We start from the raw sequence: 71,772 nt of genomic DNA, 5'->3' as shown, positions 1-71,772 counted from the left end.
GCATCAGCAAAGTACCAGCCAAAAGTACTTACAGAAAGAGTGTGACTTTAGCTGCCAAATGTGGCTACATAACAACTAAAACATGATAAATGATTAAAAAAAACATAACAGTAGCGAAAAACTGGCTCAGTAACATTCTTTAAGCAAAAGTGTGCCAAAATTCCTAAAATCAGCTTCATCAACATATCAGATCAAGTGAAGCTGTTGCCAGAGGGGCCCCTAAGAGAGGGGACACGGCCACCCTGAAACAATCACTGGGCGCCCCTGGTGAAAATAATTGGAGGCTGACATTTAAGACAAGACGTGCAATTATCTTCCATGTGCAACCGCTGTAAATATCTTTTTAACTGTTGAGGTCACACTTTGTTTTTTTCTGTTTATATATTGTTCTCTTATTGTTCTTGCTTATCTTGTTTGTACCTTGCTGCTGTAACAATGCAAGTTTCCCCTTTGTGGGATAAAGGATTATCTTATCTTATTTCAAAAGTCCTGCATTCAAAATAGTACTTCAGTAAGAGTATGATAGTATAAGCATCAAAATACAGATACAAATACATTCTTATAGAATGGCCCATTTCAGAATAAAAATAAATTTAAAAAAAAACTTAAAACAAAACCAGAATACCCAGAAGACATATTCAGTAAATACCATAAATATTTAATGTCCAAAAAAGAGTAGGAGGATGTGAATACTATCAAATCCTACCCATTTTTTAAAAAAAAATTTATCAATAAACTTCACTTTTTTTTAAATAAAAAACTTAACGTTTAATATACTTGAGCACAGTTTTTGAGTAAATGCACTCAGTTACGTTCTGTTATTAATTATAGCTGTTTATTGACTGTAGTAATGCAAAGGTACAATATCCAACTGAAATGTAGTGGAATAGAAATATAAAGTAGCATAAATACTCCTCAAATACACTTGAAAACTGTCCTTAAGTGCAGTACTTTGGTAAATGTACTTGCTGCAGAATAATCATTCATATAGACATCATTTAAGATGAGTAAGACTTCATCAGAGCTCTTACCAGTTCCCTCCTCAGCCAGGCCAGCGCGCTCTCTATGTCCAGTTTTCTGCCTTCCTCTCCAGCTGTGCAGCCCGTCCTGCTCCGAGGAGGATCCCTGCAGGCACTCTGTCCGGCTGCCTTACCATCGTCAAAGGTGGAGGTCTTGCAGGAGAAGTCCCGCAGTCTGGTTAGGACCACTTCCATCATGTTAGTTAAGTCTGCCTAACTGGGTTCCTTCTGCTGCGTCTTGTTGTTGTTGTCGGCTGTGGTGCAGACGCAGCCTCGTCTGATCTCTTGTGTTATGAGATCCCTCGCAGTTCTGACGACTTATGAGGAACTCACCCTCTCTTTCTCTCTTTCATCCACTCTGTCTCACCCCCTCCTTCTCTTCCCTCTCTTGTCTCTCTGTGAGGAGTGTGAATGTTGATGGAGCAAGTCTGACGTCAGTGCATTGTCCAAAAGGCCTGACCTGAAGTTGTTTACCACTTTTTTTGGGGGGGGGGCTTTTATTACACACACACACACACACACGCACACACACGTACAGATTATTAGGATGGAGGTGTGCATCTTTAAAGATACTTGCAGTGGCTCTGATGTGATGTTTTTGTCTGTCAATGGACGATGCACTGCAGGGAAAACAGAACGTATGGACACGCTTACACAAACATGCACGCAGCCCTTTAGTGTAAGTGGAGCTCTCATGATCTGAGTGGCCTGTCGCATGGTCAGGATCTTAAGAACAGTGTGAACAGCCATGTGTGACTAACCCTTCTCGTGCCATTTTCTCCTCACTCTGCAGCCCCTGGCAACCCCACAACACCATCTATTCACACACAAACAACACACACAGCTCCTTGGCAAACCAAACACAGGCCCACTTTCTTGAGTCCACAGATGCATCGACCAAAATAGCCACATTTACACATTGAAAAGCTATTTTTAGAGTCACACTGAGTCCACTTTTAGACTTCTTCAAGAAAACAAGCGTAACGACTCTCAAAAGACTTTTAAAAAAGACGCCTTTAATTCTCGTTGTGTGATTGTCTCATGTTCTTAATGCAGCTTTCAGCGAGACTGAAGAGCTCTGATGTAAGCTACATGAGCTCTAACGTCACCAGTTGCTTTGTGAACGAGTGGCTGTGTATAATTGGCAATTGTGTTACACTTTTTCCATCTTCCATCATTCTCTGTTTATAGAAATAAGAATTTTGAAATGCAACACTTTTGTTTTTGCTCTTATTTTGACAAGTTAAAGATGTAAAACTTTTTATCATGCACTCAATAGATCTATTTCTCTCAAAGTTTGGTTGCAAATTTGTTCATATCCCTGCACTTTTTCTTTTCCAAGATAATCCAAGATGCTGATTAAACAGTATCATGACTACACAGGTGTGGTTAGAACTGTCACAATAAAAGGTCTCTCTAAAATGTGCAAAACACAACACCACGGATGTTGCAACTCTTGAGGGCGTGTGCCATTGTCATGCTGGCTGCTGCAATGTCCACCAAAGCTGATGCACGTGAACTGAACGTTTCACTATCGTAAGCCGTCTTCATGTCATTTCCCTGAATTTGGCAGTACATCCAACCAGTCTCACACATACACATATTAGTTATGAGTATGCAGATACATTTTCCCGAGACGGTTTCTGATGTTTTAAAAACTTTGATTGTGCTGCACCAGCTGTAGCTGCTCTTAAACAATTGTGCAGGTGAAGACGCTGGATGTGGAGCTCCTGAGATGCTGTGGTTTCATATGGGTCTGCTGTAGGGAGGTTGACTGGATGTACTGCCAAATTCACAGAGTTTACAGTAACACATTATATATTTAGAGTAATATAATTATATATATAAAACTGTATTGCAGAAACATGTACACATCTACTTTTTTGAGTCATTTTCTTGTTGATTATTTTATTTTATTTTATTTTATTTTACTCCTTTATGGTGCTTATTTTCAGGTAATTTTCTTGTAACTTTTCCTATTTTTTTTTTGGCCATTTATTAATAAATTGCTAATTGCAATCTCCCATTTTTTTATTTATTTTTTTTGTTGTTGTTGCAAGAAATCAAACCATACTGTTCCAGTTTCAATGGGTTTTATACTTTCTCCCTCATCATTACAGATGTGTAGCTCATGGGGTTTGCTGTACATGGCTCATTGTCGCCACCTTGGGGTACATTTTGGAAGGAAATATTAACAAGTGGTGCTGGTCTTTTTAGTATTACTTCCAACTTTATTTCAGACTCTTGGTCCATATCAGTAAAAACAATAAATAACAAAACAAGGACAACACAGAGAAATAATCATTGCAGTTCATGAGTCCAAAGTTATTAAAATGCATACAGAGATCTGTTCTAATGTTTCCAAAAACAAGAGGAGTACCTTGCGTCACTTTTGTCAGCTCAGTTAAGGCCTTCATGATTTAACTTTTTGTATCGACACATAAATCCATACACAAAATTCCTCAGCAATGCTTGAAAGACTACATGTTTCAAACATGTGACTTGCACCTGTTCGTCTTGGGAGCTCAAGCAAAAATATTAAGTGCATCATTAAATGCCACCTGAAGCCTTTTCATACATACAGTGCAGTCTGCAATCTAAGCAGGATTTAAAGGATGTTTTACCCGTAGACACATTGAGGTCACGTAATTTGGACAACGAAAGGCCTGAGACGCCTCCTACTCCTTGCCTTTCATGCAACATTAATGTTGCAAACAACATTAACAAATCAAGTAATGTTTGTATGTAATTTGTTTAAAAAGTCAGTGAAAAACAGCCAAGGCATTAACTTTAAAACACTATATCTGTTTAGTATTTCGTTAATACAATAATGCCTGACACAAACTATATATGCATACATACAATAAAAATACTATATAAATGCCACTGTTTTTTTGAAAGGAAAAACACAAAAAAATGTTTTTAAGCGGTTCCATCCTGGCTCCTCCAGACAACATACCGAAGTGTCCTTGGGCAAGATACTGTACCCCAAATTGCTCCCAATGCTGCGTCTTTGAAATGTGAGTGCGTATGAATGGCTACTGAGTCGCAGGTTGCACTTTGCACCATAGCCTCAGCCACCAGTGTGTGAATGCGTGTGTGAATGGGTGAATGTGACATGTCGTGTGATAGCGCTTTGAGTGTTTGAAAAGACTAGAAAAGCATTATACAAGTAAAGTCCATTTACATGATGCCACTGGTTTTTAAATGAAAAAAACCCACAAAAATGTATTTTCCACATACTTAATGATCATTTGTTGGCGGTGTTTTTGATTATTATAGTCTTGAATATGTCAGTGATTAGTAGCAACATTGTTTTTTAATGCACTAATATTTTTTGTGTTATGTCACTTAAAAAAAACAACCTGGCTCTGAACACTTTTTAAACAAAAAATGTTCTACAAGAATAAATATGCAAAATATATAAATATTACTTTGTACTTTTACTGGGTTCATTTTTTTCCACCAAGATAATCTTGATAATAACTACCATTTTCAGGAAATTTGGGAGTCCAGGAAGTGTATGTAAGACGGTGACAGAGCACATATGTGTTTGATTATGTAATCACTGAGTGCCGGCTGGTCAAAGGAGGTGGGCGGGTCTCGGATGAGTTCAGCTTTTGGGTGACTGAACAACAAAATGCACCTCCTGATTTTGATGCGGGGCGACACCCAAGACAGCATGGCACTGAAAAATTGTTCATGTGCATATTGGGTGTTATCATTACAAACATTTTGCATGCAGATTTGGGTTTTATGCTTCAACATCTTTACTTTTAATCCTCGTATGCCATCACTTTCCTCTTCTGAAAGTGTTGCAGGCAGCCTCAAATTTGCACACGGTGCAAACAGCGGCGGTCACAAGGCTTCATCACAGAGCTGTCTGCAGCCTGTGAGCTCTCAGAGGATGGTCAGTGTGTTAACACTTCACCAGAGGACACTACGAGGAGCTCAACAAATAAACATTACATTTTGATAAACAGCGCGCTTTCTCTCTGCAGTACTTTTTAAATTACTTTTTTAAAAAAAAACATTTTTTGTTTTAGTCTGGGCATTTTATTTTTGCGGAATTTCTTTTAATCTGATATCCTCCAAGAAGCCAAAAATGTTCAAAAAGAAGAAGGATCCAGAGAGAGTGATCCTGGTGTCAGATGTGAGGAGCTCATACACCACTCTGAGGGGGTAAACTTTTATTTTGTACTATAAATCAAACTGGAATAAAAACAAAACATGTAATCATCTTTTTATCGCGTGTCATAGAGAAATTCATTCGTGAATGAAAGTTTTATCTAAAATTGGGTTTTAGTGACACTCAAATCACATTTAAAGTTTGTCAAACCTAAGTATCAGCTGTGAATATGATGCATTTTCTCCTCAGTAGTTGTGCTGTTGGCACTTTTTTTTTTTTTTGCTCACGTTCCCTTGTTTGTGAACCAGTGTTTTCCACACGGGACTGATGAGATTAGCGGTGCGCAAATCTGCACTTTCACTCCTGCCATCCCTGACACTTAAAAACACAGGGAGGTGTGCACGGCGTGGCGCACAGCGCACTGCGCTCCGACATCCGAGTTTGCTCTAAATCCTTCACATATTCTTCTGTTTAATCTGCGTGTGGCTGTATAGGCCTGCTTTACCCTTTTATAACTGAGCTAATTGCTTTGATTTCTTTGAAAAAAAAAAAAAACATGGGGGAAATGCAAAGAGAAATTTAACAAAACATAGACCAAAATTTACCAAGAAGTTATTGAAAAGTTAAAAGAAAATTACCCGAAAATAATCAAATGAAAAGAAGAGTGAAAAATAAAAACAAATGAGAAAACTACCTGAAAAAAGTAACTTTAAAAATGTATTTATGTTTGTTTTTACTAATTCTCCCTCTTTTAAAAACAACCTTTCAGGTAATTTTGTTGAGAGACTTTTTTTTGCCAAGTTGGTCATTACCTTTTTTCTCTTTGTTTTTCTTTTCTTTTTTAAAGAAATTTAACCACTTTCCTTATGCTTCAAAATGGTTTATTAGCTTGTGAATGAAGCACAAGAAAACTGATATCAATCTAGATTTTAAAGGGTTAATCTTTCTGGTGGTTAAACTTTTATTTAAATATTTGTGTTGAGTGGTAAACACCTTCAGGTCGATCACTTCTCTGACCATCTTCATCAAGTTTTGTTCAGCTGATGATGAAGATGGTTCTTGTTGGTACTGAAAGTGAATAAGCAGCTGGACCGAGCACATTTGATGCCCTCGGCAAGCTTCCTCTTTAACCCGCAGTTATTCTGCATGAATCTGGACACTGTAAACACAAAAATAAGAGCTATAGTAAACAAAGAAATGCTACACACCATTGGGCTGAACTTAGTTTGGCTGAAAAAATATAAAGAAAAGCAGAATTGTTACTTGTTGTTAAAAAAAATTACAAACGATAAACTAATTTCTCAAACAAAAATGCTAAACTTTTGTTTGTTCCAGCGCCTCTGGTATGAGATCTGCACCCTTTCTGTGTTTTTATATCCTTATGAGTTAAATATCTTTAATTTTTTATTTTTATTTCTTTTGACAAGCATTTTTAAAAGCCTAAACTGTGAATCAGTTCAGTGAAATAATAATTTATCAAAAATGAAAGTCATGTGTTCCACCTTAAAGAAATGTTAGTCACAAAGTCTTTAATGCAGGTCCAGCATGCCCAACCAGGAGGCGCTACAGATTGACGGCAGTGGTAGCGTCAAGCATTGCCATGACAACAGCCGTGCACAAGAAGATCGTGAACGGGAGAAGAAAGTCGCCAGGAGGAGGTTGTTGGTGGCCTCGGCCATCTGCGTGGTTTTCATGATCGGTGAAATCCTCGGTGAGTCATTTTGTTTTTGGCACTTTTCTTTCACCTGTAATCCCTGATTCATCTCTCCACAGCTCCTGTTTCCTATTTTCTATGTTCAGAATCAGTGCGTTGCCTTCAAATTTGGCACAAAAGTCCACTTAGACTCAACAATGACCTGATTTGATTTGGTGATCAAAGGTCAAGGTCACTATGACACTTTGTCCCTCTCATTCTTGTGAATGCGATATCTCAATCCCTTAAATTTGGCATAAACATTCACCTTCTCTAAAGGAGGATCTGCTTAGAATTTGAAGGTCAAAGGTAACAAAAAATCTCCTTTTTCTTAGTTCTTCCCACTCAAATATCAATTTATTTCAGCCGTTCCATAGTGTACTATTTAAATGAATGTATTTTTCTTTCTGCAGGTGGGTATTTTGCAGGCAGTCTTGCGGTGATGACAGATGCCGCTCACCTGCTCGTAGACTTCATCAGCTTCATCATCAGCCTGCTGTCCCTCTGGCTCTCCTCCAGGCCTGCCACACACAAGCTCAGCTACGGCTGGCATCGTGCAGGTACACACTGACAGCACGCGTCCATCAGCGGCTGCTGTCAGACTGTAAAGCTACACTGCAACATAATTTTCCGACTCTTAACTCATCATTAAAAAACATAATACGTAACATTTCCCCTAAAACCGACTAGAACTATGTTTATATTTTCTTCTTGTGTTTTACTTATTACTTATTACTTAATACTTATTTCAGATGGTTCCAACAGTGGTGTAATCTTATATAAGAAACTGTGCGTTACATTTGGTCACCTGTCAGTCGCTTCATATCACCTTTCCGACCTAGTTGCTGTAACTTCCAGGGAAACACAGTTAAAACAGATGATACATCACCAAAAATCATACAGTGTCACAGAATTTTACAAAAAAAAAGTGGTGCATATTTTTTCTGCAACACCTTTTGAATTAATTGCATGCAATTGTGCTGGGATCAGTACCTTGCCACTGCGTTTGGTTGTCTGAGTTGTTACAGGGCGCTGACTGATGGTCCGTGTACATACATATGCAAAGGTTTACATCTTATTGCACAATTAACCAAATTAACTTATTTCCAGTATTTTTTATCTTGGTCATATCATAGGTAAAGGTCATTTTCAATATAGTGTAGTATTTATTAGTTTGGAGTAGATTAAATTTTGATTTTGTAATGCACAATATTAAATTAGTTTACATTTATGTAAATATGATTAATATGTGGCACTTTCCCTTCAAATATTTCTGTACTTACTTTCCTTAAATCAATCAATCGATCCATCACATTTTTATTTTTCATAGCACCTTTAAAACAAATTGAATGCAATTCAAAGTGCTTTACAGTTTGATTAAGAAACAGAAACAAGAACAACACATGAAATAAGAAAAAATGGTTCTTAAAAAAAGACTACACTAAAAAGATAAACATAAATAGTATCAATATTTTCAGCTCCTCTCAGATCCTCTGGCAGGCTGTTCCATTGTTTTGGGGCTTAATCGCTAAAAGCAGAATCACCAGATGTTTAAGACCTTAACTGTACACTAAGTAACTAAATTGTAGGCTGTAAAGTGCTGATGTGCCTTTTATAGTAAAGAGCTGCCATAAAGAAATGTCATTTAATGCTCATCTATACTGAAACCAAATAGGATGATGCTGAAGGTGAAATACTTTTACTATCTGTATGTTTTTTATGGGTGTAACTTCACACAACACAAACAAAAGATATTTACTTGTTCTTAGTCTTTATTTATTTGTGAGCCATCCTAATTTCAGACAAACAGTTAAACCACAGACCGTCATGTGAGGTGTGTGCCGAATCACATGGACATTAAATGTTTTGGGACATAGTAACTTGCGAACAGACCATTTTTGTTCTATATCAAATAACTGGAGACTTCAGAAAATCAGAGCTAATTCAATTTTTCTCCTAAATTGTCAAGATTTTTACCAGAACATCTGTGTGTTCTGGTAAAAATTGGAAACTTCTGCCATTGAACGTGATCTGTAGTCAGTTTTTCTAGGTTTCTTCACTCATGTTTGTGCTGAATTTCAAGCGTTTTTCAGGTTCTGAATTTGAATAATCGGTTATCTAGAGCAGCTTCCAGTCCGCATTTGACCACAGCTGTCGTCGTATTTATTTCCCTCGTCACGCAGAGATTCTGGGTGCACTGGTGTCAGTCTTCACCATCTGGCTGGTAACAGGAGTTTTGGTTTACCTGGCTGTGGAGCGCATCATCAAAGATAACTACACCATCGAGGGCACTGTCATGCTCATTACCTCTGGTTGTGCTGTGTTGGCTAATATTATGTGAGTAAAATACACATTCTCATTTGTGCTGCTTTTATCAGCACGCCGTGCGTCTTTGAATATTTATGATTTAATTAAAGCCGATACAGAGCGGTAGGCGAGAATAAATCTACTTTCATGGACTCTCAGAGAAGTCTGTGGTGCTACATGTTGTATCTCAGAGCTGTTTTGTTTCATACTTTGAATATACTTGTTCTCTCAAAAGCATGGCCCTCACCCTCCACCAGTCTGGCCACGGCCACAGTCACGGCGGTCTGAGCTCGCACGGCCACGGCCACAGTCACGGGGGTCACAGCTCAAACGGGCACGGCCACAGTTACAAGAAAGGACACAGACACAGTCACACCTCAAACCACTCACACCTGAATGGCAACAGTGCAGATGTGGAGCAAAACACAGCTGGTCATGGTATGTTCCTCATGTCCAAGTCATAACTTTGTCATTTTCTTCCCCACTATGGTTAATATTACCATTAAACAGTGACATTTTAATTATTTAATTACCCAAGTGCAGTATTCTGTAGTTCAGCTTTACTGTGCAGGGCATTGCAATCAATTATAATAACATTCACTTAGTTTTATTTTCATTTATTTATTTACAAGTATACACACATTTTTAACGTTTCTGTAAATGTTTCAGTGGTAGCCGGCTTTGGTGGGATGGTGAGATGTTTTGAAAACTATCAGATGAAACCATAAAAGAACATTATAATGAATAGTGTAAAGGATTATCAGCCACTGTATAATTATCTTTAAACATGGTTTTCACTGAACTTGTTTGGTTCAGGACGCAGGGCTCAGCAGGACAACGCCAGTGTGCGAGCAGCCTTTATCCACGTGGTGGGAGATCTGCTCCAGAGTGTCAGCGTGCTTATCAGTGCCATCATTATCTTCTTCAAGGTTGGTCTCTTTAGGTGTGCACAAAATGTGGGAACTCTTTCAGAACGGGCTTTTCCCACACGTCCCACTGCACCAGTGATACTTGATGTACGTCCATCAGGCCAAATCTGGCACCTGATAGGGTGCTGGGTGCCCCCCCGCTACTTTCTAATTCACAATAAATATAGAGTGATTGACACCGAGAATTGTTTTTGTATTTTCAGTAAACATACGGTGCCAGAGTGCATAAAACAGCATCAAAATAGATCTTGTTTTTCAAAAAAGGTGCCAGTGGAGGATCCCCCAAAAACCCTGACAATGTCCTAAAATTCAAGAAACATCCTGAAATCCAAAAACGTCCTAAAATCCCAGAAACATTATTATATCGTAGAAGCATGTATGGAGCTGCTGTAACTGTGGTACCCCAGCAGCTTTAAGTTTTCCAACAGATTAAAAAAATGCAATAAAATTCAACATATTACAGCAAACTAATGAAGAACAGGTAACATTACAGAACAAAATGTGGCACAGATGGTATGAATCCAGATGAAATACTCCAAACTGATAAATAAAGGATAAAAAGAGACAAACGACAAAAACAAGTATTAACTAAAAAAACAAAACATAAACAGTAAGAATATTTTACGTTCTGTTGTGAACATTATTTGCATACATTAAAAAAAATGAGCAAACTGCATTAAACTTCCTATGGTAATCAAAGATTAAAAAGAGTACTTAGATGAAAGAAGATTAAAACATATATAATTACCAATAAGGGGGAAAAAGTATGAATTTTAAGTTAATTATATAATGTTATTGTGATTATTATTAGTGTTTTGTCTTAAATCTGGCTGCTTTTGGTGTAAGAATACCACAGCAAACAGCAACGTGGTTCCTATTTATTAGTTTCTGCATTATTTTTAGCTTTCAACCTTCCGCCTCTCTGTATTTCTCAATGCTAAAAACACACTCACCCCCGAGGAATGTCGAACACTAGGCTGTTTGTGCAGAAAAGATGGTGCCGTATTTTCTGTCCACAGGCTGTTTTGTCGGTCGATGTCTGTCTGCAGAGTCCCTGGGCAGCCATCACTGCAAAAATTATGAGCTTCTCTTGCATAACAAATACAACATTAATTGTCAATGTCCTGTGTCCCTTTAGTATTATAACAATTACTGAAAAAATACTCGAGGATACTTAATCTTTGTTCTTTGATGCCTTAGCCAAGATTGAATATGGGTCTGTACGGCTATTGCGCTCTTTGAGAAATACCACTCATGAGAAATAAGTTCAGCCCCAAGACCAAACTAATGATTTAATTACAGTAGATTAACATTATCTTTCTGTTATGTGTGTCTTCCAGCCAGAATATAAGATTGCTGACCCCATCTGCACCTTCCTGTTCTCCATATTTGTCGTGTGTACCACCTTCACCATCATGAGGGATATTCTCCTCGTCCTGATGGAAGGTGAGGCTCTCATTCCCGAAAAAAGTTAACAGCATACAGTGTTTGCAGCTCTCACTCTTAATCCTTATGACTTCTTAAAGTTTTTTATTTTCCATTTTTTACATCTGCGACTCAGGCACTCCAATAGGGATGAGGTACGGCGAGGTGCGGGATAGTCTGCAGGCAGTGAAGGGAGTGACGGCGGTCCACAACCTTCACATCTGGGCCCTCACCATGAACCAGGCTGTGCTGACTGCACATGTAGCCATAGGTGAGAAGAAACTGCCAGGCTCACATGCAAACGCATGAGCTGTCTGCACCATTGCACTATATTGCACTATATTTATATAGTACTATACTTTGAAAAATTAACTATAATCATAGCTTACTCGGTTGGCATATCAGCTTGGATAATGGAGGTTTTTACAGCGTTGGAGGCAGTAAAGTTAGTCAGAAGTGTACAGAAACACGTCTGGGGTTTCCACAATGATACAGTTATAGTGATAACTTCCATTTTGCCAAAAAAACCCTAATTTGTTTGTGTAAATGTATCATTTTATGGATGAGATGACTTGAAAGGTCAGAGGATCAGGTTGGACTGGATTTCAGATGGCAACACGTCAGTAAGAATTGCAGAGCACTGACGTGTCGCAGGGTGTGGAGCATTTCTTCAGAATTGCTTTATACACCAATTGCACAATGCACAATTTGAGACAGAACAGCACAGGCATCAGTGATGCTGCGAAAAAAATCTGTTCAGGTGTCAGGCGATTGGCTGGATAGAAGCTTTTTGAAGTTGGGAAATAGAGTCCAGGTACAAAAATATTGAAGTTATTAACTGAGCTACTGTTAAATAGTAACACACCAGGTGCTTAACCATAAAGATGTAACCTTCGAGCCAGCTGCTATATGACTTTGTTTGAATTCTTTTGGGGATCTCTACAGACTTCTTTGCCCATGTTTTCATTGTATCAACACCTGGCAGGGGAACACAAGTTGTGTTGTGATGTTTGGACCACTTTGCCACATCACGTTTCGACCTTTCCGACCCTTTCCTACCCTGAGCGTGAAAAAGAAAAAATGACTGTCATGTTAACATGGCTGATAAAGTACCCCTAAAGGATGTATTAAAGAAAGTCTCAATACAGCCATCGAGGCAGGGCCCCGTTCAGTCCTATGAATTTAATTTAATTTGTTTTATTTGAAAAGAGCCGATGTACAATATTAAACATAAATGTTGCCATTTGATGGATTGTACCAGTTAGCTTTAAGTTAATTTACATCTGCAGTCCCTCGGCAGGTCGCAATTAAAACATCACAATAATAAAATATCACAAAAGAAAAAAGAAAAAATGCTTAGCACAGCAACTCAAAGCTGCAACAATACACACACCTGCACACACACTCTCTCTGACCTGTAAACATGCACACACATGCACACACATGTACACACACATATAAATCCATTTTAGAAATTCAAAAAAGACATCAGTGGTATGAGAGCTGCGTTTTGGCGCATGACGCAAAAAAAAAAGCTCTTTTTTAGGGTGTAAAATACATGGATCTACTGGCCCATGAGGCATGCGCATGAGAGACTTGCGGAAGCTGAGTGTGTTCGAGTGTGCCCAAACAGGTAACTTCCGCCAGTGGAGCAATTGACCTCCGGCGATTGAGTTGGCATCACATGACCGACCTTGACGGTGTAATTCCACTTTTGGCCACTTTGTAAAATTTGCATCAGAGCCTGGTGTGCTACCTGGGGGCTTGGTGCCCCTGGGATGCTGTTTTCTGTAGGCCAACCAAGAAGCTAACGTCGCCCTGGTTCCCTCGTCAAAAAGCCCATGGGATTTTTCCACTGGATTTTGTATTATTGCAAAAAATATGCTCTGTTGTAAACAAACGTCTATGATATTTGCCATGTTTTGCTCAGCAAGATAGTCTTCGCAAATGAACACCACTTAAAGTATTTTTGAAGCCGAAATGCATTCACCAGGAGTAAAAAGCTAACATTAGGCTATAAACAAACTACACTAAGGTTGCATCGCCACTACTACGAGGCTGTCGTTGTGTCCCACGTGATGACGTTCAATAGTCTCATTGTGCCACTTGTTAGCAACCATCATTTTGAGACACTTAAAAGCTTCAAAATTCACAAGTGGGTTATTTACTGTATTTTATGTTGTAGAACAAAAGGTGAAGTCTCTTATGCTTGTGTTAACCACAAACCTTATTTTGGACTTTGGATAATTCGGCTCCCAGTAAAAACCTCCTGAACAATGATCACTGAAGGAATTCTAACCGGGAGAAGTTTCAGCCGGTTGATTTCTTCAATCCTCACTGCCAGATGCCACTCAATTTCCCTAAATCTTACACGCTGTCCCTTAAATAGAAAGAGGAGCATCTATATTTTTATGGTATTAATAATCATATCTTCTGGATTTTTAAATACCACAGTATATTGTAATACCCTCATATTTCTCAAGCCTAAGATAGAGGGCTTGTTTCTCTGTTGCTCTTTGCTGAAACTGTGTTGAAGCAGATTTTAAGGCATACAAATATAGAAAATAAACACGCAAGCTGAGTAACATCCACTACTGATACTTTCTTTGTCTTCCTGTCCCCTCCACAGATGAGACAGCAGATGCTCAGACTGTCCTGAGAGAAATGACCCAGGCTTGTTTCTCGTCCTACAGCTTCCACTCTGTTACGATTCAGATGGAGAGACAGGCCGACCTGAAGCCTGGATGTACCCTGTGTGAGGAGCCCAAGTTGTAGGAATTTGCCCAAATTCTTGTTCTCCACATCAGAGTAAGCCCAAATAATGCTTTAGTTACCGTAACTTCTAGTGATAACAATATTAAGTAGTTCTGTACTGCTCGTTGGACCTTCAGGTCTTGTGTTTTTACTATGACTTTATGCCAAAGTCATACGACTGCGCCTCGAGTGCCTTTTGTGTTGACGTTCCCAAAGAAATATTTATACTGAAGTAAGAATATGTATGTGCCTTGATGACAATCTTGCTCCTGATTTAAATGATTTTTCAAGAAAAGTTTCTCCTCCTGTGTGAAGTTTTAACTTGTCAAAAATGTAAATATTCCCGAGTTGTTTTTGCTTTTAAGGTTATTCATGTTGAAACAGAAATCACACCGCACTGTATAAACTAAATAGTCATGGTTTACAAATCTGCATGTGATATGATTAAGTGACTGTAACTCTGTAGGGGAGACCGGGGTTGGTTGGCACATTTTTCACTCTGCTGTATTTCTCGGGCATAATGAAAGGTTAAGTTCTCAGCTATAAATTAATGTTTTGATGCAAAGAAATGTTTTCTAAAATTAGGTGATTTGCCACTAAAATTATATCGTTCCTTTGTGCCAACCAAAGCTGCTCACAATTGACCCAACTTTTAGAGGAGATTATGTAAGCCAGCTTCCATTACTCGTCACGGACTTTAAAATCTTGTATCAAAATGTAGCTGATTCATTTGTTTGTTAATCAGAAGAAAAATCTTCCAATATGTATATCTAACACAGTTTTATAATACATTTAGTCCATAGACGACTTTTTATGCTATGTTTTTCGGGTTGTCCGATCAACGTATCGCATTATATCTCAAAAACACCATAAAGAAATTTCAAATTTGGCACAAATATTAACTTGAACTTAATGATGAACTGACTAGGTTTTGGTGGTCAGAGATCAAAGGTCAAAGTCATTGTGACCTTGCATCTGTCTCACTCTTATGAAGGCAAACCTCAAGAGCACCTTGAGGGAATCTCTTCAAATTTGGCACAAATGTCCACTCAGTGATAAACAGGTCAAAGGTAAAAAATCAAGGTCACTTTGACCTCACAAATAATAATGACAAATGACAAAATTTCAGAAAATGTCTAATAGGATAAAGTGATGAAGTGATTTTGAACCAAAAAGGTGGAAGGTCAACTTCACTGTGACATCATAATGTTCTACAAAAACACTTTTTTGTCATTATTTAATGTCTAACTCAGAAACAGGAGGGGAGACATTTGTGACACTAATTTTGGGTGCCCACCTTGTAACTGTGTACATCACGTAGATCTTCTGTGCTGCTGGATTAAACGTGTGTGAAGCACCCATGTTTTTAGAAACTTAGATGTAAACCGTAACTGCAACTACACGGTTTCGTCAAAGGATACAGCTGCAAGGTGGTAATTCTAGTTTACTTTTGATACTATATAACTGAAATGTCAACCTCATCAGAAAAATAGTGGCTGCCAGTCATTTTTATAGAGTGCAGGTGAGGAAACGAAAAAATGTAATGTTAGTTTTTGTTTCTGTGACCTTCAAATTATGAAGTGTTCAAATCAACTCTGGTGTCCCTTACTCACTATCCTCAACGCACATTTTACCAACTGTATTTGTTTACTTTAGCATCTTATGTGAAGCATTGGGCCCGATGCAAAAGTACTGTGTTTTTTTGAGCATTATATCTCAACCTAAGACATAGGATACAGTCACAGTCAGGTGCGTAAATATAGATCAATAAATAATTCTATGCATTGACTTTGAAGCCAGCAGCCTCAGAAACACTGTATGTGGAGAGCATTGAGTATATTTTAATACAAGTGTCTTTTCACTGCCTTTTGTACAGGTGTAAGGTGAAATGAATTATTCAATAAAATACAGCTTTTTTCAAAAATTCTGTCCTATGAATCTTGCTTTCAAAGTCCGATTAACAATGTCATAGAAATCTCCAACGATGAAGCACTGTATCTGTTTAACCCCTTACTGCCTATACCAGCTCCTCTGTTGCTGGGCAACAAGCTCACAAATGGATCCATTGTCTTGAGGGGCATGTTGCTCGCCTCACCTCATTGACCTTGAGGCAGTTTGTGTGATTTTTTATTTTTATTTTGTAATCTACCTGTGCAGCCATTTTAGGGTACTTGGTGCCTCTGACATGTTGCTGAAACTGAAGTGTTTACAGCTCGTTTGAGTTTGACCTTTTTCTCCCTGGCTGTTTCCTGCAGGAGCTCTGGGTTTACAGAGCTGCAGTAGCCGGTCAAGGGCATCATCAATAACAACTGACACAGCTGGCCAGTGCCAACTCACTTGAAGTCTTTTATTTTGAAAAATTCTCAAATTTAACAGTTGTGGAAAGTCAAGGCATTTACTCGAAATTGTACTTATGGGTACATTTGAAATTTTTCAACCAGGACACTATTTTCCCATGTTTTTATGTTGAAGTGACAAATGAAAACAAAAAAAAAAGTGAGAAAACCGCTGCAGTCGGCAGTGGTGAAACACGCTGAAATGTAACCACTTGGGTCATGTTTGAACTGTCAACTTACGTCCTCTACAAATGCTTGTTTTTGTCGCTGACAGGCTCAGATGGTAATCGCAAGTGTCTGACAACTTATGGAAAGGATCCTTACAAATGCTGACCTTATTGGTAAAGAGTATGAGTCTTTTTTGAAAGTATGGTGGGCATGAGAGTCAAAATACAACAACATTTCAGAAAACACAACAAAATTTCGGAAATCACAACAAAATCTCAGAAAACACAGCAAAATTAAAAAAAACATAACATTTCAATTTTTTTGAAAACAACATTCCTGAAAAGACAACATTTCAGAAAAAACATTTTTGAAAATACAACATTTCACAAAACACCACATTATTGTTGTGTTTTCTGATTTGTTGTTCTGTTTCTTGAAATGTTGTTATGTTTTGACCCTCAGGACCTCCATAAGAAGCAATGAAACCGCCAATGCTAAACGCACCAAACTCCATATAAATAAAGACTAATTTTAGCATGTATGGAGCCAGCATATTTTGACATACAACTGGATAAATTAAGGGTTTATTTAAGTGTTTGTGTATGACCTGTGAGCCAGTGGGCACTTTTTACAATAAACTCTTTATCATAATTACACATCTAATGTACATGGGCAATTTGATAAGTCTTTCAAAAAGTAATTTGAAAACTACATTTTCTTTGTAACAAACTACATTTTTCTCTGTGGTAGCCGTGCTGTAGCTCAACTTATTAAATTGGTAGCTCGTAAAGCTTTGCTTTCAACACTGCAGATCACATGTAATATGAATTTATATACACACTTGTATGTACTATACAAATAATTTGTGGTCACAACACACACACACACACACACACACCAGTGCCAGCGAGCTGCGAGGTGCATATATTTTTACAGCATTCATAAGCTCTCCCTCCTGTACTCTATACCTGATTCCCATACCTTCAGCTGCACTTATCTCATATTTGTGCCCAGAGGCTTTCGGAAGTAAAACTTTGCTGTGAACACTTGAATGGACTTCACATGCCTCTGCCTTCAGAGCAGACCTTTGTACTCCTTCCCCTCTCCATCCGAACTTAGCCCTGGAGGGACCAGATCAGTGCGTATTTAATTAAAGCATGAGTAATGCACTAGGTGGCTAGATAATCCGTTTTAGTCCTGATACCCCCTCAGCTAATAATTATTACACGGTTTGTGTTTCCTCACAAGAGGTGTTCTCTGTCTGTTTTTTAAGGGTTTTTATGTTACAGTTTGCGCTCAAACTCTTTCCTGGTTTTCCCCTCTGCTTCCCCTCCTATTTTATCTCTCTGTCTCACTCTTGCTGTCTCGCCCTCTCATGTTCAAGGTTCAAGCTAGTGCGGCATTGATGAGACGACGCAGTGCCGTCAGTTTCAAGGTAATCTGTGCTGATGTTTTTTATGCCAAGAGGCGTCAATAACATGCACATGACATGCTGCACGAGACACTCAGAGGTAATCAGATTCACTGCGTTTTGATGAATGAAGGTCTTTAACTCAGAACTTTGAATTTACAAGAATGTTTTTGTCTCAATGAGGTTTGATTACATTAACACAAACAGTCAATACACTTTCCATCAGTTTGCCTTGATTTGATCAATATAATCTGTTTTTTCTCTATTCACTGTAATCAGTGATGATAGATGGTCTTTTAAGCAGCTGAGGGCCCACAGACAGCTGCCTTCTCGGTCCTGCCTCCATGATAAACACATGCTTTTCACAAGCCATTTAAATGAGCTTGAATTCTGAGTCAAAAGGTTGGATCTCTTTTGAGAATGGGGAGAAAAAAGGCATTGGCAACTTAGCAAAAAAAAAAAAAAGCATCAAAGAAATTGCAAGAAATTAATAAAAGGTGAGGACGGTTAGAAAATTACCAAACAACTAGGGGAAAATGTGTATTATATTTATCTTTTTTCAAATTATATTTTTTAAATTATGTAACAGAAAAATGTATTTTAGATATATATAACATTTCAGACCCTTTGGGGTTAATTCTTGATTGTTTTGTTTTTAACCCTTTCAAAGCTTTCTTTTCTCTTTCAAAAACATGGGAAGAAGGCAATGAGCAACGAAAGAAGAAATGACCAGAAATTTAGCAAGAAATTAGTAAAAAGTAAAGAAAATCACCTAAAAAAAACCAAATAAAAACAAAACAAAAAGAGTAAAAGCAAAACAAAACCTAAAGAAAAACAAAAAAACAAAAAAACAAGCAAACAAAAAACAACAGGACAAGCCAACAACAAGGCAAACAAGACTTGGAAAAGCACAATAATTCTGTAACACGATTTTAATAATTTTCTTTTTCCTGTAGATATTTTCCCTATTTTTTTTTTAAATAAATAATTTCTTTCTAATGTTACCTTTTTTTTTGTTTTACATGTCATTGAAAGAAATCACATCAATTTGCTCAGCCTTCGAGGGTTAAAATTCTTGTTAAGGACATCTGAAAGCAGCACAAGATGAATGATGTTACTCAAGTTTTTTTTGTGCTTATTTCCAGGTATTTTCCTTATAATTTTTGACCAGTTTCTTGCTAATTTTCGGGCAATTTCTTGTTAAGTTGCTCCTTGCCTTCTCCCAATGTTTTTTTCAAAGAAATCAAACCAGTTTGCTCTAGATTCAAAGGGTTAAATTCTGTCTCATAATGTCAAATGTATAATTAAGCAACAGAGTGGGGATATCCATCTCACTACCTGCCTCCTCCCACTCACCATCACCACTCTCCCGTCCCAATTAAACACAGCGAGTAGACGGGCTGGATGATTATGGAGAAACTCATTTCCAAATGGCATGCCTCAGTTGGTCTGGCTGTAAGGCAGATGGGGATTGTAAGAGTAACATTCATTCATCCTGGCAAGCTAACCAGCACTCCTTCTGCAATTAAGAAGTTGTGGGCAGTCAAGTGAACTTGACATAGTGTTTTTCATATCAGTCTTTTGCATGTTGCAGACACAGTGTTTTTCAGAGAAAGAGAATAAGTGAAAAGACATGACTACAGGTTATTATTACACAAAATGTGTTCCAGATAAAGGGAAATTGAAATCCAGTCTGTAACCCATAAATTGAATGAATAATGTAAATTAAGTAATAGGCATCCTAATCTACTTTTTCAGCCCCATTCAAGCCTGGAGGCTTTTTTTTTTCAATAAAGCTCTTATTTCCAGGCTCTGTAAGTTAGAGCAGTAATTCTGCTGCATGGCAGAACACATGCTGAGGAAGCAGCCTCTATTTCTGACACCTCTTGTATTTCAAATTAATTTGAATTCTGATGGCTCACAAAATAATCCAAGCACAGCGGGACAGTATAAGTAATAAATTGATGGATGGATGCGTTGGAGGACTTGATTTAACACAGAATAGACAACATACCCATTTTAGGGATGAATTTGAATTATGCTTACTAAAAAAAAAAAGTTATAATGACCCATGAGAAGCAATCATGTGGCGTAAATTGGCCTCAAGGCTGATGAAGTCAGATGTGTGTGGCTTGGCTGTTATATAAGAGCAGACCAGCATATGGCGCTGTAACCCTAAATAGCCAGAAGAAAAATACAGTGCGCTTTGCTATACCGTAATATTTTCATTCATTACGATACATTTGGAAGGCGGGGGTCAATGTAAATGATAAAAATGGATTGATTTTACTCTAAAAGAATATTATTTTTCACTACATTGTAGATTATATTCTATTTACCAGCAAGAAATCACATTTATTACTTAAAATGACATTTTCAAGTGGCACCTCTATTTGATCATTTACCGTAATCAGTCACGCTGTCAGGGTGAATTCTCGCGATAGTTGCCGTAGCTGACATCCTAGGAGCAGAGCAGGGAACTTGACATGTCAACAAAACAGATAAATTATCACCACACAGGTAACATTACACGTTGTCTAATGTTCTGTTACATTAAAGTGAATTCCCACTGAGATGTAAAGTTTCATGTCGTGCCGAAATAGTCAAACGACACTTAAAAAATGGACCGAGAGAAAGTGTCGTGCGTGTGGTGTGACTGTCCACTTAGCTTCTGTGTCAAACGCTTCACTAAATACATGAAGCTAATCAAAACGTTATCAGGCTGATTTATTTTGGGTGTGGTGTGTGAAGTACGGGGCAGTATCTGACTGACTTTTACTGATCTGAAGGGACGTTTAACGGTTTCCGAGACAACGGAATACAACTTATATTAAAGGCTATAACGTTAGCTCGGAGACTTTGTCAGTGTTAAGCTAAACAGCGTTTCTGTTGAGCTTGTTGATGACAGCTGTGAAACTTTCAGAGAGCTGAGCTGCATTTCGCAAGTTTATTAATGGTGTTGTACTTCATTAACCACACTAATGAGGCTGATTTACAATTCTGTATATGCTACATTTATATATTTTACTTCTGCATTTTTTTTTATGTCTTTGATTTTCATATTATATTTTAAAATATGTATTTGTAAGAGCATTGTTGGAGGGAGCTCAATGCAAGACTTTTTATTGCCATTGATTGCTTTTCTGCATTTGTGCAAATGGTGATAAACAAATAACTTGCTCAGTGCCAATAGTCTTATACATTAAAGATCCAGTGTATAAGATTTAGGGGGATTCAGTGGCATTTAGTGGTGAAGATTGCAAATTGCAACCAGCTAAAACCTCTGCCAGTTAGGATTTAATTGTTTTCCACATATTTATTTATTTGTGGTGGTCTGCTATGATTAAAACATCTGCCCCCACAAATAGATATTCCATTTTTGGAGCGCTGTTGAAAAATAGATGCTGTTTGGTTATGCATTGCACTTCAGAGAATATTTTGGGCACATTAAAAGTAGGGATGGACAAATTATCAGCCTGGCCAAGTATTGGGGCTGATATTTGGCATTTTGTCGATTATCAGTATCGGCGTTTTATCGTAATGATTGCCAATAAAATGAATTATTTAAAAAGTGCGAAAAAAATGGGAGCATGGGAGGAACTTTGGCTTTGTAAAACCCAGGGAGCTGTTTTTATTTTTTAATTTTTTATCAAAATTTTCACTTAACGTTGTAAAAAAAGTTGCTGGGAACTTTATGAATATGATGTTGAAAGTCTCAGTTTTTATTAAACATTTGCCAAAGGCATTTAAACTAAATTTTGTGTTGGAGTTTGTTGTATTCCAAATTCTAAAGATATTCATATTTATTGTTAATGAATATTGGTTCCAAATATTGTTTATCATTCCCATAAACTACTAATAAATGGTATCTATATTAGCCCTGAAAACCAATATCTGTTGACACCTAATTGAAAGTTAAATTTAACACTTAATTCTTTTGGATCCAAAAGCAGCAGCTGGTCCTCTCATCCATTGATCTGATCAATTCTAAATGGATCGACAGATCATTATCCATCCTGCGAATCAAACTGCTGCTGAGGAAAAAAAAGAACTCGTGGATCATTCATGGGCCCACAAAATCCTCTGAACTAAGAGAGGGGACACAGAATTATATAGAGAGGACAAAAACACATTCAAAAGTAAAAAAAAAAAAACAAACCTGAATTGTTCAAGAGGTTTTCACTGAGACATTTTTTTCCGTTGTCCAGCATGTCACAGATGGGCTATTAAGCCAGCACCTGCTAATGTGTGCTCAGGTTTACTCTAATTCAGACAATCAGGGGGGGTTTATCATGAGCCATATGTTTTAAACTGGTAAAAACATGGAATCCAACAGTTGTCAAAAAATTTTTTTTTTTTTTCCAAAACTGCACGTCGCAGAGGGGCTGCTAACTATGGTGTCAGTTGTAATGGCCCTATCTAGAGCCGGTGTTTGGTTTGTCCGCTCTGGGCTACTGTAGATACATGGTTCAACATAAAGGACTCCATGGTCGAGGGCCTGCTCTCTATGTAGATATAACATCTCATTCTAAGGTAACAAAAACACTCTGATTCTTATTTTTAGGTGACTATTCATTAAAGAAAACATACTTATTAAAATCCATTTCTGCTAGTCCCCTTAAATCCTTCACACTGGAGCTTTTCAGGTGACTTGCTCTTTAATTTTAGACACTCACCTCAGAAGAAACACGATGACCTTGGTTAACTTGTCCATTTTTCTTTCTCCTCATCAACATTTTCTGTTCTGTAAATCACTTCCTGTAGGCATGTAAGGGTGTGCGCAGTGTGGAAAAGCCTCACAGGTAACCTCACCTGGACCTAGACCTCCTCCACCAGCATCTTCATCTACTGTCTCCATGACAACCCCTCCGCTAGTGTCGCCTTTTGGCGGGCAGCCCCCGCCACCCCAGCAGCAGCAGCAGCAGCAAGCCCAGGCGGCGCGTGATGTAAACACGGCCTCGCTGTGTCGCATCGGTCAGGAGACGGTCCAAGACATTGTCCTCAGGACGATGGAAATCTTCCAGCTCCTCAGGAACATGCAGGTTTGTGTCTCTGCCTACACGCTTGTCAAATATGGTCACACTTCCTCCTGACTTTCTTTTTGCCTCTTCTTCTGTCTGTCCTTTTTGTGCATATTATTTTCAAAAGTCCTAACACCCTTACAAGGCACTTCATACAAATTATAACAATAGCATGAGTGGAGTAAAAACTGCAGCATGACACAACATAATCAAACCGATCTGTTCAAAACATAAAATATTGAATTTTAATGATAGAAAGCTAAAACATGAGCAGAAAAAAAACTTTAAAAGAATATACTAAAATAGTAATAATAGGTCTGATGATAAAATGACAGAGCACTATTATGCAAATAACAAAACAGCTGTCATTCAGGAGGACAATTCTTTTATAATGTGTTTTGATGCCGAATTTAAAAGCATGTCAGTGTCAGCAGATTGAATACTTAATGGAAATCTCTTCCAAAGCCGAAACATCAGTAAAGTCAAACAGCAGAAGCTTCATCAACCCATAATTTTTTTACTTCCACTTAGGATCAGCTCTAAAGTTTACACCAGTGACACTAAGAGAAATAAAAGGAAAGTAGAGAAAAAGTGCAAAAAAAGTGCATTAAAGCAGGTTAAGAATGAGTTTTTCAGCATAAAGATACAAAATCAGCACTAAAGTCTCAGTAGGAAGGAGAAAATTGCTTGTACTGAATTGGTAAAAATATGGTCAATGTCACAAAAAGCACCAGAACACTTGATGTTTTTGAGCAAGGAGTCCAAGCAGGTACATAAGAGCAAAAATAAAACCCAGCCAAATTCCTTGAATGTGAACACATACCTGGCTAATAAAGATGATCACGATTCTGAGGAGATGCTGATGAATAAGGCCTCTTTTGTTTCAGAGTGGAAAAACAGCCTGTCATGTACCAGGTCGTTATTTATTGTGGCCAGATTGTTGAAATCAAAGTTTTTGGTGGAATAGTACAATTGTTGGTTGTCCGCCTACCAGCGCAAAATAAAGTCATGTATTTTAAGTATTATGATAAGAAATTCCACACCAGCTTAACAATGATTTTCTTTGTGTTTTTTTCTGTGTTATCGGGGCACTGCTCTCTCTCTCTCTGTTGTCAGAGCTATTTTAGATAAAGATCGATGATCAGATCCACAGACCAACTTTGGTTCTACATTTGTTGTTGGTGAAGCTAAACTTCTTGTTCTGAGACGGCATGCCACACAGTGTGTAATTTGAAATATGATCAATGTACAGTCCTCAAAAATTAGTCTGAGAACCAGATGAAACTGCGAGCTCATGTTTGATTTGCTCGGCTAGATGCCTCTGGTCCCCCTCTTGTTCAGATAGATTTCACATTAGTTTATCTAATTTGGTTCAGGTTTGATACAGTGACTGAAACTTGTGTTTTCATACTTAAAGCCTCTGGAAATGTAAGAATGCACTAATTGTATCAAAGTTAAGAGTCTCATTAAGCTTCTACAAAAATCTGAGTGAAAAAAAATGTTCCCATGTTCCCCTATTAATAAACCCAGTTGAAAACAGCTTATTCTGAGGATAATTGCATTTCTCCAGACTGTGTGGGCGTGGCGGATCACGTTTTAAATGACACCTCCTTGGATCCCACCTATGTCAACTGTCTCGAGTCGGCGTGACTCTGGGTGCATTCATAAATCCAATCTGACGCTCTTCACTAAAATGATGTTTGAAGCCATGGAGCGTTCTGTTTCTCCATGAATTAAGGAATGGTTAAGTTAGTCGAACAGTCACTCCGTTCGGCGCTTTGCCCGGAGTCACTCTGACACTCCTAGAGTGCCGTACGCTGGATAACCAAATGGTACGTTCCAGCTTTCTTGTCTACTGCAGAGCGGTGTACATGGGAAACCAGTCTATAGTCTATTAAAAGGGGTATTGGAAATTTAAAATGAGCTGAGAATTTTCAGATTTACTGGCATTTGCGAATTGGTCTGGTGATACGAGGCGACTCACGAGTCATCTTGATACCTCATATGTTTCTTTTACAAAGTAGAACAATCAAGTGATGACAGAAAGCTGTCACATTACTTCAAAAAGTTAAGCTTGTGGATTATTTATGCGTTTTATTCAGGATATGAGGAGTGTTTATATCAGTTTGTTCTGCAGGTCACATGTAGTTCAGCTCTAAAGGTGTCCCGAAGACGAGGTCAGCATGAGTTTATCATGGATGTCTGCCTGCTCCTCTGAGATGCTCGCCTTGCACCTTGTTAAAATCACAACCAGAGACGGGCCAAACAAGCACGTCTCAGCCACAGAATGCACAAACAGCATTGTTGTGACTTGTTTTTTTAGATCACAGGCTGTTTTTATACTCATAAAAATTCTCCATTTATCTCCTCTTCCCTGCCTCTCTCTCCCTCGGTCTGTCTGTCTCCCCCCTGTTTCTCTGTGTCTCTCTCTTCACTTTGCCTGCCCTGAAGGCAGGCTTGTTTCATGTTATGTAGGATGTTTATAATCAGACAGTGCTGCCCCAGAGGCTTGTCGATTTTCTCAGTAAAAACATGTCTTGTTACTCTTTAACATCCATTGTAGTTAAAAGCCAGTGATGCCGCCTCAGTAAGAGAGTGAGGGAACACATTCAAAGTGCAGCAGCTGAAGCAGTTAACCTTTGATGCAGCTGAGGTTTTGTGTTTGGTAGCTAAAAGTGGGATTTTATTATGTATTATTAAGGCTAGTCACCATATTGTTGCATAAACACAAACACATTTTTGAGCTTTCTCTACAGCTGTGTTGCCCTCATTCTTAAGTGGAAAGAAAACTATCACTTTGTTCAAATAAAAGTGGTGTTCATTAGTGGAGGGATTTTTAATGAACTGTTACCAGTTGGGGAACAGCAGAGGGTTTGTAGTGCAGTTAGTTGGGATCAATGGCTGTTTCTTTATATTAGCAAAAGCAAAATTGTGGGCTTGTACTTTACTTAACACAACATTTCCTCTGTTGTGCTCCTCAGCTGCCCAATGGTGTCACTTACCATCCCAACACCCACCAGGACAGGCTGAGTAAACTCCAGGAGCATCTACGGATGCTCTCTGTGCTGTTTCGCAAGCTGCGCCTCGTCTACGACAAATGCAATGAAAACTGTGCCGGGATGGACCCCATACCTCCAGAGGTGAGACACGGTGACACTGACAGAAGCTTTCGCATGCTGTCAGTCCAATTGACAGTGGAGAGTCGGAGAAACATGCTCACTGTCAGTCACTTGTACTCTCAATCATAATGTTTCGGTCATTGAGTCCAACATACAGGTGCATATCGAAAAATTAGACTATCATGAAAAAGTTAATTTTTATTTGTAATTGAAATATTTCAAGCATTTTTTTTATAGCTTATAGCTTATGAAAATCAGAAATCCGGTATGTAAAATTATTAGAATATTTTAAAAAAAGTACAATACAGAAATGTCCAATTTCTGAAAAGTATCTTCATTTATATATTCAATACTTGGTTCAACAATGACTTGCGGCGGACCCTCCTTGTGAAGGGTGTCTATAATTGTCTTCTGGATACCTGTCAAGTCAAAAGTCTTTCCCGTGATTGTGGTTGCGTACACTGAACTAGACCAGGAGATAAACGGTATTCATACAGTTTGAATAGTAATTGTCTCAAACTTGAAATTAAATATTGGTGAAAAATAGTTTGTATATGTGATTCGGATCCGGCCCAAAATTTAATGGGCGCGTCCTCGGCCCATGCTACACCCTTCCAACAAGTTTCATTGTACAGTTAGATCAGTATTTTTATCATGATCCTGCTGACAAGTGAATAAACAAGAAAGCAAACAAACCAAACCAAAAAAATAAGCACCTTGGCAGAGGTAAAGACATGAACAGACAGAGAGCCCTTTTTTAATCCTGATGCAAAGCGGAACACGGTTTCAGAGCATGCAGTTGTCATTTTAACAGCCAGTGCCCACATTGTGCAAGTTGCGGCCATCTGTGCGGTCATCGACATGTAGTTTGTAAAATTAGGTAAATTAGGTATTTTTGGAAGAATGCTATTTTGAAGCAGCAGAAACAATGGCGCAGTATGCATTATTCATATAGAAAGATGTGGGTTCACAATGCGCATACACTCGTGAGTTGGGTGAAATACCATGTCATTAATCCTAAAAATCTTAATGACATTATGTAAAACGTGAACATAGCAGAGAGCAGAGCAGAGCAGGTGTCTGACTTCTCATTAAAATAATTGTTTTGTGGATTTATGCACAAGAAGCAGCGTGACTACATTGATTATTTCACGAAAAGTTTCTGTTTCCTCTGTTAAGTTTATTACTACAGTTTTGCTGCTTCAATGTCCCAAGATATTTGCTGCTTTTCAGTGACATGACTGCTCTTACCATAACACTTTCAGCAGAAAATCCCTCGTTTTTCCAGTTTGCTAAATCCACTATGTAAAAAGCAGTGTACCTGGTGCAGGTGCATGCCCTAAACACACCACAATCATTCTGCCCCTTGCTCTTTTCTCTGCACCCAAATTTTGAGCAGTTAACCAGCAAAAGTGGATTTGTACAGGCCCTTAATGCACTTGTGCCATGCATTCTGTTTAAATAGGGCCCAGAATCAGTTAATAAAACATAAACCTGACGGTAAACAGGGTTCAGACTCAGAACAGTAACATGTAGGAAGAGTACATTGTTGTACTGAGGTGGTTTCATGAACAAGGTCTATTTAATTTTTGACCCATTTAGAAGGTCATGTTCACGGGTTTAATATTGATTGTTATGAGATGTTTTCTTTTGTCACCCAACCTCAAATCAAGTTTTTCTTTAAGATATTTACAATACACCAACTTCTGAAATTACATGGTGGTTGGAACTACATTTTTAGTGACGTGATGATTGATCCTTCCAGATGCAAACGTCAACTTGTGCTGTTTAAGCTTGTCATTTTTTTTGTGTGTGCTCTCAGCCACTGCCTCATATAGCCAAGTTTTTCATATAAACTGCCTGCTAAATTAGGAAGCTGTTAGTTTAAAGGAAGTAGGACATTTTTACTGCCCCCCCACCACCACCACCAAGTTGCTCACACACACACATTTTTACCCTAGGGGGCTCTTATCTCACCTACTCCCTTTAGGTCTGTCTTTTCTCCACTCGCAGCAGATTCATTGGTCGCTTCAGGTGAGTCTCCAGAGTCTCTTTACTGCTGGTTACGATCGCCATCCACCTCTAGGAACAACAGCACTTGAGCTCAGCCACACTCCCTCCCCGCCTGCCTGCACAGACACACAGAAATACACGTTCATGAGCGCACACACACACATGCATGTGGTGCACTTACACACACTGGGCATGCACTGTTCGAGGCTCCATGCAGAGCTACAGCGAGGCTATCCACCACTGTTTGATTGGATTTATGACTGCGGCAGTCCCTTCCCAATTTCTACAGATTGGCTCGGAGCTAATCTCTCTCACCAGACTCCTACTGAGGATAAAGGAGGATGTGGGAGGAGACCAGTCTTAAATTGGAACAAATTTGTGATGGCTGCCACCGTGTACATTTTCCACATTGAATAATACAGTTGCTCAGAAGCATTTCGAATGATCTATCCACTGGTTGCTCCGAATGACTCTCGTCTGCAGTTCCGCCCTTAAATCAAACCCTATGAGAGGTTCACTTTGACATTTTTCCTCTGCTGTAATGACTCATTACGCCATGCGGCTATTTCCCTTCCTTCTTATTTCCACCTTATTTAAATGTTTATTCGTGTCCCCCTGGAGGCTGAGACCCAGTCCAGTGCTGACCAGCCAATAGCTCAGCTCGCCATGTTTGTCTGAGGCTGTGGGTTGTTGATTTTGGCCCCGGCACGCATGCCATTTATCATCCCGCAGAATTCAGGTGCCCGCCTGACAGCCGCTCACTATTGGCTGCTTGAAACAGGAAGTGGAATCAATGACTCGGGCAGTGTGACCTCATCGCAGCCTAATTAGCAACAGACCCGTTTAATGAACAGCTGGACCAAGTGCACACATCAGCGCTTTTCTCTTTTTCTCTCCAGCTGTTGTCCAGCTTTTGCAGCTTTTTCCTTCCCTCTTTTTTCCATCTCACACTTTCTGTACTTCTTTTCTTCTTATTTTTCCCCCTTTCTTTCTCACTCTGATAGCTGCTCAATATTTGCTCTCTCTCCGTTTCCTTCTTTCTCTCTGGAAATCCATTTGTTCACGTTGGCTTTGTTTCACTCTCTTTCTCTGTCATTTCCTGCACTGTTCAGCCATGCTATTTAATTTCCCTCTCCCCTCACACGCTCGCTATTTTGTTGTTATTTTTTTCGTTTTGTCTTCGCTACCCTTTTCCTTTTTGTCTCAGCGAAGCAACCTGGAGAACTTCATTAGCCCATTCTTCTCTGTCAGGCAGGAAACCACATCCATCTTCCTGTGGAAGAGGCAGGGGTTATGACTCACACTGGCACACACGCACCCACACACACACACACACACAACTCCATCCATGTTTCCCACCCTACTCAGCACATTTCATTTTCCCCCACATGCTGCCAAAATCAGCCTGCTACCTTTAAAATTTGATATATCATTGGCTCCGGTTTTGAAATTATCTAATGAAAAAACGTTCCCCTTTTCCCTACTTAAAGTTTCTCTGAGCCAGAGACAAGCCCATAGTTTGTCTGATATAATATCCTGCACATGTCCTTGCTGTCTTTTCTCCCTCCAACAGTCGGTTTGCAGTTTGGCGTGAAGCTCTGCCTGGAAACTGACAGGAGCGCAGAAAGACATCAAGATTTTTACATCTCCCTGTCGCTCTTTTCACCGCTCTCTTGCTGTTTTCCCACTCATCTCCCTGCTCACTTCGACCTTATTTTTTTCCCCTCTGACTGTCTGACATTTTGCCCATCGTCTCACAGTCCTCTCCTCTCTTTTCATCTGTCTCTCTCCGTCTACCTTCCATTTTTTTATTCCTTTCATATTTGTCTTGACGTTGGCCTGCTCCTGCCGCACTCAAACACCAGTCAGTCATTGCTTCCAGACCAAGCAGCTTTCTCCAATCATTGTCCAGTGTCCGCAGGGCCTCCACTCCAGCTGCAAAGCCTCAGGTCAAACAGTTTGGAAAAGCAGAATAATCCAACGAACTTTGTGTGATTTAGATTAGCAACGTGCCAAGTCGTTATTGGAGCAAGGTGTATTTTCCCACCGTATGGCAGTTTTTTTTGGCTTCCAGTTATTTTGAGAGTCTCCTACCTAATCTGTGTTTGTGATCTTGTCTGGTATGACAGTTTTGTTTTGGAAAGGAAACCTTGGAGAGTTTTGGAAGATGTTGTTTTTTCCTTGCAATAGGAACTTCTTGCTTCCAGTGGAATAAACAACTGAAGGATGTTTTTGCAGTGTTAAAGGTGTGCTATGCAGGATTGTTGGTTACTGTAAGTAAACATGGTGGTTTGGGTAAGCTAACTACAAAATAATGCAGGTTTTGGACATATGGGTCGTTTGCAATAGTCCACCTTTCACCTTTTCTTCCCCTCTCTGTCTCTCCATCTTTTTCTATCTGTCTCTCTCTTCCTCTCCCTTTGTCTCTCTCTCTGTCTTTTTCTCTGTCTTTCTGTGTCTTTCACACAGCCAGCAGCTTTATCATCAGCACTGTTGTTATTGTTTTTAACATATTTTAAATGTCTCCAGTCATAATGTCAGGTAAAAATATTTCCCTCTGAGAATACTTTGGCCTAACACTGTGTCCTAACAACAAGTAAGCTCCTGTCTGTCCAAAATAATTTTGTTAAATATGGACCTCTGTAATGTCATGTGAACAAACCACTGTACCTGTCAGCTGTCCGCTCTTGTAAAAACGTTATGTATGATATTAGCTGTAGGCTTAGATTTTAACATGTTAACACAAGTTAACATGCTTGCCAGCTAAAGTGAAAGTGAAAGCTAACCCCAGATTCATTGGTGTGCATTGGTGTGCATTGGTCTCACTATATTTGGGTTTTTTAATGCCTGCTGCTTTTGGTCTGGCACCTGGTCGCCCGGCCTCACCTGAGTGCTGTGGCGGTACACGGCAATAAATGTCCCGAACACAGAAAATACGAAATACAGGCAGTCGGCAGAGTATCAGTAGAAAAATGTGCTGCCACACGCTTATAGTGGCTCATAAGTGATGATTGAGATTGATTACTTCTGCATGAGTCAATAAATTGTTTTTTTTAGGAAAATCATGCATAGTATATCTTTAATCGAAACCTGTTAAAAGTTGTGTCATACGTCTGAAAACAGTTTGTGGATTTTTGAGAGTGAGAAACTGTAAAATTGACTTTATGCCAACATAACTGATACTGTGTATTTCCTGGACACTCTGCACTCTAGCACAGACATTTGTCTACATTTACTCTGTATTTCCATTCAGCAGCTCTACAGAGATCAGCAAGCATATCATCAATCACACGTTTTCCCAGAATAAATCTTTTTATGTCCTTGCTGTACGTTGTAACAAGAACAGTGTGTTCTGAAGACATCCAGACATTACTTGATGGGTGACTGCAGCAAGCCTCCTGCCTGCCTCCTCCCCCGAGGTGACCACTAGGGGGCAGTGTGATGCAAAGCAGCAGGCGGTGACCCTGTCGGCTCCCAGGAAAGCCGCCGCGCCTGAAGGCTCTCTGGCACATCAGCCTCACTGTAGTGTCAAGCAGACAAGGTCAAGCACACAGAGCGTTTAAAAATGAATTAATCTCCCACTCGCTTTCTCTCTGTGTCTCTGCACTGTCTCCCTCCGCACGCTGAAGAGAGACGAGTTGAGACTCAGCCTGTGTTCGAGAGCTTACACAGATTCCCCATTTTCACCACTTCATGGGAACAAGATTATGAGACAGCACAAGGGGAGCTTCAGTATAGGATAGCACTCATGGGTTGAGATTTCCCATACGCATGTAGTTCTGACCTAACTGCACTCAGCGGGCTTATTGGAAAAATGTAAATATGCAGCAGCATGCTTTTAATGTATTTGGATCATGTACAGAATAAGAGGAGAGAGGAACAAGGGGAAAGTGCATCAGAGAGCGAGTTTTATTCCGCTTTATTCATCTTCTTTCAAAACAGAGCTCATTGCCACAAATTAATAGTGTAGAGCAGGGTTTTTAATTTTGCTTTACTTGGGGGCCACTTTCGCAAAGTGACAGTAGATTCAGGGGCCAGTCGCATCAGCCCCATACATGTTTCTAGGATTTTAGGATGTTTCTGGGGTTTTGGGACGTTCTTTGGATTTCAGCACATTTCTTGGATTTTAGGAAGTTTTCTAAGATTTTAAGGTGTTTCTTGGATTTCTCGACATTTTTAGGATTTTAGTACATTTCTAGGACTTTAGGACATGTCTAGGATTTTGAGACATTTCTCAGATGGTAGGACGTTTCTTACATTTTCAGACATTCCTTGGATTTTAGGACATTCCTTGGATTTTAGGGCATTTCTAAGATTTGGGGCATTTCTAGGATTTTAGGACATTTCTAGGATTTTGGCACTATTCTAGGATTGTGGTACTTTTCTTGGATATTAGAACTGTAGGGGCTTAGCTAAGACCTTTGTTAGGGGGTGCGGCGGACCTCCAATTGCACCTTTTTTACTAAACAAGCTCTATTTTTATGCTGTTTTATGGCACTTTATGTATACGAAAAGTGCAAAACAATTCCGAGTGTGAATCACTTTATTTTTATTGTGAATTAGAAAATGGTTGGGGGGCCGCCTGGCACCCTATCGGGGGTCAGATTTCGCCTGTGGGCCGTATGTTGAGTATCACTGGTGTAGAATCTATATGTACTGTCTGTGTTACTGTAATTGATAAACCTAATGCAATCTAAATCAGTTGAATATGTCAGCATTTTGGAAAGTGATCCTCATCTATTTGTCTTGCCTACAGTAAATAGCCAGATATTTCTTGTTTACTGTCCCTTCCAGCAACTGATACCCTTTGTGGAGGATGACAGCTCTAAACACGAGGATCGCTCGGCTGGCCAGAGCCGCCCCGCCACCGAGGAGAGGAGAGAAATCCTGGAGGTCAACAAGGTATTGTGTTCTGTATCTCAATAGTTCAGCACTGTTAGGGTTACAGGTTTGATTCCCAGCCAGCGGTAATGAAATGAGAAGGCAGAGCTAATAAAAGAAACAGGTTTACAAAGTGATATCATGAGATGGTATCACAGCTTAACATGATTTTATTTCAGTTAAGTTTCAGTTCACCTCTGAGATCCACAAAGCCTGCAAACATTTCAGATCTACCCGAGCTTGAGGGAAAACACTAAGTCTAATATCATCTTAATGATAAGAAATAATAATTAGGCACGAAATTCATTACGGATTAGTAATTTTACTCGCCATCATTAACCTGAAGCTTTAATAGTCCACTTCTCATTATTTGGACGGCAACTACCCAGGCTGTAAAGACGAGGTTTGTACAAAACAAAATTAAGAGGCTACACTTGATAAACTTTATTGTCTGCTGACAAAATTTGTGTGTTCAGAGGCGGCAATATGCTGGTGAGAAATGCTATTGTAATATCCACCGGACTTATTCTGATGTTCATGAGCTGGTTTGAGAAAAGGACACCTGCCTGCCTCTCCCACAGAGTTCATCGAGAGTCAGAAAGTGGCATGGCAGCAGGGGTGGATGAAGAGGATGTTGAATGCTCTGGATATTTTTGTGGTGAAATTTGTCTGTAATATAACATGGAGATTGGGCAGAGTAACTATAGACTGGTTGTCAGGGGTGGTGGTTCGCAGGAGGACTGGAGTATGTGCCCTCATTACCAATGTACCTTATGGTGGTGTGCTTGAAAGGGGACTTCTTTTGGTTGTTGAACCTCAGATTCAGGATCTGGTAATGAAACAGTAGCTGAGCATCATAGTTTTTTGCAGCAGAGTCCAAAGTAATTTGAATGAGAATCACCAAAATTAAGACTGCAGTCTGTCCGTGTCAGGTTGGGCCTGACTTGCTGCCCTGAGAAAGGGGTATTAAGTATCTTAGTGTCCTGTTCGGGAGTGACGGTAAAATGAAGTTAACAACCAGATTGGTGTGATTCCACCTGAATATTGTAGACTTCTGTGTTAAAAATGTGGCCTCAGCCTGAAGGTGAAGCTCTGACTTTACAGTTCACCTGTGTCTGAGCTGTCGTGTTTAGTGAATTTACACCACTGAGCACAAATCCTAAAATTGTGAGAATGAATGGGTTTGTGTTTCCTGTATGCATATAAGGATTCGAATAATAGTGTAAGTGAGCCAATAAGAAACCTTTATAGTGTAAATATAATGCAGATATCACGGAAGATGAAGTGACCATTGTCTTCAAAGAGCTGATTTGAGCAAGATTTTAGCTGACGGTTGTTTTGGATATTAACAGAAGGAAAGAAGAGTTGACTTTCAGTTCTTGTGAGTGAGGTGTGCACTTCTGGAGTGGTTTAAAGTGGCGGACATCAAACACACCTAAGAGCTTTTTCAAATGTATTCACTGTCAGATATATTTTTTGCCCGGCTATGATAGAGAGGCTGTTTTATGACACTCTGAAGTGCATAGCAGAGAGCTTTTCTTCAGACTGACACGCCATGCTGTCAGTCAAAGTCTGAAAGTTTGTTGCAGAAAGATTTAATCCTGAGTCATGGCTCAGTTACATGCCACAGACAAACACGGTGAATTTTTGCATGGAGATCCATGAAAAGCTGATCTCTCTCAATGGTTAATTAAACATAATCCAACAAAAGAAAATAAAAAATAACATTATTGTGGAAAGAAACTAATCCTCACACTGCGAAATGTTCCAAGCATTTTAGTGTAATATTTGATTTTTAAAGTTATGAATCCTGCTTGATTTGGCAGCTTTCATGGTTATTGTGGCAATTGCAAGTGCGCTGTCAAAAATGCCAAAAAAAAAAGCGCCCAAAAATATTTGGTTTGGTTTTGTAGATGCATTTCTGTTGAACAGTTGATGTCAAAACTAACCTCGGGGACAAACAACATTGCATTTTTTGTGACTGCTTCACAATAAAAGTCATCCAGTGGTTTGCATGTTTTGAATGTGAAGCAGCATCAGTTAAAATCAAACTCACTCCCATGGCGTCATGAACAAACTCGTTCCCTGAAACAACGATGCAGAAGACAAGAACGCAAATGGAAAGCAACCAAATCCGATGCCATTCACTGCAATCTTAAGGAATTTATGAAAAACTACCAGATAGCAACAAAACAGGCAAGATCATCTTACTTCTCAAATGTAATTTTAAATCATCAAAACCCCAAAGTTCTTTTTAACGTCATCATCTATGTTCCTAATGGTCCGATCAATACAGCCCTGGATCCGAGAAATGCCCTTGCAGAAGAGTTTGCGGCTTATTTTACAGGGAAGATAGATAGCATTCAGTCCCAAATTTGACCTGATCAAAGAAATCTATCCATTGCCTGTAATAATCATGTCTCCCTCTCCCAGTTTCAATCCACTAACCTCTCAGATCTCAGTAAATTAGTCTCTCAAATGAATCCCTCTACCTCTCCTTTAGACACTATCCCCAATACGTTTTTAAAGCAGGTTTTCCCATCTGTCGGTCGTATTTGTCAGTTATTAACAGTGCACTGATTTCCGGCATCTTTCCAGTTAAACATGCTGTGATTCAGCCACTAATGAAAAAACCCAATCAGGATCCCCTTCTACTCAGTAATTACCACCCAATATTTAAACTTTCATTTTTTTCAAAGGTGTGAGAAGGTCATTTCAACTCAAATAATCTCTTTTATGAATAACATTAATATTTTTTGCAGTTTTCAGTCTGGTTTTAGAGCCCAACATAGCACTGAGACAGCCCTTATAAAATGACTTCCGTTTGCAATGACTTACTTTTAACAGCCAACAGAGGTGAATGCTCAGTCCTGGTGCTTTTAGATTTGAGTGCAGCTTTTGACACTGTTGATCACTCTGTTCTCCTGCACCAACTTGAATCCTGAGTGGGTTTTAAGGGAACAGCACTGTAGTTGTTGAGTTCCTGCCTTTCTAACAGAACCTTCTCTGTCGTCTTAGAAACATCCAGCTCCTCTGTGTCTCCTTCCAAGTACGGGAGACCTCAAGGGTCCATTCTCGGCCCTCTGTTATTTTCCATTTATATGCTCCCCCTCTGTCACATCCCTCAGAACCATGGTATCTCCCATCGCTGTTATGTGTATGACACACAGCTATATGTCCCCCTCCAGTCCAGTAAGTCATTAGATAACCTTCTTACCTGTATAAGTGATCAGTTGTTGGATGTCACATTTATTTTTTAAATTCAACAATGACAAAACTGAAATTTTAGCCATAGGTCCAACTAACTCAGGCATCCTGATTTGCAGCAAACTTGGTTCCCTTTCTCTTAATTTGAAGCAAACTGTAAAAAGTCTTAGTATAATATTTGATGAAGAGCTTTGTTTTGATGCTCAAATAAAAAATGTTGTTCAGTCCTTCTTCTGCCAGCTTGAAAAGATTTCTCAAATTGGACAATTCTTGTCTTCCCCTGACTTGCACTAGGTAATACATGCTTTCATTTTTTCTCACCTTGACTACTGCGATGCACTTTATGCTGGTTTAAATCAGAGTTTCCGTCACCGACTCCAACTGGTCCAAAATGCTGCCACCTGAATTTTAACAGGCTCAGAAAAATTTGAACACATTACTCCCATTTCTGCAAATTTACACTGGCTGCCTATTTCCTACTGCATCAATTTTAAAATTTTAATGATCACTTTTAAAACAATGCATGGACATTCCCCAAATTACATTAAAGAATTATTGACCCCCTACTTACCCAGGCGCCCCCTCAGATCAATAGATACAACTCTTCTCGCGGTTCCCCGTTTACGGCGTGACAAAAGGTGATCGTGCCTTTGCCATCAGAGCCCCTAAACTCTTTGCCCACTGAAATCAGACCTGCCCCATCATTAGCATCTTTTAAATCACTCCTTAAGAATTTTTTTTATTGGAAAGCTTTTGTGAGTAATGAATAGGTTGCTGTTGCTTTGTTTTATGGACCCCCTGTGGCCTTTGTACTTGATCACTGTGCAGTTACCTTTTTTTGTTTTGTTTGTTTGTTGTTCTTGTTGTTGTTTTCTGAAAAGAACTTTGTAACCTTGTCAAGAAAAGTGCAATAAAATAAAGTTCATTATAAGTTTATAGATGAAGTCCACTTTGCATTTGTAGTGAGTAAGTAGTAAGTAGGAGTGACGCTGGAATAGTTGACTATTCGACGATCATCACACTTGTAAGAAAACGTGGTTATGAGTAATAATTCATTTGGGCTATATGGGGCTGCTGAATGGCTGATTTTACATTTAATTGCTTGGTTTTTCCCAAAAAATCATTATATGTAAGCTCTTTTGATATAAATGTATTAATTGGCGCACTCACTTGAGAACGTGGTTCTTGCTGAGTGCAAAATATTTTTTGAATTTATGACTGATTCTCTGTCAAAATCAGCGGGGTAGGCACGTAGAAATAGCCCTTTGCACCTTGCTGCTTGTCTCGATCTCTAACCAATCTCTTCCACTTCCTTTTAAAAGGCCACTGATAACAGATGATAAAACACCAAATTAAATAATTTGGTGTTTCAGCTTTTATCTGCTGTGGAAAAAATGGAAAGAGATGAGAATATGCATCAATAAGCAACAAACACAAGACAAAACATGATTTGACTGTTAGTTAAGGATAGGTGAGATTAGACAATTCCCATTCAGCTATGTAATTCTTAATCAGGGACACCCCTAGTAGTAAGATGAGGACAAACAATTACATACAATGACAAACAGTTATGATGGACTACATGCATTTATCTTTTCTAATCAATTCTTTGTGCATGTAAAAGCAATTTTAATCCAGCATTGTAATGGCGGACCCTGCCACTAACCATGAAAAATATGATATCGAGTGGGCTGAATATTGCGATATCATGTATAACTTTCTTTCAACTGGAAATTATGTCCTCAAAGGATAACTTTGTCAGTGTCTGTTTTCTCCAGCAAGATAAGTTTTCATACTGTTCATCTCACTTCAGTCATTTTTATTGCAGCAATATGTAACAAGTGGAGTGAAAAAGCAACGTATTGATACAATATTGCCACACAAAATACTGCAATATAATACTGTTTAAATTTTTGATCCTACTGGTGATAAATACATAACTACAGTCTACATAAGACTACAGAGTGTCAGTAGAAATCTGCACATTATTTATGTTTAATTTATTGTTAAAAAAGAAGACTTTTGGAAATAATTTAATATTTTTTGGTTAAACACGCTTTTTGTGAATTCTAGCAGTATACTGAAAGCAGAACTGAGTACACTTTAATATCTGTTTATTTATTGCAAGTGATATCATTGTTGCAATATTCAACATTATTGCATATTTTCCTCAAATCGTGCAGTCCTAAAGGACATGATGATTTACATGTTGAGCAAATAAAAAGCAAAAATAAATATTTTAAGATGTTTTTAGTATTTCTGAACTGTCCACTGTCCCAGATGACACAGGTTCTCTGTACACTGACAAATGCTGCCCCTTGATATTTTGGCATTTGCCTTCACGGATTATTTTTGAGTCCGGGATTAGGTTAAATCTCTCCATGGGAAACGGGCCCATCAAGATGACATTAAAACGCTGTGTGCTAATATCAGCCGTGGGTCGATGAAACGTAGATCCTGCGTAGATGCAGGTGAGGTATACAGCCAGAAGTCAGACACAATACCTCCCAGCACTTCCCATATCTCACCCCAGAGTACTGTAGTTATGGACAGTGGCGCGTGGCAAAGGTTCAGGTAAAACACATCATGCATTATTGAGGAGGCCTTTTTAGTTTGCTTCGTCTGTCACGGCTTTGTTTTGCTTGTGTGTATATTGAGTTTGAGAGAGCGAGAAAGCTTTTGTTCTTTCTTCAGAGAGAAAATATTGTGTTTGCATTTGCTTTCATACATGCTTTCAGCGTGTGCGCATGCTGCTGGCTGAGGCCCTTCTCTGTTTCCTCTCTTTGTATGTGCATTGCGCTGGCTTGGTACAGATTGTGCATGCCAAGCCGTCTGAGTGTGCTGCAATGATAATGGTCCAAGGTCAGGAGTGTCAGCAGCAGAGATGAGAATTGGTTATTTTTAAGAGCTCAGCACAGCTCCCCTGGCTGCTTTTAAATGTTAACACTACAGTGAAACATTGCAGTGAACCCTGTGCTCAACTGCACTCAGCCCCATCCAAAACAAACTGCATCGCCTTTTCACACAAACCCTCTATACCCGCAAACAGAATGGTTAGATTCTGCTGATACTGTGGTAGATAAATAACCGAGTGCTTAATCCAACTCTTTGAATGCGGACTGAAATACAGACATTTAAAAACATAACAGAAACAGTTTTTCTTCATGAGTTTCAGTGAAAGTGCATAAAATACTGCACTTGAAAGTGAAAGTAATTTTGTTCTATTAGAGACCCTGTGTATGGATGTGATAAATAACCTTGTTTATAATATGACCTTCCCCCTATGCAAAGCATCAGCATGCAAATTGAGTCCCGTCAAATGATCCAAGTATATAGAGATTGAGAAGACAGGCTACCGTAATACGCTGAGGGCAAACTTTCCTCACATTCTGCAAGACCTTATTATGCAGCGTATCTAAAAAACAGCTCATTATTCTGTACAGTCAGTGGATATTTTACTTATTTTGAAATCAAAGATAAAGGATATGTTTATTTTGATTTTTAGCCACATCTCAGTTTTTAAACTTGTCTGTTTTGTCATCATCTACATCTTTGTGATTAGTCTTAATTTCATAAGAAAACAGGACTTATGAAGGGATGATTTCTGTTCGCTGTTCCTTTAAAGATATGACCTATAGAGTTTTGTTTATATATAGCTAACACCAAACGTGTGTGTATCCTTGAGGCTTGACATAAATGTTGAATGCATTTCATTTCTCCAAACACATTTGCAAAGCTAATTTTTGAAACCTGCCTTACTTACATGCATGTTTACTAGCTTGCAGTCTTCTTCTTTACCCGTCTTGGTGATCTCAATGCTGCTTTTTTTCTGCATCTCCACCACCCGTGGAGCAGTAGAATAATGTGAAACTGAATATCCTTTACCCACATGCACAAGAACAGACAAAATGAGGTTCCATACAAAAAAAATGCCCAAAAACATGAACAGTGGTCAGAAACTACACATTAAAGACAGACTCAGAACCTGAATCCATGACCTCTATGAGCTGCAAACAGAGAATCTGCTCTGTATGTATTTTCTGAAAGCACCAATAGTCAGCCCTACAATATTGTTGCAATATCAATATTGAAATATTTAGTCAAAAATATTAATATTTGAATTATTCATTATCACTCAGCCCTACTCTGTATGCTTCACTAGATGGTGATGCTTCAGGTGGCAAACTGAAACTATGGTACTTCTTGGTCATTTGTTTGCAGAAGTTTTTGGCTTAGTTAGTTGTATAATGTACATCAAATATTTATTTTTTGCTAACTGACAGTGCAGAAACATATTTTTCCTCTTAGCTGTAGTGCTGTTTATCAGTCTATTTTGTTTTGGTGTGAGATGCTGAGTATTTGCGATATCAGCCGTAGAGATGTCTGCCTTCTCTTGAATATAATGGAACTAGATGTCACTCAAATTATGGAGCTCAAAGAACCCAAAAAATACATTTTAAAAACTGTCTCTTTCCAGAAATCATGACCAGGTTACTCAAAATAATCCACAGACCTTGTTGTGAACAGTTTCATGTAGGAACTATTTTCCCTCTACCAAAGTACACCTGCTTACTGTATTACCCCACAGAAGGAGGCGTGTAGCTACTGTTAGCTCACTTAGCACGAGTGAGCTGTCGCACTGTCACAAGCACAAGCCTCTCGTTCATGAGTCGATGGCCTGGTAACCCTTTCATCTCACCAGCTGTAGGGTTAACAAAAAGAGCTGATATAAACACACCCACAGCCATCTGTGAACACAGTCACACTGCAGTGACTGCTTATTGCCATAGGTGCCACCAAAGAGGACAAAAAAGACATAGCTGATATTTTAACTTAAGTAATATTTCAGATTGTTTCATTCACTTAGTGGCCAAATGGGGCTTCAGGCAGACAAATGATTGGCACACTTCCAACGTCTTATCACCTCATTTATCCACAATGACATGTCATTTTTAAGGTAGTTTTAACAATTGAGCTTCCTCCAGTTTGCCCATTTGACTTTTGATACCAAAACATCAACCATATATATAACCAAATAGGTTTTTAATGCACTTTTAAGCAGTTTAACTTGTGGACAGCATACCGGCATTTTTCTTATTGAGGCGATTTTCCCTCAGCACTGTTTATTTTGTTTGCATCACCAAACCATACCCAGAGGCTAAAACTTCAACTTATGCGAAACACATCTTTTCAATCTGGCTGCCGGATATCCAGCGTATGCCTCATGTGTTTGCAGCATATTTAGCTGTGATTTTGCCCGGGCTGCCCAGCTGCACATTAAGGCCGCAGTAAAGACAGCAAGCTTTGGGGAGTTAAAGCGGTTAGTCTGATCAGCAGAGTAGAGATGCAACAGTACAGGGGAAGCAGATGTTTGTGTCCTGGCTACATCTGCTGCAGTCACTCCAGCCAGAGAGGATCGTTGTGGATGAGAGAGGGATGATTGGGAGGAGGGCGAGGTGGCAGGAAAGAGGAAGGGAGATACATAAAAGAGGGAGAAAAGGGTAGGAAGGGAACAAAATGGCAGAGATGTTAGCATGAAAAGGCTGATGGAGTGATAGATTTGTGAAAAAAAGAACAGAAAGCATCTGTTGAGTAAAAGGAGGGAGTGAAATGGACTGTTCAGGTGGGAAAGGTGTTTGAAGATGGATGGATGACCAGACAAATAGCTGTGTTGTCACACAGAGTAGACGTGCGAAGTGGAGGGTGAAGGACGAAGAGGACACTGAGAGAGACAAACAGGTAGCAAAAACGTTCGTGTGGTGGTTTTTTTATGTGAATTAAAATGTGTGGCAGAGAGTCGGGGGTGTGCGGGAGAGAAGAGACAGGTAAAAAGATTGATGAAAGAGTGGATTGACAGATGTGTAGACAGCCGTGGATTGTCAGAGTTAAGCCTTTCCCATTCAGATAGGGTCTTCAAAAGGAATAACAGAAGACTGATGAAATTCAGCTGCAGCAGGGAAAATGGGATGCCTTCTGTAACAGGATGCTGAGGGAGAGAAAGAAAAAGAGAAGATTGATGCATAAGTGAAAAGATAAGTCCAAGCATGCTCCAAACTCTCCAGCTGATATGTCACACTGGTTTAGGATTGCTAGGATCATATTTCCCGTCAGAAAAGTAGATTTTTTTTCTTTTTTTTTTTTTGAAACGTTGACTTCTATCAAAATTTAAATTCACTCACTGCTGTAAATAAAGAAAAATGCATCTTCATGGGCAGGGCGTGATAGGCGGAGTGATAGGATGGCAGGGTAATAGGATTCTGAATCCGTGGACGGGGATTTTCGTACGCTCTGTTCTGAGTGAAATAACCTTGGAGCAGACACCACCCTTGTTACCATTTGACAGAAGAGAGTGATCTGAAGAGACCATTGAAGTGTGTGTTCTGAGCTCACAAGAGGGAATAATGGAAAGAAGTGTTGGCCCAACCCTAAATGTTCTTACTATCCAATCCCTGCTTAAGCCTGATTCATGGTTGGGCGCTCAACACCTTTGATGAGCGTCGCTCAACAGAAATGAGCATTTTTGACAGAAAAAAGAAAGTCACTTGATAATTTCCTTTTATGTTGCACACCTGGAAAATTTGTCCTGGACTTCATATTTTGTCAATAATGTGATTAACAGTGTATAGGGATGTCCCAATCTGTTCTTAAAGAAGTATCGTGGCTTCAGTCCTGCCAACACTCACGATTTACATGTTTAACCCTTTCCTCTGTCCTGCTCCCAATTGGTTATTACTTCTGCTAATCTCCTGATTTCGTAGTGATCTGACTAAAATCACGGTTTCACGGTTGCTTTGATGTGTCCAGACTGTTGGATATGTGTCGTGATACCTGGCAACCCAACCTAAATGTCCCAGCCAGACGTGCGTCACTGTGCAACCCCAAAACAATCACCAGGCTCTGCATCCTTGTATTTATTGTATTCATTTGTGATGTAAGGTTATTTGGGGGTAGGGACGTTGCAAGTGGGCCTTTCCAACCGATACCCCAGAAAATCTCCCTCATTTTCACAGCCCAGTTGGCAGGTATGGGGCGGATAATGGCATTTTATATTTTATAACTTTTATTTAAAGTTATCCGGATTGGCTTTATTCTTATAGAGCCTGATCAGATCCTTTGTTTTACATCAGCTGTCACACAGGTGTTTTTATTGGCAAAGGTGTAATGCACAGTGATGCAGAGTGCAACCGTTGTTAACTCTACAACTCTGCCTCTCTCCTCCGCTCTGCTCCCCTCCCATGGTGAAAAACTTGCATGCCATAAATGACAGAAAAATGCCGCGTTTATTTATGTTCTCTCCCGAAGTTATGAGCACTCGTTTCAGCTCAGTGTGTGTCTCTCTTTTGCTTTGCTGTCATCTCTGGTGCATCGTTTTTCACTTCGGACAGAGAGACAGACAGCAGTCTGTCCTCCTCAACACGACATTGGACGTGCAATAAAAGCCTAGCAAGCAAAGTAACTGTCAGAGTAGGCTCATTAATTAATGGTATCTGTGCAAAAGATGTACAGACGACAAAACTAAACACTCAATAGAAAAATAGTTCATTCAGGTAATAAAGGCCTCATTGAAACAACAAAGGAGAATCTGCTCTTAAAGGGACAAAGAAATTCACTTGAGACAGCGACAAGGATAAAAAGATTAAAGAAAGGGTTATTGTTGTTACTTTATACTTCTAGTCTGGCTTTTCAATTGCCATGCATATACTTTGGACTGATTTGAATAACTTTAAAGAAGCCTACATGAAGTGCTCTGTGCAGCTGTAATAGGAAAATAGAAGTATCAGATTGGGACCTGATATCAGCAGATATTCAAAATTAAATGGCTCAGATCGGGATCAAGGGCAAAAAACTTGATTGGGACATTACTAATAGTGTAACCAATGTTGCCATGGAAATAGTAGTTTTTAATCCATACTAACGCCGACCTGCATTCAGCGTCTCTGTCCACAGAAGCAGCCGTCTGTCAGCAGCTGCTCCGGAGGACTTAAGAGGACAGCTGCAGGCCAAACTGCCGTCACCGGGCCGACTGACAGCAGATTTACTGAGTCAATATATTTATAATGTCAGCTCCACACAAGGAAATTAAAAGTTTTTGTATTTATTGACTCATTAATTTATATTTATGTGATTTAAACAGCTGTTTATGCAGATAACTCTTTACTAAATGCAGACTCAGAGCATGAAAAAGCGTAGAAATAGGAAATAGTTTCTTTATCTACACACAACTAGGTCTGTAGATTATCTTGAGTAACGGGGTCATGACGTTATCATGAGAGTTTTTCACATGCATTGTTTTGGCATTTTGAGCACCAAAAGCCAAGTGCCATCTAGTCCCATTATACTGGAGAGAAAGCAGACATCTCTGTGGCTAATATCTCCAACACTCTGCAACTCACACCACAACGATCTAGTGTGATAAATAGCAAAACATATGTTTTTGATTTTTGGGTGAACTGTGCCTTTAAAGAATGCACTCTTGAAAATATGTGTCTCTTTAGGCGCGGATATCCCCCAAAGAATACGATAACCTTTTAAATGCCACCAAGATTGTCAATAAAAAAAGTGAAATTAACTAGTGGGACTCTAACGTGCGGTGGAAATACACTATTGATTGCTGGAGAGTAATTAGGGATGTTCCTTTTGCCGTTAATGCTGCAATTGGGATTATTTTCCCTATAGATTAATCTGTAGATTGTTATATCGATTAATTGTTTGGTCAGAGAGCCAAAGGAGATTTCGATCAACAGTCTAAAACTTCAGTGATTCAATTTATCACCATAGAAGCATTCGAAAACTAGAAAATATTCATAGTTAAAAAGCAGGAAGGGTGATTTTATTTATTTATTGTTTTTAGATCTATTTTATTTTGAAATAATGACAAACAATTCATTGATTATCAAAATTAATGTCATTTTTGTCAATTGGCCAATCAAGTTATTGGCAGGTTCCCGTCCAAATGTAGTGCAAATTTTGACAGAATTTCCAGAAAATCAGCAAGTTAAAAATTAATTGATTTACAACTGTTAAATTAGGATTTGGGCACTTGGAAATAAACAGAGGTTAGCACTAATTCTCAAGTCATGTGCCATAAAAAACAAAAACAACAGAAAAACAACCGTGAGGGCGCCTAAAGGGTGGGTGGGTGCAGTGGTGGATGGGTCCATCAAACCCCATCCCTTTTACGCAATAATTCTGTGTTCGCTTCCATCTGAGTGTGATGATTTTTTTGTGCTTACCATGTGCCTCCTTCCTATTCCTAACCATCCATGTCCTCGTTGCCTAAACCCATCCACCTGTGCCAGCATGCGGGTTTGTTGATGTCCCATTTGCTTTTGGTGTGTAAACATAACCATGTGTAGCGTAATCCCACCATGTGTTGACATCATGGTAACAGCATCTCAGAACGTCAACAGCAGACGCAGAAGGATACTTAGAACGTAATATGTAGACATGGAAGTCCACTGCAAAGTGATATGAGTATGTTTTAGTACAGGACTATTTTGGTACAAATATTTAGTTGCCAGTGCCTTTAGAAATAAAATCCACCCACATTTGGTGCTAGAAGGGTGTTAGTTTCAGACCCCGAAGGGGCGGTTGAGAAGTTCGTCTCACTGAAAGTCAGAAAAGTAGTGACCCCAACAGTTGCTGTAACCGTCTCTTCAGCCCAGTTTCCTCCCATTAACCAGAACCCCAAGCCATAATCCTACCTCGGTTAAAGCCCAAAGCCCACCCCCCAATTTGATGGCGTTGAACAGGTAGTAGAAGTAAAGATCAGCGTGGGATGGAGTGTTGGTGGAATGGCTGGAGGAGAGGCAGATAAATGACTCCTTCATGGTAATGTCTGGCTGCTTTATGGGGTGTCCTGGCTGTGAGTGATAGCCTTGCTCTCGTTATCTGTCGATTGGGGTAATTGCTGTTTGTCGGAGTCTGGCTGACGGATGGTGATGCAATCTGCCCAGCGTTGGAGGGGGAGGAGGGGGGAGGCATCTCTCTCATCACTCTCCACAAGTGTCTTTACCAGGCAGCATACTGTGTGTGACAATATGTATTTAAATGTGAATGTTCCCCATGTAGATGTGTTAATGTGATTGTGCACCTCTTTGTCCTTGTTGCCTCTATACAACACTCCTATATTGTGTCATGCGCTCACTCTCATGCATGTCGTATGTGGGGACTTGAGTGTGTGTGTGTGTGTGATGAAGCACAGTTTATTTGAGCATGTGTGAAAGTCAACAGTGTTTGCATAAATGTTTAAGATGCATTAGCCATAATTCATTGGTGCCTAATGGGTTGCGATTGCTCAATCTCTGTGCTGCAGACCTCTGGTGCTGTAGAATGTGATTGTGCATATCAATTCAGGGTCCCCAGTCATCCACACTGTTTCTGCTCCAATAAAAATAAGACCACAATTCTGTGGCACCCAAGTGACCACAAATTACAGCCCTAATGAATATCCTACATTACTGGTCACACGCCAATTAATGAGGGAAAACAAAAAATATGACAAGTAAATTCGCCAGCAGAATTTTGCACGGAGCGCTTAATTTGGATGGCGGTTTCTGTTCCATTTTCGACCAGCTGTCTGCAGCGAGTGGCGTCCAAGTTGGTGGGAATCAGCCTCCTTCCTGCCTGCCTGACTGACTGATTGACTGGCTGGCTGTCTGGCTGAGTGACGGTGCGTTTTGCAGAATGGGGGAAGGATGATTCATAGCGGCTCTCCGGACTACTTGATAATCATTCCATCTGGGGCGTGGGACAGGCTGTCTTGTCATCCGCACATCACTCATCGTTTGTTCTCTTCATACGTCGCTTGTCCGCTCCATCTCGCCATCCTTCTATCTGTCCCAGGGGGGCCTTGGTGATGACCCTCCACCCTGGTAGGGAGGTTGTAATGCCAGACCTGTGCGACATGGCAAACCCCCGCCGTTTTCTCCCTGCCCCACCCTTCTGCTGCAGCCTGCCACTGCCACTCGCCTCGCGTTTGATTTAATACCAGCCTAAGTGTGAATAAATTCCTGTCACAGCCCATTAAGGAGGCCTTGGAGAGATCTGGCCTGTTATTAATTCTCCACAGCTCCTCTCTTTCTCTCCCCTCTTTTAGTTACTATCTCTCACACTCTGCTGCTCTCTCTCCTGTGCCCCTTCACCCTCCTCCTCCTCCCTCCCTCACTGCACACTTCTTGCTTTTTTAATACCCTGTTAATTACCGCGTCTGTCCTCTTTATTCAAATGAGAAAGGGAGAAATTAAAAGCAGGAGGATGTTTGTAATTTCAAATAGAAAAGCCATCCACTGTCTGGCTTTGCTCTGCTCTCCAGACCTGTGCGAGCTCGCTGCCGGCTCGGCGTGTATATAATGAATTCCAGTGGCACTGGCGGTTAGTTTTATCTGAAGAGCAGGCGGGGAGTCTGCCGAGGCCTGATGATAAACAAACGCAACCTCCTAACTGTAATAAGACCGGGAGAGAGGGATGCAGCTTGGTTGGCAGATGCTCTCTCTCTGTCTCATTCCATCTCTCGCTTTGCTCTGTGATTCCCTGCCTCCCTTATTCATTCTGTTTGTCTTCTCTCAGTTTGTCTTTCTTTCCACTCCCACAGACGTTACCCCCCTGCTGTGCTCCACTTCCTATCCCTTCCCATCCTCCTTATACCTCCCATTCTTGCATCCCTCTTTCTCTCCATCGCTCTCTTCCTATCTCCCACTGCTATGTTCAGGCTCCAGAATTAGTAGTCTGTGCACAGCAGGTGGCTGTACCTCTGTCTTATTAGCAGCCTCATATGTGGCCCATTAGAGGCTCCCTGTATGCCAAGGGCTTTTTAATTGTTTTGCGGGGGTCAGAGGGGCAGTGTAGCCGCAAAGCTCTTGCGGAGGAGGTATCAGAGCTCGTTTTTTCTTTTTTGGGGGAGGGGGGGGATACATGTTTTCTGAGTATTTTGCTGCATTTAGTGTCAAGTGCAACCCCAATTATTTCTGCTTTGTGTTTCAGTGTTTAAGGGCTATGTAAGCAATTAGGTTTTTTTAAACCATTGTGTGACTGCAGCGGCATTTAGGACTATTGTTTACATGAACGGAGGGTGTGATGTAAGTTGCTGTGTGCTCAGGCTGTGTTGTGCACATAATGCAGTTTAGGTAGGTCACTTGTGTAACATAAGTAAAAGGCACATCAAGGCAAGCTTTATATTTTCCTGATGCTTTGGGGACTGTTATAAAGAGGAGAATAAATGTAGGATGTAGACGTGTATACACATCAAACTGAGGTGAATTCATATAAAAGACCAAAGGTTTCAGAAAAGAGAGATGTTTTTAATTTAGTTATAAAGGAGGCTGAGCCTGGTGCCCTCGCGGGACATCAGGTATCCGACGGGAGCAAAAGCAGTTTTGCCTGGTCACGAGTTTGCACAGTATGGAAGCCACTGTCTGCACATTTCTGTTGAATACTTTTTCAAGGCTACAAGTCTTCAAATTTTACATTTTTGAAAGGGTTCAAAGCTTTATCAAGGTTTATCAACAATACATGTATTTATTGCAGCCTGGCACAAAATCGAACATAAATGAAAATGAAACTACATTTGGCTTGTAACAGACTTGGAAAGACTTTTTCTGCATGATTTTGATGATGACTTGAGGCCCCTACAGACTGGTTAAGATGAGTGAGGAGTCAGCAGTCAATGACAGCATGAAACAGTCAATAAAACAGGTTTTTCAACTTTTCAATTGTGAAGAGGTCCTTGAGCATACAGTCATAAATGTGCACCTGAACTAACAGACTGACTGATCCATTTGTATGTGAGATTAGCTGCTGACAGACAGATACGCACAGGATCTACTATGTCACAGTTTAAGATATGTGCAGGACAAGGCTGAAGATACACGGAGGTTAGAGGACTAATTCAGCATCCTGATGGCCTGAGAAAAGAAGCCTTTCCTTACTCTCTCGTTGGCTTCAAAGAAAATATAAAAATAATCACACATACTGTAATAAACACTGGGGCAGAGCTTACTTTTAAAACAGATTCTTACATATAAATAAAGATTACCTTTAGTATGCACTGGTGCTCTCAAGCAACGTTCAACTACATGCTGGAGAGGAAAAAATATACTACAGCAGGTCAGCAGACTCACCAGAATCCAACATATATGAAGTCTTTTTATTATTTTTTTCTCATTTTCTACTCTCAATATTACTTATATATCCTATATGGAAGATAGTGGCTGAAACACAGAGCTTTATATTGACGTTGCCATGGTAGTGGTGTGGTGCAACAGATGTAGAAGTGGTGGGATTGTGGAGTGGAGTGCCTGAAACGTTCTCCATCTTCCTCTTCACTCCTTGCACAATCTGGAGTCCAACTCTATGTGGAGGAGCTCGGGGTCTCTGGCTTCTCTCCAGGTCTCATCCAGGGATGTACCACCTCCACTGGTGCAGTGTCAGCCAGAACTGCATGCTCACCTTTGTATGTATCTGCAGTGGCTCTCAGCCAAGACATTGTTTTAAATTCAATGCGTCCTGTGGAGTTTCAGTGGAAGCAAATGCTGTTTTGTTAAGCCTAGTCGAGACAAAAGATTCACAACAAGAAGAAACTGTTAAATAAAAAAAGTTGCGGTGATATGAACTGGCATGTCTCAGCTTGATTCGAGCCTTCTGATGCCGTCACCTGTGACTCAGCTTGTCCAGTCACCAGTGGCTGGTTTCAGAACATAAGGCACATCACCTGTTTCACCAGCCAGTCAGGTTGTAGTAAAGTCAGCTGGTCAAACAGCGCACAGCATGCCAGTTTGCTGTGGCATTCTCCGACATGCGGCGGTCATTCGTGATTCGTTGGTTTCAGACGGTGGGTTACTGCTGCTGCTGCGTTTTTTGAATATGTGTGCGCATATTGCACACAAATATTCAAACGTTTTAAAAAGTGACTCTTGCAGTTGTTATTGTAGCAGGGTTTTCAACATATTCATTTGTGGCAGCCCGCCACGATTAAATCATCTGCTGCCACGTTTTGATTTCCTATTTTTGGAGTTGGACCGTTCGTTAGGAGCGTTGCTGGAATATATATACCTTTTAGTTAAACATTGAACCACATTCTCAGAGCGTAGATTCTACTCTGGGCACAGACTTGATAGCAGAACAGCTGCTTACTTCATCCATCGATCTGATCTGTATGTCGTGCAGAGTCATTGCTTTGTCTGGTTGCATTGGCGTAAACTGGCTGGTTTTCAGAATGTTGCAAGTTTCAGCTCTTCTTGTCACCAATCTATGGTGTGAACAGGGCTTTGAACTTCAATGACTCTTGCCTAAACACGACATGTGTCTGTGAATTTCAGTAAGCATGTTGCAAAGTCAAACACCCTACGAATTGCTAGTCCAGTGAAAACAATGTCACCTCTGTATTGGTGCAAAATATGGTGCCAACCTATGACGCTGTTGAAGTGTACAGCTGAATGTTTTTGGACAGAACTCACATTGTAAGATAATATAATTCTTTTTTAGTCCCACAATGGAGAAATTTGCATTGTTACAACAGCAAAGGGATATCAAAGCAAGGTATGAACAAGATAAATAGAGCAAAAAGAACAATATAAATAGTAAAAAAAAACCACACGGAAAACTAGAAATAGACATAGAGCAAAAAAAAAAAAAAAAAAATAAAAAATAGAAATAGAGCAAAACAACAATATAAAAAGTAAAAAAAACAGGATTCAAAACTCAAAGTAAGAAGAATATATACACCAATTGCACCTGGAAAAATAATTGCACATTGTAATAAATTGCAGGTTAGTTTTAGTCCAGTTGATGCGCATAGTACATATTACATATTTAGCGTGCAGCTGCAGGCACCAGACCGTGACCCCTTTACTGTGACGGTATGGTACAAATTCACAATCTGCCCTGGACCTGGTAGATAACGGGTATTTGTTTTGTAGTCTAAATGGTGGGTAGCTTGAATGCGCAGTCCAAATCATCCAAGTTCAGGATTCAGCATTGAGCAAAATAGTATAATATCAGAATAATGAAATCAGGGAGTAAAGAATAAACGACAACAAGCTTTGTTGTGTGCTGTGTAAGGGATGTGAATGAGGTGCATTTGTTTCCAGATTTAGCTGTGGTCAGGCTTTGTTGTCACAAGTTGATTGAGGATCCTATTTTTTATGTTTTTGATGCATTATGTAAAGCACTTTGAATTGCCTTTATGTATGAAATGTGCTATACAAATAAACTTGCCTCGCCTGTGATGTGACTGCCAAAGGGCATGTTACATCAGCTGAAAGCCCGCTATGGTTTTTTGCGTCAGAACCTGTCATCACTTTTCATTCTGCCTTTTTTATTTAGTAAAGGGAAAGCTGCTTGCTCAGGTGTTGGCAGGAATATTTACATTTGAACTTGAGAAACTGCTTTGTGTGTAGGTGAAGCACAAGTAACATGCTTGTTCTCTTTTCAACCTTGTGCTCAAACATCTCCTGCGAGAGGATTGGAGGCTTTAAATTGGAATTATCCCTCTTTTATCTCTCCAGAAATCTGCCTGCCTGTCTCTTTTTCCTCTTCCCACCTACAGTACCGCTGCCTTCACTCTTAAAACGGTAGAGGTAATTAGAACCAATATTACTTCGCTGGAGAGGTGCCATAGGGGAGCTGATTTTAAGTGTGTGAGTGATTGTGCCAATTTAACACATCACTGAGTCACAAGATGCTTTTTGACATCTGAATACTGTTGTTGGCACCTTAAATCACAGGGTTTTTTATTCAACCTCATAGGAAGTCTCCACTGCCCATTAAAAACCCCTTGAAGTATCATGTTTACTCAGAGTGTGAGAGGAGGTGTTCAGCTTGGCCTCAGATGATATAAGCTCCTGACAAACATCTCAGAGAGATGAAAGAAAAGACGTCCTGTCTGCTCTGAGATTGAGACGGCGGGATATTGCTCTCCAAATGCTGGCTTCAAGCTCTCAACGCTCACACATACAAATGCACAAGACATGCACAATCATACCTACAGCACACGCAGATAAACAAATACACACACACACGCTTGAAACACTCACACATCATCTGCTCCAGTCTGCAGATCAGCCCTTCACTCTCTGCAGCTACTTTCAACCTGGGCCCTGCTCCCCCCTTTACTCCCTGCCATAAGACAGCTAGTTAGCAGCACAGATGTCAAAAAGGAAAACACCTCTAATTAAACCGAGTGAGCAGGAAGCCTTAGCCGTTTGACACTGTTTCATGCTGACTGATGCAGAATGGAACTTGTTACTCGAGTCTGACTGATGTATCTATAAGCTAATGTTATTGGCAAATGGTATTGCAAACAGTAATTGCACCACAGCTGCATTTTAAGGCATTTTTATTTTATTTGCTTGTATTTATAACAATTTAGATATATTCATTAAAGACAAATCAGTTAAAGTATTAAGCCAGTCAGGTATATGTTCTAAGTGTTGCATTTATAGTTTGCAGTGAGAATGATCAGTTTGTCCATTTTTCCAATCACTATTTCAATAATTTCTCTTTTTATTTTCTTAATTTATGGGCGGCACAGTGGCGTCGTGGTTAGCACTGTTGCCTCATAGCAAGAGGGTCTCTGGTTCAAAACCCAGCTGGAGCACAGTTCGGTCCGCGGGGGCCCTTCTGTGCGGAGTCTGCATGTTCTCCCCGTGTCTGTGTGGGTTCTCTCCGGGGTCTCCGGCTTCCTCCCACAGTCCAAAGACATGCAGCTCAGGCTGATTGGTGACTCTAAATAGCTCTTAGGTGTGACTGTGAGCATGTATGGTTGTCTGTCTATATGTGTTGGCCCTGCGATAGTCTGGCAACCTATCCAGGGTGTACCCCACCTTCCACCCAATGACAGCTGGGATTGGCTCTAGTACATTTGGTTGTGGTTAAGAAAAAATCATATTTTGTCAAAAAATACCCAGTTTTGATGGCACAATAACAGCTGAAATTGCCGCTGTCTCACTAAAAAACACAGTGTTGTTTGTTGGTTTCGAACAGTGGTCTGCAGCTTGACAGCTGTCTCACCAAGGTGTTTTACTGTCCACCATCTCCTCTATCTCCTGATGAGAAACTATACACTTATACATGCAATCAGAACTGCAACATTTAAGGATCATTGTGATACATATGAAATGTGCAAATATAATATTTTCCTCTGGCTCAACTGTATTTCCTGCATCATGCCCTGTAGGTTTTTTAAAATTCTTTGAAAGCCAAATTTGCAGGACAATGGCAAAGATATTTTTGAATGGGGTGCCGAAAAGGGAACAGATGTTGCAAGTGTTTAATAGCAGAATACTGGCAGAAATATCGAATCAGTTTGTTTTTTTCCCCCTACTCTCTCCTATTGATATGTTTTTTGGCCTTACAAAAATCCCATATTTTGGGGGCTCTACCTGTAACTGAGGGGTATGTCTGTGCTTTAAGCGATCATGCATATGCAGTCAACACATTTTGAGACCCAGAAGGTCGTGATTTGAATTTCATTCTCCTTATCAGTCCCAAAGCTGCTGTAGCTAATCTGCTGCTCTGTACAAATTAACCCTTTTGCTCTCCTGAACTAAGTATGAACTTAGATATGCAGTCGGGCTGAAGAGCTTATTGTATGTAAAGAAGGTAATTACTGTGACTTTTGCAGTGAAAAAGACATATTCTTGGTTTAATATGTCATTTAGCCGCCGCCCAGTAAACACAGCTGTATTTCTTGGGTTCTGCTCTGATGTGCAATTTTGCTGATGGTTAAGTCGCTTGCATGGCTGCCCATCATTGGTTTTAAAGCAACAGCACTCCAACCTCCTTGCCCCTCATTTATTATCACTGGGAACCAAATCACAAAGGAAAGCGCAATCGATGGGGCTACCTGGCAGAGACTCAAGTGCTTAGGAGAGAGCGAGGGGGCGCCTAGCCTCAGATACCTCTAAAAGGCTGAATCGATTGCAGCCGTTCTGCAACAGTCGGCTGACACTGCAGGCTTTCCACCTCAATGCTGAGGACGTATTGAAAGAGCCCCGTCGGTAGGTGTATGCAAGGATGACAACATGGCTATTGTATTTCTGCCACCCCTGGAAGAGAAGGCTTTTATCTGCCTTCAAAATCCCTTTAAAGGGCTTCATTCCCCTGGGAAAGCCGATGCCAAACACAGAACACACTTGCACTTAAACCTTCCCGTTGAGAAAAAGCCATAAAGTTTATAAAGTCAATTAAGGCTTTTTTAACTCATGTCAGGCAAATTAAAGCTGCTTGGCCCGGCTCCCTGTGGGTATACTGTCAGATGGTAAACCAGGGCCCACTTAGCGTCACAGGGATCCCCAGGCGGGGCATGAAGCAGTAAGCAGCTTACTTAACCCCCAACTCACTCACTGCTTTTACAAGTTTCCTCAGAGTGGGCACTGTGTTTTCCTTCAAATGACATTTGGTGGAATATTTTTTTAGTACACATGCTCCTGAGTCATGCTGGAGTGCAATGTAGGAGCATTCATGATTAATTTGAGCTCTTAAAAACCATATGTTTTGATTTGAAATGACCTATGAACTAACTAGGCTTGGGTGGTATGAAATATTTTTATACTCTCATACCTTCTTGTAATTTCACTGGGGTACACAAGTTTCTGCTTTTCACACTAATAGATACATAATAGAAACCTACAAAGCGTTAAGAAAAGTAATATTCTCACACCTTTTTTCCTTATTAGAGATAACAGAGATATACAATTGTACACCTTTTTGAATTTAACTTTCTCACGGCCGTGGAAAACTGACGAGGTCCTATTGCCCTGACTCATCATAAAACAAAATAAATCCCTAATTCACCAAGTTAGATGTAAAAACCATGCCTTTATTCCCCACAGCTTCTCTCTGCCTTGCTGTCGTCAACTGTTTACAGTCCTGTAACTTATCCCTCCACTACTAGGTGTTACATTGTCTTTAGCTCAGCTCCCTGTTCCACCAGAAGAGACCAGATCCTGAGCTCTGGTGGTCCATGCTGTGCACTACATACAATTAGTTTAACAGAAAGAGGAGTGCCTGTATTTATGACGCTATTGAAAAACATAACTTTGGTATATTTAAATACTCTGGTATTCCATTAAACCATGATACCTGGACCATAATGTTTTCTTCTTGTTTGAATTGGCTGTGAACTGCTGCTGGCTGCTTTTTAAGTTTACTAGGAGTGGGTCACACATTACACATTATCAAAAGTCACATCTGTCCCATCCTGCTGGTTTCCCCTTTTACACAGACATCAATAGGGCTGCCCCTTTAAAGTCAGGCATTCAAGTAATCAGTTGGAGATCCCTAAGTCAAATGACATTGTCGAGCGGTTGTTCCCCAGATTTGGCTGTGAATTTCATTGTACGCTTTGGTACAGAAAGCTGTGGACACAGTGCAGCTGCAGGTAGGAAGAGAGGCTTTTCAACGTAACTGTCTCTCTTCTGCTTAGAGGTGGTGAATTTACAGCTCACAGCAACTTAAAATGATACAGTCTCTGGCTTTTCCCCCACATTATGCAAAACATATTTTGCGATTGTTTACTATATTAAGTGAGTGCTGCTGTCACACCGAACATCCTGCAAAGTCCTGTTCAAACATTCAAACAGTATAAAAAATAGAATTGTTGAAAATTTGCATTGAACAGCCAAATGTGATTCGACTGATATAATTCTGAGTGTGCTTTCAGACCTACCCTTTTTGTTTTGATTAAAATGAACTCAGGTTGTGCGGTTAGTACGGTTTGTTTGGGCTGGTCTGAAAGCCACGTGTGGACCAAAAAAACGGACAGAGACTTCCTGAAAAGGTGGGTCTCAGTCCATTTCCATATGGTCTCTGGTATGGTCTATTTGTGGTGTGAAAGAAAAAAAAAACAAACACAGGATTTTATGATAGCAGATATGTGATTTTAGAATGATTTCAACAGCTAAACCGATAATTAATCCATCTATTGATTGTGTAGTCTGTCCGAGATCTCATAATTGATGCTGATTAAGACCAGCACTGATTTCCCTACATGAGTCCTGATGATTCAGGGTGACAAACACCGAAACTGTCCAGTCAATGAGTTGCTTGTCAGTCTGAAGTTTACTCCTCTATGTTCATTCTTTGTTCAGGCTTATAGAAAGCTCTGTATCCCCATTCTGAGGTCAAACCTTTTATACAGAACGGCGAGGTGGACTAATGGTGTGACACACCCGTCTAAACAGGCCGTGTAAAACGGTCAATTACGTATGATGTCCAAAATAAATATCATATAAAGAAGCATTTTTCCATTGCATGTAAAATATTCTAACCCTTTGAAACCTGGAGTGACATCCCTTAACTTGTGCTGCATTCAGACAAGATTTTAAACCTTTGAACCTTGTGCAAATTGAGGCAGTTTCTTTCAGAAACATGGGGAAAAACATAATGAGCAACTTGGACAGAAATGTTCCACAAATTGCAATAAATTAGTTGGTTTAAAAGATTATTTTTTTAAAAAGCCATGGAAAAATGTCTAAGGGGAAAAAAAGGTAGGGAAAAACTATATTTAGAATTATCAAAATTACATATGTAAAATTATATTACAGCATTATGATACATTTTTTGCCCATTTTTCAGATCATTGCCTTGTTTGTCTTTTTTTTAATTTTCTTTTTCTTTTTTACTTACTATTTTCCTGTAAATTTGACCAATTTATTGTTAATTTCTGTATCATCATTTTTTGTTGCTCATTGCCTTCTTCCCATGTTTTTGAAAGAAATCTAGCCAGTTTGCTCAGGGTTCAAAGGGTTAACAAGTGATCAGAAGGGAAATAACATGGCCTAGGTATGTGATTATTATGCAGACCACTATACAGGTTGTATGGGCTGCAAAACAGTAATTTGAGAGGTTAATTTATTGAGCATTGGTTTTCTTAGCTCTTACTGTAGACACGTTCATTACTAAAAATGTCAGCCCCTCGAGTTTGGTTTGTCCTAATTTCTTCTGCTTAATAGGGAGTAGTATTTCCTTGAGGACATTTTTCAATTTTGTATAATTTAGGGGACCGGAGGTTTCTGGAAAGGCACCTTTCCACATAGTTGCTCCTTTCCAGTTTTTTTTGTCACACTTATTATAAACCCTATAATTTAATTAAATTTGATCTGCGTCTCTGCCAAGGCACACTCTCACTGTCTGAAGAGGGCTTTGGCTTCAGCTTCTGTAAAGCGTGTGAAATGTAAGAAGTTTTAAAGTAGAGCAGAGGGTAATGAGTTTGTGGTTTCAACCTGCCTCATTTGTGGTGATGATGATTTTGGAGATATAGGTGTGATATAGGACATGCAGTCAAATGTCTTCCTCTCCTTTCTATTAGGGATGAAGTTCAATAACATTTTATGGAACCTTTTCCAAACACTCACCCTCCTTACATTAAGTTCTTACTTTTACATATTGGGACAGGAGATAAATGTTTGACATTATATGATGCAGGATTTTCCTCAAAAATAATGTATAGACTCACACAGAAGTAATTTATCAGCCGTGCAACATCACAGTACTCAGGTGAGATCTCGGCTTTATAAAAAAGGGAGCGATCATGTGCCAGACCATACACCTGGAAGACACTGCATGTGTAAGCAGTGCATGATGGCAACCTCCTCAAACTGCGGCGTGTTGCACGTTCGTGGTGTGTTCACACTGGCAGCATTGTTGCTGTGATGCCTCTGCAGGGCTGCATGCTGCTATGAGAACAGTATTCCCACATAAGTACATGCTCTGCTCATTTATGAAGACTTGCAAGCTCCTGTACTGCCAATAACACAGTCTGGCAAATGTTTCACAACAAAATGCTTTGTGTCAACAACTGATGGGATTCTGTAGACAGAAATGTTGTCAGAGGACTTTTATTTTGAAATGGAACCTGGAAAGGTTAAGTAAAACAGATACGTTTGTATTCCTTTATCTCAGCGACAGATAAAGACATTGAAACAGTAATAAAAAGAGATATATACTCTTTTTCTCCCTTGTTCTCTCCTCCATTTCTGTCTCCTTTTCTCTGTATTCCCTCCTCCCCTTTTCTTGTCTCTCCTCCTCTTCTTCCTGTTTCATCTCCTCTCCACCATTTTATTGCGCCCATATCTTTTCCTCCTTCCAGGCTCTTCTTCCCATTCCTGTTCCTCTCGTCCCCTCCGTATTCTCACCTCTTTACCAATCCTCCATATGTTTGTATATATAGTCCCCCCTCTCATCTCCTTACCCCCTCTCCTCCTTTTCTTCTTACTCCTCTCCTCTCCTCTCCTCTCCCTAATCCCTTCTCCTCACTCACAGACACTTACACTTGTAATTCCCAGCCAGATCCGTCGGAGTCAAAGCTGCGATTTGAGTCGCCAGCGACAGGGCGGATTAGCAGAGGAATCCTGAGTGAAGGCACGTCTTCGCTCCACTTGCTATATTCCTCCTCTCTACTCGTGTGTGTGTGTGTATTTTTTAATCTGAGTCGTTTCTTCCCCGCCATTATCTCAAAGCTCCTCATCAAAAAGCATCGCCAGGGTTCTTAATGTGCTCTGAGAGCACGGTGGTCATGTTTTTAATCGTAGATGAAACGGGTTAAATGGCTAAAAAGCAGATGAATACCTCATCTTATTCATATAATAATATAATTACAAGATTAGCTTCATTTTTCTATAATGTCAAATGGATAAAAAAAAAAAACCCTCCCCAATCGGCTTTAATGTGGAGATAATGCAAAAGAATTAATTAATATAGAGATGCCAATTATCAAGCCTGATAAGCCTGTAGACGCCCTGTTGTTTGATGGCCTACATTTGACAAATCCCAAGTGTTTACAGATTATCATGTTGTGCTGAGTTGCATTCGATGTGGTATCGAACGAATTTCGAGCAGTGATGTATTAAGTTAGAAAAATCAGTTCACTTTTAGTTGAAAGAAATCTCCAATGGGCCACGTGATGTGAATGCATGAATATATTTTGTGACTAATGGATTTCAGGTCGGGGAATCTCTTTTGGTGGCCTGAGCCAGGATCTGTCTTGACATGACACAGAGAAAGAGAGAGATACAGCAGTTTGAGCTCCTCTCGTGGTAAAGTTTCACTGGAGCAGAATTTTAATAAAGAGGTTTCGTTGAAAAATTCAGCCTTTTCTTCTTCCCCTCCTGTCTTACACCCTTCGACTGAGGACAGCCTCTTTGATCTGATTTGGACAAGGAGGGGAGAAAGGGCGCATGATGAAGGGAGCGTGAAGAGGGCAGACAGGGTGAAGCACAGAACGATGGAGTAACAGCTCTTCATCCATGTCATTTACACAAACTGTCGTCTGTCCTCATAGCGAAGAGCTCTCCGTCCCCTTTTCCTATTGTTCTGTGTTTAAAGTCTGCAGCTAATGATGGAGCTGCTGTCCTCAGCTCCTCTATGCACAACCCATCTCTGTACGGATGTTTTATCACGGAGATCCAAACTGATAGGGTTGTTTTAAAGTTGATGGCGAGCAAAGCATCAGATACTGTCAGGATAAAAGCTGCAGATACTGATGAGTTATACCATAATGGATTTAAGCTCTCCTCGGCCTGTGACTCAGAAGATGACTTTTCTTTAAAGCCTGGTATGCACTGTGGGATTTTGGGCCGTCCCAGACGAGATGACCAGTGTGAAGGAAAGTGGCGATATCTTTGTTTGTTACTCTAAAACGGTGGTTCTATATTGCACAGTGAGAGAGGTTCAAGGAAGGGCGTTGTCATGGTGTTGTGATCAAAGACAGTTTGGTATAAAATTCTGACATATTCTGTCATTTGAGATGACCATCTCTCTGTGTGACTGCTGTTACGACCTACATCTACTGTCCGACCAATAGAAATGCAGCATGAAATGACGCACTGATCAGTGCTAGATGCTAAATGCTAACAAATAAGACAAGTGTGATTTGTGTTTCTTAATGTTTGAAATACAAGTCAAGTGATTAACAGAGAAATTTCAAGTACGCACTCAGTTTTTTTCCACAGAAATATAATCTATGTGTGGCATATAGCTGTAATGGGTTAAGGGGCACATCAATGCACATTGTTTTCTTGTGTGTGTCCCTCTGAATTTGGAGGTTTTTTGCGGTTCTGGGAACACAGCGTAAGCAGAACACTTAAGTTTTACGTCTTTCCTGATTAGCAGTTTGTTGAGTTTAAATCCCGGTTTTTAGACTTGATCAGTCCATCAGTTGTTGGTGAGCGATGGATTAGAGGAGCAGCTGTTGTGAGGTGAGTGAAAGCAAACTTTATGTTGCTGAGCTGACGTGCCACAGGTATGGTCCAGCATGGTTTTTTGGGGAACACAGCTGATTTCAGGTTGGAAAAATAATAGACGACACAAAATGAGAGAGCTGTTGTTCTAAGAAATAGAGCAATCTATTCCTAAATGAATAAACAAAGTGAAGTTTCACTTTCGCTGCGCCTGCCACTCTGCTGCTCTGTCTGTGCCCAGAGTACACTGCTGTGAGTTAGACAGTGTGGCGCTATGACAAACTGAACGAACATATTGAATGCATTCTAATAGCCTCCAAACTTGAAAACATTATCTCTGCTTTTAGATAGGGCTTGGTGCAACAAAAAGTCATTTTCATTTACTGATTAGTTTTAGTTTAATATGTAAAGAAAGAAAAATGGAGAAAAATGGCCAAAAACTAAAAAGATTGACATCTTCAAATATCTTTCTTTCTCTAAATACCATTTTAACTGTTTAAAGCATAGATATTCAATTCAATATTCAATATTCAATATTCAATCTGAAATACTAAAGAGCATTAGCATTATTTTTGATTAAATAACTCATCTAATTAATCAATTTATGAAAATTCGATTGATATACCCTTTGTTTTTCTCTAAATATGAGTTCACATAAACTGTCTTCATTATGTTCTAAATCGGGCCGCAACTAAAGATTATTTTTTATTATTGATTGATCTGCTAAATATTTTCTTTTAAAATATCAGAAAGTGAAATGACAAATGTCCATCACATTTTCCTCAAGCCCAAAGTGACGACTTGTCTGACCATCAGTCAAACTCTCATATATAACCACTTTGCTGTAACAAAATACAAAAAAAGCAGAAAATCCTCACGATCAGGACGCTGAAACAAAATACTGCTTGGATTTTTTGCTGTATAAATGACTTAATGTTAAATCATTTATCAAAATTGTTGCTGATTGATGTTCAGCTCCACTTTTGCATGAACTAGAAAAAGTGACATCTGTTTGTCAAGGTAAGAAAATTAAACTAATGTAGGTCAAACTGCAGTGTGACTTTAGTGACATTATGCTAAACTTCTTTTTTTGGAATTGGTTCTTTGTGGATATGAATCAGGCATAAATTACAGCTACTCTGACATGTCCATCAGGCTTAGCTGAAGTTACAGGGACTGGAATCGGATTTGTTTCTGACTCCCCCCTGCTGCCAAAATGTTTAATCTCTTGAGATGACAGGTTGCCAAAACTCTGTCCAATAAACAAACTACTTATGAGTCCATGTGACTTTTGTTTACAAGACCTGCTTTGCTTGCAACTAGACTGTTTTTGAAAAACAGATCTCACCCTGGCTTGTCCTCTGCCCAGATGTGCTGTAAGTGCACCTGAGAGCTTCCTGCGGTCGGACACTTCGTTTTAATGACCCTCTCAGATCGCACACACACACATATTAGGTGTGCACACCTACTTCATCAACCTTCCATGCAATGTTCCAAAACAACCTCCCAGTAAAAAGTCAAAATAAGGTGTTTGTGAACCAAACAGATCGAGATCTCCTTGAGTTGCCCACTGAGGAGCTCCCCTGAGAACTACAAACCTTCAAGGGCCTTTTTTTCTGTTTGCATTTGCACCGGCAATAGGAATACTGAAGTGGCGTAAGTTTGGCTGGCAGTTGGTGTAGCAACGTCTCTTTCGCTTTGAAAAGTAAAATCACGTTCTATTTTCCCCGTTGCATGTATGCTCAGTGAAGCCTGGACTTCACCGTCAGTCCATTTGTTTGTGTTTTCTTCCATTTTTTCTCATTATGAGCTGCTGTTTGTCTTTTGTGTCATTTACTGGGCTTTTAAAAAAAGGTGCTGCATTGGCTTGTGTGTTCAACCAATCCCCGTACAGGCTATTTACATCACTTATGATTTGTCTTCTAACGGGAGTATACTTACTTTGAAATAGGAGCCAGTAGGGGGTTTCTTAGAACTAAACCGAAAACGTCTAAGTCTAAATGTAGTTTTAGAAAAACTATATGGAGTGAATTTTATTGATTAGATAACCTTTGTTTATTGTAAATGTCATTATCAAATGGAAGTGCTGCCTTCTTATCTTCTGGTCAAATGTTTTTTTTTTGTTTTTTTTTCCGGGGGTTGTAAATGAGCTCTATGCAACACTCGGAACATATTGATCATTCGGAGTCTAGGGTTGGATTGTCTGCGCACCGTTCTCATCGATGAAATGGCTTACAGGCTAGGAGCTAACAGCGCTATATCTATAAATAATGCTAACAATGGCAACAATGCTAACTGAGCTAATGATGTTAACCGGCGAAGAAGCGAAGGGTGGGTGCTATGCTTCAGTGACGGTGTCATTCACATATCACAGTAACGGCAGTACAGTGTAGAATAGTGGCAATAAGCTAGTCGGTAGGACACGCTCACCGCGACACACATGCACTAACATGCCCATGCGGCCAGACCTTCTCACCACAACAAACCACAGAGAAGCTCAGAATACAACACACATTAAGAGCATGACTTTATTCTCTGCTCAGGACGCCATTACTCCACTGTATCTTCACACGGCAAATAGTGGTTTTCTTGTTATTTCTGTGCTCTAAATGTTGCACGAAGAACCTTTAACATTCAATGTTTCTTGCTCACAAAATGTGATATTGTGAATATTTTTAGGTTTTGGACTGTTGTTCAGAAAAAAAACAAGTTAATCAAAGACATTAATTTAGGGAAGTTGTCTTTTTTGTGGAAATTTCCAAAATATTTTATAGATAATTGACTAGAAGCTAGAATGATTGTGAAAATGGTCATCAGATTGATCCATAATGAAAACTGTAATAAGTTGCAGCCCCCGTCCGCAGTAATGTTGCTCACTGCAGCAAATGAAGTGAGTGAAACAGAAAACTGTGGGTTGGTCATTGTTGGCCGACACCCGTTCTGCTTAATAAGGTCAGTATTGGCGCCGATACCAATCCAATGGATTGAATCCATAACACAGATTGATCCTCACACACGCAAACCCACACAGACATTTTCATGTGCAGCCACAAACACGCACACACGCACATCAGACCATAAACGCTTGCACAGTTGCACACGCACGTACACACATCACTGCATCTCCTCTGTGCGTGCCAATCCCCCATTTTCACTCCATCTCGGGTCACTGTGCTTTTCCACTCTCTCCTCCGCCAATCCACCGATGTCTGCCAGCATCTTTAGGTTATATGAAGCAGGTAGGCAGTCTGCCAGTCTGCAGGAGGCCTTCAGAGACAGCAGCTCAGACAGCGCTTCCTTGTTTACTTTCATGAGTTGTTGACTGGCCACCCTGCCGCGGCCGATGCCGTGTCAGAGCGTGTCAGAAGAGGCCTACTGCGGATTTAGAAGGCATCAAAACATTACTGTGGGGCCGGGCCGCTGAGTGGCAGGCCAAGAAATGAGAGAGTGCATCCTCCAGATTTCTCAAGAGGTGTTTTCATGTGTATGTGTGTGTAAAAGCCTTGTTCTCCAGACAAAAAAGAGATGGTTCAGAGCTCCTTTTCTCCGCTTTGTTCTCTGTAGTATACCCTTTTCTCCAAACATCCCATTATAGGTGTGAAGGATTAGAGTTACGCTAATTACAAGGTTATGAATGGAATTATATCTCCCCGAGGTTGCAGAACAATTTCTGTGATAATAGCAGCCTTGTTATTCATATATCAAGATATGCCAGCGAGCCTTTTATGATGAACATGCCGTGAAGGCTTCGCTGCCTCCGTAGTCTTATTTCCACTGTGAAAAATTTCATGTCTGGTTTCAAAGAAAAGAGGAGAGTAGATTTTCTTGGAAGAATCTGGATTCAGAAGTAACAAAATTTGCCTTTGAAGACAAAGCTGCTTGAAAAATATATCTGTGATTGCAGTTTTTTTTACCGAAAAAAAAAAGAAATGTTTCACTTTTTAAAAAAAAGGTTGAGTGTTGTATTCCTTGTTTAAAAAGTGTTTGACTGAAATTACAAAGGCTCATGGTATCATCTCATTAATACTCAGTAAACGACCGAGTTATTTCAAGAACTTGCTCGTCAGGGTAATGAGGCATATCTCGTGCAATACACACACACAGAGAATTAAAGTGGAAGCCGGAGCGAGATAGAAAAAGGCGGGGAGAAAGAGAAGAGAGAAAAGAGTGAGAGAGCTTGAGAGCCCCCCTGAGAGAGAGACTGGAAAGCCTCCAAATGTTCCACTCTGGAATATCTTCAAGGACAATCAGCTAAACAGTTGATATTAAGAGAGCTGTGTGAAATCGATTGCTCAAGGTGTTATCTGCGCTGCAAAAATGGCTGGTAATTAGTCATGGCTAAAGGAGTGTTACCGAGCGAGTGAGATGGATTTAATCTTAATAGATTTCACTGCACTGCAGATACAGTAGCTCCTGAGTGAAGGAGCTCTCCTCTTTCTCTCTCTCTCTCTCCGGCTATCTATCACAAGAAAAGCAGCTGAGTAAGTAGCTGTGATGTACTGCCGTTGCTAAATTTGCCCGAACCTTCAAATGTAGATGTTTTGCTCGTTCAAAGGCGGCGCACATTTGGCAGCTGTACCTGTTTTTATTCTGACTCTCCAGCAGCAGCAGCAGCAGTTTGGAGCTATTATTTGTTTATGTGTAAAGCTCGGGCGATGAGGTACTTCAGTCCACAGCAGCTGTTGACTTAGAGATCTTCGCGGGGCATTCAGGAGCAATCAGCAGACAAAGCCCTCAGTGACTGACGGGGAGATTGGGTTGTTTGCTCCTCTGTGATGTACCTGAGGCAGGCCAGATGTGTTAGTTTAGCGATTAGCGGCGGCTTGGATTGATGAAGTTGACTGAAGTACTCACTCACTTAATGTATTGTATGTTAAAGGACGAAATGTAATGACATGCATGAAGTTAACCCTTTGGATTGGCATCACTTTTTTGTGCTTCGTTCAGACGTCTTCACAAGTATTTAAACCTTCAAACACCAAGCAAATTGGTTTGCTTTGTTTTGAAATTATACTTTAAAAGGGCAATTAGTAACTTGGCAAGAAATGTTCCACAAATTGCAATTAATTAGTAGCTTTGGAACCGTATTTTTTTTAAAACCAAAGAGAAAATATTATCAAAATTGTATATTTAAAATTATTTAACAGAATTATTACAATTTTTTATTCCTTTTTTTTCAGGGCATTTTGTTTGTTGTTATTTTTCTTAAACCTTTTTTTATTCTAATTTTCAGATAATTATTGTCCTTTTGCACTTTTTGCTCATTTTTGGGACATTTCTTCTCAAGTTTCTCATTACCTTTTCCCTATGTTTTTTTTGTTTGTTTGTTTGTTTGTTTTTTAAGAACTGAAGCCTATTTGCTCAGGTTTCACAGGTTGAAATGTGGTATTTAAACTTTTATTTAACCTTGCCACCCCATACAACTGGGAAGGAGAAGGCAGGTGTTTTTAATATTTTTCTTTAGCTGCTTTCCCACTGAATAAAAAACAAAACAAAAACACAAACACCCAACATCTGTTTTTTGTCTTTTGTGGTAAAGGTTAGAATTGGCATTTATTCCCGTGATGAATGACTCTGCAGGAGCCAGAGGTTATCAGCTCCAGCTCCAATCGGCAGTGATGGAAACATGACAGCCGAGTGGATACGCTAATATTTGCCCCCTTTTCAGTGAAACCATTGGTAACTTCTGTGACTCTTTGTCATCACAGCCACAAATTCTATAAATCTCCATCTAAGCTGCATTTGGAAATCGTTCCACATTAGTCAGCACCAACTTTGAGAGACTTCACTGGCCTTATTCCTGCCAAACATCAGCCTCCCAGCACCATCAAGTTAGTATGCTAAGATTAGCATTAAGATCAAAGCACCCTGTGTATGAAAATATATTTTTGACTCACTGACCAAGGAGTCTGCTGGGTGAAAAGTCCACCGAACAAGCACATTTTTACCGGAAAAAATCACTGTAGCTACCAGCAGACTGGTGGCAAGTGATAGTATAACAACGCAGCTGTTGTCCCAAAGCAGGATGAGTCAATAACTGTATTTAAAGACAGACAATGTGTGTCCACTTACTATCAAAAATGAAGCCAAATATCTTAACTGTGGCTGCTGCCATCGTATCTGCACAGAGTCTGCACAGTAGCCATGTCCATGGTATTGAGTTCCCATCATCCAACTAATCCCGAGCAGCGCCATGCTCACGAGTACACTGGCACACACAACGGTCAAACATTATGTCAGATCCCCTTTTTTATAGCATCAAATGGCTCATTTTAACCAAACGTAACAAAATTATAGATCGACCATATTTGTCGTTCAGCCCATGTTTCATTCGCGAACATGGAGGGGGCGCCGTTTGTGAGCTTTACTGCAGGCGGCCACCAGGAGGCGATCAAGATGTCATGTCATCCATATTTATATATCTTGGTCTTTTTTTGGCATTTCTTGAAACACATATTTTATTTAATTTTTTAAAGATTTTTTGGGGGGAATTTTTCCCTTTATTATTAGGATAGCTGTAGAATGACAGGAAATGTGGGTGAAAGATACAGAGCAAAGGGCCACATGCTGGAATCGAACCTCGGTTGCTGCCAAAGCCTCGACATATGGGGCGGATGCTGTAGCAGGTGAGCTAGAGGCCACTGCTGGAGCATAATAACCTTGAAACGTATGTATAGATCAGTTGTTCCCAACTGGTCCAGCCATGAGATCCAGAATTCTCTTTAGTCATTAAGTATAGGCCCAATCATAAAATAAGCTACCACATATTCAATTATATTTCTCAAAATGTAAACACAAGGGCTTTACAGCACGGTGAAATAAAACATGTTACAGAGAATAATGTGAATATAGAATAATGTGCAATTCCCAAAAATTCTGTAAATATATAGCATTACAACTACAAAAGTGCGCATTATTGCTTCAAGGCCGGTGACATAAAAACATTGCAAAGCCACAGCAGTTTAACAGGCCAAATAATACCAAGAACAATAAACTAGTTGCTGTATTGGAAATAAACAGATTGACATGATAAATGAGGCACTTCACAAAGTCTGTAGGTCTGTACTTGTAAAATAAAGCGTGTTTTTACAATTTGATGCGTTCAGGAGTCACTTTAAGTTCACTCAGAATGGACCTTTGACCCACTTTTGGACCACAACCCACCAGTTAGGAACCACTGGTTTAGATTGTTTTCATAACAGTAACAATAGCTTGCTAATACTAAATTTGAAGACAGGAAACAGAATCTTCATTGTTTCTCACAGGACTTCCTGCTGGCAAAAACCTCCCTGTTCATTTTCTTATGCCAGCAACAGAACAGCAGCAGTCATTAGGAACAAGATTACATCTGGAACCTGTTTTTCTCAGTAATTTGGTGAAGTAAATGATATTTACAGGGACTCACAGTGGTGTAGGAAGTGTGATGTTTGTGCTGTGTTGATAGCATGATGCTTAAGTGAAGCCGATAGGAAGAAACGTGTATACAGCAGCGGGGATTTTCAATACCAGTCCTACAGCATGTGCCACTTTAACATCATGTAAGCCATGAAGTATTTGTTTTCTGCTCAAATGTAATTGCTTTGTGTTTTGTAGGTTATTTGACCTTTTGGTCTTTTGTAAACCTTTAGTTTTATTGTTTGAGCACATAAAAAGATGCCATATTTGGGATTCCCTATTTAAAAATATAAATTGTTTTCTTTTTGTCTCCTTTCCCTGCAGAAGCTGAAGCAGAAGAACCAGCAGCTGAAGCAGATCATGGACCAACTCCGCAACCTCATCTGGGAGATCAACTCCATGCTGGCTGTAAGGAGCTGAGTCACACACACACACACACACACACAGTCACACATTCATAAAGAACACACACACACCAATTATTACAAATAATGGACAGGATGATTTGGTCGTTAACTGGACGAGCGACAGGGTACCACAGGCCGGCTCAGGCTGCACTTTATAGAGGAAATTGGGACTTTGGCAATATCAACTTGTTTCCTGAAGAAGACGTGAAACAATGGAAGGAAAAATAAGCCGAGACGCGTGAAGACGAAAGGGCTTGACACTGCAGAGAGGCGAGGAGACACCCAGTAAACATTCGATGAAAGGGAGCAGGTGACATCAGTGTGGACGATGGCAGAAAATATTCTGTCTACCTCGATATTCTGCATTTCAATCAACGTATTGAATGAATTAATCCGAAGAGTTGATATATTATGTTTTATCTATTTGTAGGTACTAGCTCATTAGAGGGATTATGCCTGTAGAGACACATCGATATATTCTATTTAATCCTTAAATACTACAGATTTCATTGTATTAGAATCGTCTAAAGCGCCAAATTTAAAAAGCTTTTATATTACCCCGAAAACTTTATTAAGACAGACGTACACTGTGGCAAAAGTCTTATTCTTACTTACCGATCTGCTTTTTTATTTGATGAAATGTGTAAATTCACCAATGCTCTGCTCTGATTTGACTTGACATGTCAGTACCATGCCTTGTTAAGCATCTGCCCAACTATAAATCTTGCTGTGATTTTTTAAAAAGTTGACGTTGTTTTGTGATTTTGTTCGTTGGTGTATGTGTTGTTTATACCGTCTGTATTTTTATCAAACATCTCATCGGTTAAAGTTGATCTCTTTAATAGCTGCAATTAGCAGTTAACTTCTACAGCAAACGTAACGTGAATAATCTTCATACAGGTTCCTCAGATTCATTTTTTTTAGTAGAGTTAAGACCCGGATAGTCTGACTCAATGGCATTCTCCCCCCGTCCACTATCTGCGTGTTACCATTTTCAGACATTTTTCCCATTTATTGAAGTGATTTTATACTTGAAGATAAAAGCGGACTTACCGACTCCTTTATTTTATGGCATAATTTTTGCTGATTTCTTAAAAATGACTTCTTTTTGATATACTATATTATGACCTTTTTGGTAGATTATTATCCTTTAATGGCAGACTATATAATTACTTATTTTAGTACTTTTTATGACATACTCTACCGTGACTTATTTTAGTACACTTTTGACATCTTATATTACCGTTTTTATGGTAAATTTTCATGACAGATAATACAATAACTTATTTTATTACTTTTATGACATTCAATACTATTTAGTACATATTTTTTACTTACAATAGTATGACACTTTTTGTAGTACATCTTCATGACTATAGTTTGTGGTACATTTTTTGGCATGTTGTACTACGACTTGTTAAAATTATATTTTTATGACACGCTATACCATGACTATTTTGTAGTACATTTTTATGAGATACTATACTAAGATACTTTCAGATAAATATGGACCCTTCTTTGATTGAAGGCCAGCTAATTCAACTATGAGAAGCTTTTGTTGATGTTTTATATTTTTACCCGCATGTTAAAAACCATTAATTTATAGATGAGAAAAGACAGCCGGAGTAAGAGAGAAAGCAGAATTCATGACGGACCTAATTCAATACAAACATGAAACATGAGCTAAAAACTGAGTACATGTGCAAACACACACAAATACACACTCATATTGCACCACTGTCAGGACGCAGATATGCATGAGAATATCTGATATGGGTGTGTTTAATAATTCAGAGCAAAGCCGGGGTCGTATCTACGATGTGTTATGAGGGTATTCTCCTCAGGGAGACGCAGAAGGACAGATGCAGCATTGGAGCAACGAGAAGGCTTTCAGCAGAGTAAAAAAAAAAAAAAAAAATCAATGCTGTGAGTAGTGACTAATAAACCCCTCCTCAGTAGTCTAATACAGAGGTGGCTGTTGTATCTCTGAGGGCAATGCAGCATTATTACTGTACAAATAGAGTGTGTTCTCATTCAGAGGTCACGGGCTGAGTACTTGTCCATGCACACTCTGTCACAAATTATGAAGTGGATAGAAATGTGCAGGGTTATACTCTGATGTTTACAATGTGCGGTTGTGTAAGCCTATCCTCGACAGTGTTATTGTTAAGGAAAAAAATTAATCGTTAAACACAGTGTTGTGTTAATGCCTGACATATGTTTTGGGGGGTTTAATTGACTTTTTAGGGTAACGACTGTCCCTCAGAGTCTTGTTTGTATAGTTATACTTAGTCTTACATGGTCGTATCCTGGTCTGGGAGGTCAACGTCAGTGGAAAATTTAGGCATTTAGGAGAAGATGGCAGGACTATTTTCGAACCATTTTAGTACATTTTCATGTGAGACACTATAATGTCAATGTTTTAGTATGTTTTTATAACATGCTATGCAATTTTTTATTTTTTTAACAATTTTATTATATTCTGACTTTTTTGAGGTCTTTTTTTGTGACTTGCTGTTCTATGACTTCTTTAGTCATACTATACGATTTCTTTTTAAAATTTCATTTTTATGACACACTACACCGTGACCATTTTTAGAACAATTATATGATATCCTATACTGTGACTTTTGTAGTATTTTTTTTTTCTTACAGTTTGACAACATATGACCTTATTTCCTTAAATCGCTTCTGGCTCAGCTTCTTCTTCACTGCGACAGTCGGATGCAACGGATGCAACAGCGATGTTGCGGATGCCGCACCAAACCGTCTCTCCATCTCATGCTCCGTTCATGACCAAGATCTGGGATACTTAAATTCCTTTGCTTGAGGCAGCAACTCACTCCCCACCCAGAGGGAACAGTCCACCGTTTTCCAGCAGAGAACCATGACCTCAGATTTGGAGGTGCTGACTCTCATCCCGACTGCTTCACACTCGGCTGCAAACTGCCCCAGTGCATGCTAGAGGTCACGGTGTGATGGAGATAACAGAACCACATCATCTGCAAAAAGCTAAGACGCAATTCCACAAACGGGACTCCTTCCTCCCCCCTGCTGTGCCTTGAGGTCCTGTCCATGCAAAATCAAAAACGATCAGAGACAAGAAACAACCCTGGAGGAGGCCAACACTGACTGCGAACGTGTTTGACTTCATGCCGAGTATGCGGACACAGCTCTCACTATGGTTATACAGGGACCGAATGGCTCGCAGAAGCGACTTTGGCACGCCGTACTCCCTCAGTACCCTCTACAGGACGCCCCGACGGACGTGATCATAGGCTTTCTCCAAGTCCAAAAAGCACATGTAGACTGGTTGAGCAAACTCCCACAACCCCTCCAGCAGCCGCAAGGGTGAAGAGCTTTTTTGGCCAATTTTTTGACA

At 39.8% G+C, this 71,772-nt stretch overlaps 2 protein-coding genes across 3 annotated transcripts; both read left to right on the top strand.

Moving 5' to 3' along the window:
* Nucleotides 1-4,762: 4,762 nt before the first annotated feature.
* slc30a8 (solute carrier family 30 member 8) lies at nucleotides 4,763-15,213 on the top strand. The gene is made up of 9 exons (XM_042506601.1): nucleotides 4,763-5,201; nucleotides 6,687-6,859; nucleotides 7,255-7,401; nucleotides 9,025-9,178; nucleotides 9,384-9,586; nucleotides 9,965-10,077; nucleotides 11,418-11,523; nucleotides 11,639-11,773; nucleotides 14,132-15,213. The coding sequence occupies exons 1-9, from the start codon at nucleotides 5,125-5,127 to the stop codon at nucleotides 14,275-14,277; spliced, it is 1,254 nt and encodes a 417-aa protein (XP_042362535.1). The 5' UTR covers nucleotides 4,763-5,124; the 3' UTR covers nucleotides 14,278-15,213.
* A 5,401-nt stretch (nucleotides 15,214-20,614) lies between these two features.
* Nucleotides 20,615-69,134, top strand: med30 (mediator complex subunit 30). Of its 2 annotated transcripts, none has more exons than XM_042507235.1 (5): nucleotides 20,615-20,691; nucleotides 22,936-23,213; nucleotides 26,174-26,332; nucleotides 33,119-33,226; nucleotides 68,308-69,134. In XM_042507235.1, exons 2-5 carry the CDS (start codon nucleotides 23,028-23,030, stop codon nucleotides 68,401-68,403), a joined length of 549 nt encoding a protein of 182 aa, XP_042363169.1. In that variant the 5' UTR covers nucleotides 20,615-20,691; nucleotides 22,936-23,027; the 3' UTR covers nucleotides 68,404-69,134. The 2 variants fall into 2 exon arrangements, with proteins under 2 accessions (XP_042363169.1, XP_042363168.1); XM_042507234.1 differs by lacking the exon at nucleotides 68,308-69,134 and adding an exon at nucleotides 36,224-37,227.
* The last annotated feature ends 2,638 nt before the right edge of the window (nucleotides 69,135-71,772 follow it).

Source organism: Plectropomus leopardus, chromosome 18 (assembly GCF_008729295.1).
Source record: "Plectropomus leopardus isolate mb chromosome 18, YSFRI_Pleo_2.0, whole genome shotgun sequence".
Classification (NCBI taxonomy): Eukaryota; Metazoa; Chordata; class Actinopteri; order Perciformes; family Serranidae; genus Plectropomus; species Plectropomus leopardus.
The sequence above is the reverse complement of the archived record's forward strand: the minus strand, read 5'-3'. Positions and strand labels throughout refer to the sequence as shown.

Coding starts and splice junctions, on each gene's coding strand:
- slc30a8 (XM_042506601.1), top strand. CDS start 5,125: ATGTTCAAAAAGAAGAAGGATCCAGAGAGAGTGATCCTGGTGTCAGAT. Junction 5,202..6,686: donor TCATACACCACTCTGAGGGG/GTAAACTTTTAT, acceptor TCTTTAATGCAG/GTCCAGCATGCCCAACCAGG. Junction 9,179..9,383: donor GCTGTGTTGGCTAATATTAT/GTGAGTAAAATA, acceptor TTCTCTCAAAAG/CATGGCCCTCACCCTCCACC.
- med30 (XM_042507234.1), top strand. CDS start 23,028: ATGACAACCCCTCCGCTAGTGTCGCCTTTTGGCGGGCAGCCCCCGCCA. Junction 26,333..33,118: donor TGGACCCCATACCTCCAGAG/GTGAGACACGGT, acceptor TGTCCCTTCCAG/CAACTGATACCCTTTGTGGA. Junction 33,227..36,223: donor AAATCCTGGAGGTCAACAAG/GTATTGTGTTCT, acceptor CTGTCGTCTTAG/AAACATCCAGCTCCTCTGTG.